The 72089-nt window shown below is 35.0% G+C and overlaps 1 protein-coding gene across 15 annotated transcripts; it reads left to right on the forward strand.

Moving 5' to 3' along the window:
- Positions 1 to 2409: 2409 nt before the first annotated feature.
- GPR174 (G protein-coupled receptor 174) lies at positions 2410 to 44763 on the forward strand. 15 transcript variants are annotated; one of them, XM_016125232.2, is made up of 6 exons: positions 2468 to 2835; positions 11633 to 11724; positions 13556 to 13684; positions 20947 to 21002; positions 21093 to 21135; positions 36787 to 42838. In XM_016125232.2, the coding sequence occupies exon 6, from the start codon at positions 37342 to 37344 to the stop codon at positions 38341 to 38343; it is 1002 nt and encodes a 333-aa protein (XP_015980718.2). In that variant the 5' UTR covers positions 2468 to 2835; positions 11633 to 11724; positions 13556 to 13684; positions 20947 to 21002; positions 21093 to 21135; positions 36787 to 37341; the 3' UTR covers positions 38344 to 42838. The 15 variants fall into 15 exon arrangements, 14 of the variants coding, with proteins under 14 accessions (XP_015980720.2, XP_015980727.2, XP_015980726.2 ...); XM_016125234.2 differs by lacking the exons at positions 13556 to 13684; positions 20947 to 21002 and having other exon boundaries at positions 2410 to 2522; positions 2732 to 2835; XM_016125241.2 differs by lacking the exon at positions 13556 to 13684 and having other exon boundaries at positions 2418 to 2522.
- Positions 44764 to 72089: the final 27326 nt, after the last annotated feature.

Here is a 72089-nt window from a genome sequence, read left to right on the forward strand (position 1 = left end):
ATAATGTCCACCTCTTTTATGTATAAAGACAAAGCCATAGAACTTACCTTTGAGTCTGTTTGATATTTGACTTTTCCTCTGTAACTAACAAGACTAAGTCTCACCACAGATGATAGAACTACAAATAAATCACCCATTTCATAAATGTCATGACACTTTGGCCAGTGAAAATGACTCTGGTGAAGATATCGTCTTAAAAGTCAAGAAACCTGGGTTTAGATCTTGGCTTTATCATTAATTCACTATGAGACATGAACACAGTTCTTTCTCTCTTACCTTCTTCATCTTTAAAATGAGAGCTTAGATTAAATCGTCATTCATATCCCCTTTAGCTCTGATATGCCATTAATATTTGGCCAATTTGGAGTGTAATTTAACAATGTTCTTATAGAGGCATTCTTTTGATTATAATAAGACTAAAGTTCCTTGACCTAAAGAGGAAAAATAAGTGCAGTCTAGCTCAGGAAATTTCACCACTGGGTGTTTTACTTCAAAATACATGAAGATTGGCTCCCATGAGTTTTTTTGAGGCAGCAGGCTGAAAACTCAAGAAGACTTATATACCTGCACCCAAAGCTAATTTGGTGGAAGGAGATAGGATGAAAGTTAAAATACTAAAAGGTGAGTTTATAACAAAGCAGCAAAATTTATGAGTTTTTAGAAATCAGAATAATATCTTTTTGTTCTTTACTTATTAAAATCCTGCTATTCTTTATAGGCCTAGCCCAAACTCTGCTTCTCCTGGAAGACTTGCCTGACTTCCATTCTGAAATTCCACTCCTCGTTCCAGCCCTCCATGATCCATAATTTCCTCTGTGAAATCTTAAAGCACTAGATAGGACACTCTTAGGCCTTCATTACATATATGTTGACTTATATTTGAGGTAATTGCATAATGTCTTATTTGCTTATCTAGATTCTAAAAACGCTGCTGGGTGGTGGCAACCTTTCCTTTATCATCAGCCCCCTCCCACTCTTTTTCCTGCTTCCTCTCCTTGCCAGCTGTATTTGATTCACTGGTATACTTTGAGCAGTTATTCAATAGATGTTTGCTGAATGGAGCTAAGGCTGTATGAAAGAACACTATAATAAACTCTAGGCACAACAAAAGCAAGTAAAACTTTTTTTTTAAGTAAACAATTACCCCCATATTGTGTCAGGCCCTGGAGTACAGAATAAAAAGTAAGCAGGGTCAACGAATTTTAGTTTAGTGTCAACATAACTGATGTAATGCAAATTTAGATTAATTTACTTTTTTCCCATTATATTTTTCCCACTTGCTCAGGACTATTCTTACCATAGTACAAAACAATAAAGACTGCTTTGGAGGTTCAGTTTTCTCATCCAGAAATTTCTTCAGTTTTCCTGCATATCCTGTTCCCACCATCTACTCCCATCTTTCCAATTCTAATAAACCCATTCATACCAAAGTTTTCAAGTGAATATATTTTTAGGATCATCAAGATTTAAAAATCAATTCAGGAGGAAGGGAATGCTTACCTTCAAATGACTGATGTTTCAGGTATTAGTGAAGGAAGTATTTTGAGGCAGAGGGCCTTACAGATACTCTCTATAATATACTACACAGGTTATGTCCTACACTGACATACTTTTTCATCCCATGGCTTATTTGAAAAATTATCTTGCTCTGATATAGTGATGCTATTCAAGTCTTGAGGATTGCCTTCAGCTGCCTTCTGTTCATCTTTTAGCGGTTCTGGTGGTGGTAGCAGTGGTTGAGTGTTAGGTGCCTAATATAGTGCGGCGCTGGGCTCTGGGGCTCTGAGGCTCAGTGGAACATCATATTCAAGAGGCTGTGGCTACAGATCTGGGCTACAGAAAATCAGCCTCCTTTCACCCAATCCTTCCTAACCACTGAGAGTGACTCTGAGGGGAAGGCAGAGTAGGTGGACCAGAAGTGATACGTGAGTTAAGTATCTCCAAATTCCTTTTATGGTTTTTTATATCCAAAAATACCCTAGAAGAGATCAATCCCACCTAGACTTCTTGTATTGGGAACTACCTGAGGGATATCCTTAGGTAGGGAGTGTCCACTTTGGTACCTAAACACAACTGAGGTGCTATGAGAAAGGATTACAGTGAAGATTTCAGTGGTCCACTAACTATACAAACTATGGAAGGGGCCAGAGGGCACCTAGCTTAAGCAAAGGGCTCCATAAATAAATAGGCTGTATATTACTACAAACTCAAAGCTGAGTGAAACCACAGGATTAGAAGACAATGCACTATAGCTCTATAAATAGAAATGAGAGTTTCTTTGCTAAGTGTGAAGGTTTGCAGACTCTATGGATAGCTCATAGCATAGGCGTGCACCCTGTATCATTAGGGGGAGAGAGAGAGAGAGAGAGAGAGAGAGAGAGAGAGAGAGAGAGAGAGAGAGAGAGAGAACGCGAGCGAGCTGCGCTGCTTTCTGGAAAACGGAAATGTTCAGTGTGCACAGAGTGCCTTGCATATTTTACTCTGACATCTCACTACCATGTTTTGAAAATGGTAGTGGTTAGGTAATACTGAGAATTTTGTCTTTTATTTTTCTTTTGTTTTCTTCACTTTTCTTTTGGCTTCCTTTTTGGTTTTCTTTTACTCGTTCCTTGCTCCCTCTTTCCCTCCCTTCTTTCATCCTTTCTTTCTTTTTTCCCCCTCTCTCCTTTCCTTTACTCTTTCTTTTCTTTTATTTCTGGTAGTAAAGAGGGATTGGATTGATTGTTCTCAGAACAGAGTGCTGGAATTGATGCACAGATCAGTAGTGTCCTTGTTGCAGTGGCTGTCACATGAATTTTTGGAGATCTCTGGAGAAAACAGAAAGAAACTGAAACGGTAGGCCCCGGTTTTTAAATGCATAATTAGCTCTTATCGGTGCCTTTTACCTTTAATATCTGTAATTGGCCTCATCAGACCAGGTTCTGGGTAACCTGTCAGATTTAAGGGTGACATGAATATAATGAACCTGGACCATCCTCCTATGTCATTTCCTTGGTATTTGCACAAACAGAAATAATTATATGGTTGGCTGCCTGAGGTTGGGGGCAGGCAGCTTTTAACTTGGAGAAATGTATGTTTAATATGGAGAGGTTTTTAATAATGTGTTTCACTCAATTGATATTTAATAAAATAGCCCTGTGAACAATTGTAATTTGACAAACTCTGTTAAGTAGAGTTATTTGCATGAATGTTTTTTATCTACCTTTTGCTATAACTCTTTAGAGACAATATTTTTATTTCCTGGATGATTAAAAGGGTTAAATTTATGTTATTTCAAAATGAACTATGATTTAAAAAAATAAGAGAGTTTTAATCTTTACCAACATTAATGCGTGTTCCTATCAACTTGTATAAGTTATATATTTTTACTGTAAAATTGAATTGTGATTAATGTTAGCTGTAGAGGTTCTTCTTTCAAAGAAAGCAATCCAGAAAAAACACATTTATGATAAGAGAGAAAAGAAATAAAAAATACAACAGGCACAATTGCTCTGTTTCTAATAGGTAAACTATATCTGTCAGAATAAATAATCTGTATCTTTAAAAAATCAACAATGGATAAAATAATTTTGGATTAAATTTACATTTTTAGATACTTTTACTTGGCTTATTTTAACAAAATATAAGTAAAATCGTTTCTGGTTTCCATGTTATTGCTCTTTTGTGCTCAAAGAGAAAATATTAAGAAAGTTTCCTTCTAACTTTAAATCAAATGATGAGACTATTAATGACATATAACTGCTAAGAGCTATATTTAAAGATTAAAAGAAAAGAAAGGAGAAAGTATGTATTTCTATGGTACAAACATGACCCAGAATTAAATCTCAAATGACTTTCCTACTCCTTTGTCTGCTGCCAACAGTGGTGTGCATGAACTTCATTTTATACTGCTCTAATCTCTCCAGGAGAAAAATAAAGTTATAATTTTATTCAAACTTATTGAATAAGTTATTCAATTATTCAATTATTATTTGTTAGAGAGATTTGGATAATTCATCAAGGAGTATTTCTTCCCTGCGGCTACTGTAAATCTCAAGTATGGTAGCAAAAACATCAATATTATAGATATAATTCAAGTTTTTCAGCCCAGGGAAAGATATCACCAGCCATACCAGAAAATATTTGGATTACATAAAAGCCATCCTCCACAAAGTTTGTGTCAGAGGAGAGATCTTTCTTAAATGTTCTTTGTGCTTGTGAACATATGCAATGCTCTACCTTGCTGTATGTTTGCAGTAATATTTCTGTGAGACAGGAACCACCTAGTTTATCTATTCACTTTGGGGTAGTGCAATATGGTCCTGAATATTGTAAATGTAAATAAACACAAAGTAGTACATTGACTCTTCCAAAAACCTCACTGAATTTCCACCTAGAGACTCTTAGGAATGAATGAACTCAATCATCCCCCTTTGCACTAGCTAAGAGAAGTGAAGAGGAGAAAGAAGAATGTCTTACTCTCACAGAGAATTTTGGTATCAATCAGATGCCCTGAACCAGAAAGGGAATTTAACACCTTCTGACACTTACCTATTTCTGGGAGGAAGGACCGCAGATAGTCCCGTTTTCCTTGCTTGTTAAAGTGACCTCCCCAAAGTCTTCCTTTTGTGCCATAGGCCTTGAGAGTCAGTCTCCAGAACCCTTGCCAGAGAATAAGAAATGATCAAAAACAGATTCAAATCATATCACTCACAGGAGCAATGATAAATATCTGAAATTCTTTTATACTTTGGAAAATGACATAGATTGACAGTTTGCATTTTACAGTTGGATAAACTGAGATTCACAGAGTTGAAGTGACTGAGTCAAGTACCCCTGTGAATCTTTGGCAGAGAAAAGGCCAGAACCTAGGTCTCTTGATGCCTTGCCCAGTGCTTTTTATTTTCTTCATTACCTAACAAGGCTTGAAGATTAAGAGACACATGCATTATTCATTGAGAAATATTAAAAGATGTCATTTTGAAATCACTCTAGAAACTCTCAATGCTAGAGGCACACTTATGGCTTCTCCCAAGGACATTGATAATGTAGAAAATCTTGATTTGGGGGCTTTATCACTGTTTTCTTTCAAGAATAGAAGAGAATTATTCCTACTGTGCCCACGGGAAAAAAATCCTCAAATACAAATCAATACACACTAAGCACTATAATACAACACTCACATAGACCTGGCTATGTATTGGATGCTTATGTGCTATTCTGAGTGCCAAGGCAACAGTTTGGCCAAGATATATGACAAGAGAGAATATTCAGGAAGTCTTGAGGTGTTAGAGATTCCAGACTTGAGAAGGCAGTCAAGATTACAGGATATCTGCCTGGCAAAAACAGGCATATCAGGCTTAGGATAAAGAGTGAGGAAGCTAAATATATAATAATTTGTGGTGTATGAATCCTTAAGAGGAAGCAGCACTTAGTGGCTTGACTATTACTAATGTTTATCATATGACAGGGTGATACCTGGGATTAGAAAATTAAAGTGGGTTTTCTTGGTATAGTCATTGGAAGGAAATTGGGAGTGGAGAGTGTGCCTCAACGACATCAATTTCATTCGCAGTAATGGCTGCATTAGGATGCAGGCAGAGTTCCTGAGAGATAAACAGAAATGCAGGATATTAACCAAAATCAAGTCTGTATAGACTCTGGAGATTGGGTATGGGCCAGAAACTTCACCACTCTACTTACCTACTGAGAAAACCAATATTTAAACCATTGGTCATAGTCAGTATGTGGGTCACATAGAAGCATGACTGTGCCAAAAGCATGAGCCAAGGCTGCCCATTCAGGCTCAGTTGTATCTTGGACAGAATAATTACTATCTCACTAGGTACTGGAAATATATACAAATGTCTGCCACCGAATCTAAAACCCCTTAACTCCTTCATTGCTTCTTGGCACTATATTTGTTTCTTCCAAAAGCTTTTGTTCCATCTCACACTATTTATGGCAGATAATGGCAAGGTTTTTTTCACATTCTCAGCAACAGAAGAAAGGCTTTAATATTGTTATAATTATAATCAGTTAGCTAAGATTTTTTTTCAGGTTTACTTGGCAGATCGGATTTGAATATTTCTCATAAGTCAATAACATGTTACCAGATATTTCTTGTAAGCTGATGACTTATTTTAAAGGATAAAATAATTTTTACGAGTTATTTATAAGGTAACAGCAATGATACTAATTTATTGTTTGGAGTTTTTGAACTTTTTAAGTGACACAAGCTGGCCTTTGAGTTTGTTCTTTAAAACTAAAAATGTGTTATCCTGTGTGGCTACTTTTGAAATGTCAAACCAAATGGTATGTCGAAAAATGAATGACATGTAGAGGACAGTGATCTATTATTTATCATATGTGTTTTTAAATTTTATTTTATTATTAATTTCAAGTATACAGTACATTGGTTAGACATGTTTTTAAGTCATTCTATTCTAAAACTGCAAAAGGAAATGTTTTCTTGGTTTTCGTGATTAATGTCACATCAATAGATATGATAAACCACCCTGATTAAAGAGGCAAATTAAATAATAAGAGTGGCTCTAAATTATAGAAACGATTTCTGTACTAAGTTAACTATAAAAAGCTGGAGAGCTCTTTCTTTCTGTTCTTCCCAGGAAATGGAAGTGGTTGAGACTAATGCACATTTGGCAATTTGGTATATAATGTGCATATTAAAGAATCAAGGATATGCATAAGACATACTTGTAAAGAATCTAAAGTAAAAGGCTGGTGTTATCTTTAAACACAATGATATGAAAGAGCTAGATAAGTTTTATAAAATAATTTTATCAGAATTGCTCTCAGATATAAAATTATGTTTATGCATGACTCTCGTGTTATTCTCTTGAAATATTTCTTTTGGCTTGAGTGGTAGGGACCTATATTTTCCAGATCATTACTAATTTTTGTACTAAAGATTTTATACATTTAATATTTTTAAAATATAGTTTTTGGCTTTTTCTCCCCACATTCTAATAATAATAATAATAATAATAATAATAATAGCATCTTCCTATCTTCTTGAGTCCATTTTTGATCAGGATTTGATTATTTTGTAGTTGTTTTAAAATATTTTTTAAAAATAATTTCCTTTTATTCTAACATCTTTTAATTACGAAAGTACTAGGCTCTTGTTTTCTAAGAATGTGAGAGTTTAAACTAGGTGGTACTGATTTTTAATACCTCATAAAACTAATTCGATATAATAAAGGAAAGTTTAGTTGTTTTAACTAGCATTAGTCTCTCTGAAGAAGAACCACTAACAACAGAAATATGTGGTTTTTCTCAAAAGCAGGCACAGTCAATATTGAAGCATCTGGTACAGTAATGCCTTTCCTTCTGAAAGTCTATGGCCTCCCGAAGCTTAACAGAACTAAAAAGAAAAAAACTGATTCTTGGTGAATTTTACATCAATATATATAATAAAACTACCCTGATGGTGAGCTACCCTGCTGAAGCAGAGTACGAATATGACAGACTATGAAGTGGCCAATCTATACAATCAATCCAGATTGATCAGGGAAATAAGATATGGGACCTGAATTACCCAAAGTGGGGAAACATCTATTGGATTTTGGGCTACTCAGCTTTGGTCTGGCCATTTGCTGAAAGGTTCTTGTGGTCACAGAAGATACAGTAAACTTCCCTCAATTTTGAACCATGAAATTTAATTAAGCAAAGCACTGTGAAGACATTTTGCAATCTGCAGAGAGAACAGTGTTGTTTCTCAGAATTCAGAGTATGACCTGGATCATATTTGACATAGAAGCACTTTTTAATAACCATCTTGTTTTTTAAGTTAAAGTTGTAAGAATTCGACATTGAAAAATGTCATCTGTGTATCTGTTCAAGTGTTTCCTAGGGGAAGAAATCACTCAGGAAATTTAAAACCACCTGACCTCTGGGAATCAGTAAATCCGAAAATCCCTGTGATATGATCCAATAGAGAAGAGATATTAAGGTTTATTATCCTGGGTTGTAAGTTATTCCCTTACTGGGGTTTGGGCCAAACATATATAACTGGAGTAGAAACCTAAGTTGAACCGATATCTAGAGAGTATGGGCATGACGGTTAATTATGCTGACTCCTTTCCAAGTGCTGTGGAATCTCTAATATGTGGGCTCCTTTGATACAGCAGATATAGATGCAGTCTTTTTCCCAGACTTTTCATTTTAGTGATACATTTGGGAAATTGTTGGAAAAATTTTGGATATATATGAAATGAAAATTAATGGTGAACCACCCTAATACACTCCCTTCCAAACACTGTATGATATTGATTTGGAAATTTTAAGTCTAATCCAATAATATTTTCATGCATTAACCTCCTTGTCATATTGGGCCAAAGAATATAAAGTACTTTGAAGAAGTGGTGATCAGTTCATTCTCTTTTTATCTGTAAATTTCAGCATTTTTATTAAAAATATGAAATTGATTTATTTTCATATTTAAAAATTTGTTCAAAATAAACTGAATTTTACTTATCCTTTTTGTGGGTATGGAACTGTTTTGTTTCAAAATTTTATTTTAGAAGGTAAATTAGTTTTGATTTGTTCAATCTCACTCCTAAGCATGCTGACATCATTTTCTTCATGGAGAATTATAAGCCTTGGCCTTGTTCTATTCTCACTGCTCTGGGAGGCCAGTCTGGTTTTTATAGCAAAGGGAAAATAATCAGAATTCTCCAGTGTGATTTAAGGGTTTAGAGGCATATTTAGTTGTTCCCAAATTTTCCTCAAAGCTCAAGCTGTGAACTTCAAACCAGAGCCAAATTCTTCACCATGAACTAGGGATCAAAATTGGGTTCAGAGCATCCCTGATCTGCTTATTTTCTCCTCCAATGAACTTATGTCCTATTCTAAACTGAGCATCGTCCTAGTAATGACTTCATAAAAACCGTTTAAGTATCTAAGCAACTACAGAGAGTTTAGGATTCACCAGGTATTTGAAGTGTGTCTAATACTGACTCTAACTTTGAGTTTTCTATCATTAAAAATAATGATTCTTATTTATTGAAAATTTATGGTATACTAAGCATTGGGCAAGATCTCTTATATTTTCACAATAAATCTATTATTTTCCTATTTTGTAGATGAGGAAACTAATGTTAAATTAATAACTTTCCCAAATTTGTTCAACTTTCTTGGTTAACTTTCAAACCAAATTCTATTTATTGCCAAAGCTATTTCCATCATGCTATGCTGTCTCTATATGATAAAACCATATCTCACTATTTTGTCTTCTATTTGAGAATCAAGAGAGTTCATAATCGAAGAAATAAAGATTCACCAATTTGAAAATAGGTTTTGTTATTATTAGATTTAGGCTAAGTGACAGGAAACAGGGAGGGAAGATAAAACACATAAAATGCAGAATAAAATGGATTAAAAAGGGATCATGGAAAGAATAGATGAAATAATTCAATTCTTTTTAGCCAATATTTATGATATATTTACTATTTTTCCAGTGTAGTATAAGCAATAACGGAAGTCATATAAGATATAGCCTTTGCTCTCATGGAGCTTATTTACTTGGGGAGGATAAAGTAGCACATATTAAATCTGATTATACAATAGAGATTTAGAAGAAGTTATGTGATTTCTCAACATTTTTTTTTGTTTGAAACAGAGGGACACCATCCCCATTCACACTAAGTTGATGTGCTGTAAAAAGGAATTCATATTAGAGCTTTTGCAAAAGATATGCTTTTTTATTCTCAATCTAATCTATGTTAAGATAAGATTAGAGCAAAAGTTCTTAATTCCAGATATAAGGCTATATCAGAGACTAGGACAGAATATGTGGTTTTAGGTGCAAGTCAAAATTAATGTAAAGAAAGGACTCAGAAAGAAAAGTGTACGTAAAGGCTCCCATATAGGTCTGGAGAAATAGATTGATTTATGTGCATAGTTGTCTATGGTCTCTTATTGCACTATATGTGGGCTATACAGCACCAGAATTGGACAGAAAATTATACAAAATTGATGCTGCACACCAATCATAAGAAGGGAAGGTGGAACTATATTTATAAATCCTAAGGAATATTTTGATAGAGACATGACAGAAACAAATCTGTACCAACTAAGAAAGTCTGCTTAAGACTTTGGATTGTGGACTGGACATGGCAACTGGACAGTTAAGGTTGTGCTGTGAGAACTCTTGGTCAGATTTTCAGTGATAAAGTACTAGAAAGGAAGCACACAGAATTTCTTAATATATTTTCCAAATTTTATCTAGAAATGGGCCTATTACCAGTTCAAACTTTTTACTAGACTTAGACTGTCAGAACCCAAAGAAATCTGGGGGATAACTTAGTCCAACTCCTTAATTTTGTGTATGAAAGACTGAGGTCTAGAGATAGAAGGTACTTTCCCAAGGTAACACTACTAATTAGTAATAAGGCCAAGAGTAGAAGCCTATGTCTCTAACCAGTGGTCTTTCTCCTACACCTTGCCTTATATCACCTTAAGTGGCTGGTCTTGGGAGTTGAAAATATTAGCAGCAAGTAAAACAGAATAGCTTTAGGGTATATGGTTGTGTTAGAAGAATTTAATAACATGACCCCAAAACCAAAACCCATTTTTGATATCTAGTCTGACTCTTGCCCATAAAATAGATGAAGTGCCTTAAAATGAAGATTGTTGTAAAGGATTAGCTTGAAGTATGTTTGTTTAGATGGAAGCTGTTATATTAATTGCTTACCTTCTATCTTACTTGCCCTCTCCTCCTCTTTGTAGAATTCCCTGCCAACACTTATTATACAATATGGCATTTCAAGTAATTCTACTAATCACACTGCCTAAGTCTGCCCCATTTAAGTTCCTTTATTTCCCTTATGCTGCTAAGAAAAATGCATCTCTCTTTGTATTTCATCCCACCTACTTCCTAAAGTGAAAACTAGCTAATCTGATTGATTACAGTTAATGGGTTAATGTAAAAATCCTCCTTGTATTTTTATTTTATTAGGAGATTCTTGGAGACAGAGTACCTTAAAGTATTATATTTGTAATGGAATATTTCAGGCAAGGTGGCAAGCCTGGGCAAGAGATCGTTGGGTAAAGTGGAGTAGAGAGGAAAGAGGGGTGGTTTTTGATGCTCCTAAACTACATAGGAAGCCATCTACAAGCATTCCAAGGATACCTGTTAAGCAGTTTTGTGTAGCAGATAATTTATCACTTAGCACTTGCTGTGCTGATATCCAGTGGCCAGCTGAGTCTCCCTCAATATGTATTCACTAACAAATGAAACAGTTATAGTCAACCAAACTCAGAAAAGATTATCAATTGAGAAAAAGTCAGCTTCTAACTCCCAACATTGTTATGAGTTTGACTAGAAGCTGTGGGATTTTTCTAAGATAGCTTATCATCATTGGGAGTGGCTTGTGAACCCTGCCCCTGACATTCCTAACTTCTCTCACCCATTCTAAATGCTGCCAAGTCAAAAAAAATGCCAAATGTTAAAAATTTTCCTACTCACTCCATTTTGATACCACAAAGGGCTAATTGTGTCTCCCTCTATACTCTCCGTTGGCCATGGTAATCCATTTTTGGGGGTCTCAGCTTCTACCTGTAGTTTCTCAGCCCTGTTAGCATCTTCTTCAAGCTGCACTTAGTCACTGTTCTTCTATGTTATTTTCAGGCATGAATAAATTAATCCAGCCAGATTCCCCGTGGCTTCTTGGGAGACCCTATTGCTCTGATTAAAGAATTTCACCAGCACTGGAGAAAACAGTAGGTACTCAGATATAGTCTTGACTTCTGTTTTAGCACCATCCCTTAAAGAGCACCCTTTCACTCTGTGAGCCCTAGGCAGGTACTAAGAACTTTCACTAGCAACTTCTTCCACATTGGCTTGTCCACTTGATAGATTACTAGGTAGATGATGGCCAAGTTCTCACACTCTATAAATGTAATTTTATAGAATGTAAAAGGCTGAGGTTTCTCAATATTTGGTAGAATGTGATATTCTTTTTAGTAGTGCCTTATGGTCATATTTGAGCCTGAGGCAAAGGAAAAAAGTTATATCGATCTTGTCATTACTTGTTTTTATATTATGGCCATCATGGATTTCCATTCATTTTAATTAAAAAATATTGCACTAAAAATATTATGTATTTTGATTATTGAGTTATTTGGCAACTCCTTAAGTTTTGTCACTCGCCTCACCTTAATCCTTTATTCCCATTTTGAAAGTAAGTCTATGTACAGATTATACAAATGATTTCAATGGTAAACTTTTAAAAGAACATATATGTAAATACATATATACATATATATGTGTGTGTATGTGTGTGCATATATATGTATATATGTATATATGTATATATGTATATATACATATATATATAGAGAGAGAGAGACAGAAAGAGACAGAGAGAGAAATGTTTGCATTAAGGAAGGGGATCCAGCTTAGAAGGAAGATTACAGTGGTCGTAGGTGAATCCCATGAATAGTAGGCAAGTGTTTGTTCACTGATTAGTGAGCTAAAAAGTCACTGAATCTCATGGACATGGACAATAGACTAGTGGTTACTAGAAGTTAGGGGGAGAAGGGGGAGGGGGGAGGTAGATTGGGTAAAGGGTCAAATATATATATATAGGGTCAAATAAATAAGTAAATATATGTATATATATACATATATATGTATGTGTGTGTATGTGTGTGTGTGTATATAAACTGTTAAATTCTACACCCAAAACTTAGTAGATTTTGTTAACTGATGTCAGCATAAAAAAATTTAGAAATAAATTATACATTAAAAAAGTTAATAAATACTCATTGGAAAAAATAAAGTAAAATAAAGTCAACGAGTCTTAGTTTAGATCTGAAAAATGCAGATTTCAAAGAGTAATTTTTTGTTATTTTTTTGGCTTTGTTGTATGGATGCCTATTCTTAGAAGAAGTGTATAATGGAGCACCAGCCTAGATAGCTAACCATTTTAAAGGACCATGTCTAATACTTAAGTTCAGGTTAAAAAAATCATGAGCAAAATGAATGCATAGGTCATTTAAAAATGTGGAAAATAGTCACATTCTATTACATCCCTAACCAGGAGGTCGGGGTTATAATAATTAATACAACTCCTTTCAGTGCCCATGTTCTCTGTATGTGAATGTGTGCATATTTAACTTAAGTATTTAGTAAAAGGGTTTATGTATATCCGGAAGCCAAATTAAAGTCACTTCATCCTTTCTTTCTAGTTATATTTTCTCATAAAAAGAAAAAGAGGATCTGTTCAAGACTAAAGTCTTTTTCCCTGATATAACCAGGGTGAGTATAGTTGGAAAGCTCAGTGAGACAAGGAGAAAAAAATCAGGCATCTGTTGAAGCATATAATGCTTGCAACACTCACAAATTAGTAATTAATAATAGGTAGAGTAGCTTATACAGCTAATGATATAACTCTATTATGAAAAATAATTATCTGTTGGTCCAAGCAGAATACCATGCCTTCTTTGGAGGTATTAACAAATGAAAGTGCTGACTGAGACTGAATCCCTGTTGTGACATGAAATTCAAGGTACCTGGAGGAAATTCAAATGCATTTGAATTTATTAATAGATATGAAAGTTCCTATTCAAGATGCCACCTCAGTATTGGTAGAGAGAAAGAAAAATACTGAAACACTACTGCTGGCAAACAAAAAGCAAAACAAAACAAATGACAACTATAAAACCCTTTTATTAATAGGTATGTAAAAATATCTATGCAATTTGTTTAAATTGTTTTCTTCTGAAGACATTAGCTGACATTCAGTCTTCGGTCATGACATTTATGTATGCATATAGTTATTTTACACTGTTATAAATACTAAGAATTTGTTAATGATATTTAATATATTTATATAGCACTTAGTATAAAAACTTAGAAATATTAACTCATTAAATACTCAGAGGTAGGTACTGTTAACATCTCATTGTTGATGAGACAATTAAGAGTTTTTTGATGATTGTTTCAGTTTCCATACTGCTGATTGGTCTATTTAGATTTTCCAGTTCTTCACAATTCAGTCTAGGAAGGTTATATATTTCTAAGAACTTGTTCATTTCTTCTAGTTTATTAAACTTAGTGTTATATAATTTTTCATAGTATTCTTGTATGATGCTTTGTATTTTTGTACTATCTGTCATAACTTCTCCTCTTTCATTCCTGATTTTGTTTGTGTCCTTTCTCTTTTTTTTTAGTGAGTCTAATCAGGGGGTTGTCAATTTTATTAGTCTTCTAAAGAACCAGCTCTTTGTTGCATTAATTTTTTTCTACTGTATTTATGTTCTCAATTTCATTCAATTCTGCTCTAATTTTAATTATTTCCTTTCTGTTGCTGTTTGTGCTTTTATTTGCTCCTCTTTAACTAGTTTCTTTTTGTCCAGCTTTATTGAAATATAATAGAAAATTGGTTGCTCATATTTACATTGTAAAATTCAATGAGTTTTTTCTTCAATTATAGTTGGCATACAACAACATATTAGTTTCAATTGTACAGCATAGTGATTAGAGATCTATATAACTCACAAAGTGATCACCTCCTCTTCCCCATTACATATTTATTACATTATTAACTATTTTATTTATTCTACACTTTATATCTCCCTCTCTGTTTTGTAACTATTCATTTGTACTTCTTAATCCCTTTGACTTTTTCACTGTCCCCCCAACCCCACTCCCATTTAGTACTCCTCAAAGTATTCTATGAGTTTATTTCTGCTTTTGTTGCTGTTGTTGATTTTGTTCTTTAAAATCCACATGTACATGAAATCATTCAATATTTGTCTTTCTCTATCCAACTCATTTTATTCAGCACAATATCTTCTAGGTCCATCAAGGCAATATCTTTTTCCATCCCCTTCCTTTTAGTCTGTGTGTGTCTTTTAATCTGAAGTGAGTCTCTTGTAGGCAGCATATGTAGTAGGGGGCTTGTATTCTTATCCATTTGGCCCCTCTATCTCTTGGTTAGAGCACTTAATTCTTTTCCTTTTGAGGTACTTGTTGATAGGAATGTATTTATTACCATTTTTATTCCTGTTTTTGATACATGTTTTTGATACATGATGGAGGATTTCCATCATTATTTCTTCAAATAGCTCTTCAACGTTTTGTTTTCCTTCAGGCATCCCTACAGCATGGATATTTTTACATTTAATTACATCTCATAGGCTCCTTAAATTATTATTATATTCTTGGCTTCTTTTATTCTTACCTTTCTGATCAAGTGTCCTTGGCTTCACCATCCTCTATATTGGTAGTTTGACCTTCTTCTTTATCCACACTGCTGATTCCCTCTAATACACTCTTCATCTCAGATAATGTGTAATTCATTTTTGACTGGTTCCCTTTTATGATTTCCATTTCTATTTTTATGTTTCTTAAAATTCTTTGTTAAAGTTCTCACTGAATTCATCTACATTTCCCATAAATTCATTGAACATCTTTATAACCAGTGTTTTGAACTCTGCGTCTGTTAGATTGCTTGACTCCATTACTCCTGGATCTCTGTTCTGTTCTCTCATGATTTCTGCTTCTTTGTCTTCCTATTTTGGCTGCCTTTCTATATCTTTTTCTATGTACTAAGCAAAATTCTTAAGTCTCCTGGCCTTATTAATGCAGCTTTGTGAAGTAGGTGTCCAGTGGCAAAGTCCTGAGAGGGGTTCAACTTCAGGCTAAGTTTAGCCCCAGCCTGTGTTCCTCTGGGGCCACCTGTTAAGATTCAACAAGCGATCCACAGATGCTGTGCTTATAGTTGCCTCAAGATGCCACATCAGAAACTGTGGTCAGCTGCCACCAGTGTGAGTCTTAGCGCCACTCAGCAAGTAGCACTGGACTTACAGAGGACACTCTTGGATGTGGCTTGGGTGGGGCAGAAAATTGGGGAAGGTAGAATTTCATGGAATGCTCCGGACAGAGTGACCTCTTTTATGTAGTTAATGATGCATCAGCTATGGAGACACTATGTTCGCACACTGGAAGGCGCAGAAGGCTCAACAGAGGAACAATGAATACTGCTGGCACTTCTACACTGGAGACAATCTCAGCTTCTGCCATTACTCTGACATCTCAGTGTCCCCCTTTAAGTCCTTGGTGTCCTCTGAGCAGCCGACTCAGTGCTGGTGCTCAGAGTGATCAGGTCTGTCACTGCAAAAGTCTGCTCATGGACTTGGCCCCTTTAAGAGGAGTTTGCAGCTGCAGTCTGCTGCTACTGTAGCCTTTGTCCCACTCAGCCACTTGGGGCAGGCAGTCTTGTATCTTCACTCCATCCTACCTCTTACCACTGCAGGTTGATTAATTATTTATCACCCTAGTTGTAGTGCTTCTGTTCATCTAGACCCCAGGTGACGTACCTTGCTGTTTGCTCTGTGTTTCTGTCACAACTTTGATTTGGTTGCAAGAGAGATGAACAAAGCCTCTATCAATATGCTATTTTTTCCTTGTTTTTCTAGTTTTTTAAAGATGTAATGTTAGGTTGTTTATTTGGACTCATCCTTTTTTCTTGAGATAGGCCTTTAATGATATGAACATTCTTCTTATTAATGCTTTTGTAGTGTCCCAAAGTTTTTTATATGTTGTACTTTCATTCTCATTTATTTCTATGTAACTCTTGATCTCTTTTATTTCTTCTTTAATCCAGTCATTCTTCAATTGCATGCTGTTTAATCATCACATATTCGTGGTTATTCCTGCTTTCATTTTATAGTTCATCTCCAGTTTCAAAGCATTGTGATCAGAGAATATGCTTGGTATGATTTCAGTCTTCTTAAATTTGGTGAGGCTAGTTTTGTGTCTCAACATATGGTCTATCCTTGATAATGTTCCATGTGCACTAGGGAAGAATGTATAATTTGTTGTTTTGGGATAAAAGGCTCTGTAAATGTCGATTATGTGCAAATGATCTAATGTGTAACTTAGGGATGTTATTTACTTATTGATTTTCTGTTTGGATGATCTATTCATCTCTGACAGTGGAGTATTTAAGTCCCCTGCTATGATTATGTTTTTGTCACTCTTTCCTTTTAGATCTGTAGATGCTTTATATGTTTTGGTGCTTCTTGATTGGGAGCAATAGATATTAACACGTTAGATATTCTTGATGTATGGTTCTCTTTATCATTATGAAATATTCATTATTGTCTCTTTTTATCTTTTTCTTTTATTTTGAAGTCTATTCCATCAGATATAAGCACAACTACACCTGCTTTTTTTCTGGATGCCATTTGCTTGGAGGATCATTTTCTACCCTTTCGCTTTGGTTCTATTTTTGTCTTTGCAGCTGAGATGTGTCTCTTGAAGGCAGCATATGGTTGTGTTTTGTTTTTTTTTAATCCAATTTGCTACTCTGTGCCTTTTTATTGGTGAGTTAAGTCCATCTACATTTAGGGTGATTATTGAACTATAAGGATTTTCTATAGCCATTTTATCTTTTTTTCCTGGTAGCTTGCTTTCTGCATTGTTTTGTTGTCCTTATGTTTCTGACTGTTATTTTAATTTGGTGGTGTTTCATTGACTTTCCTTTTGTTCTCTCATGTTTTATGCCATGTATCCCACTTCTGGATATATGGAGTGTGGTTAACATTAAGTTTATGTAAAGATAGTTATACATACAATTGTCCATTTTCTTCTGTGTGCACCTTATCTCCATTTGCCTTTGTGAATTTGGATATTTACTCCTGCCACTTTTCTGTTTTTTTTCATCTCAAGTTATCACTATATATGCTGAACATTCATTTCTGAGTTACAGTAAAAGTTTTCTTTTAAGAGTGTATTTTATCCTTTAACCATTATATAATATTTAAGCTTATAATACCCTGTATTTGATAAAGGTTTCACTTTCCTGCTTCTGTCTGTCTGCCTGCCCATTAGTCATCTCACTCATAGTTATGGATTTTTTTTTGTCCTTTTGTTTCAGGTAAAATGACCCCTTCAGTATTTCTTGTAATGCAGGTTTTGTGTTGGAGAATTCCCCCAGCGTTTGTATGTCTAGAAAGGTCTTTATTTCTTCTTCATATTTAAAGGAGAGCTTTTCTGGATATATTATTCTTGGATGGTATTTTTTTTGATAGTTCAAATATTTGTTTCCACTCCTTCATTGCTTGTAAGGTTTGCACTGAGAAGTCTGATGATAATCTAATGGGTTTTCCTTTATAAGTAACTGTCATCTTTTCCCTGGCTGCCTTGAGAAATTTTTCTTTGTCATTAATTTTTGACAACTTTAATGTAATGTGTCTTGGAGAAGGCCTTTTGAATTGAGATAATTAGGTGTTCTGTTTCCTCTTTGGATTCAAAGATCCAGCACTTTCCATAGACTTGGGAAATTCTTGTTGACTGTTTGAATATGTTCTCTGTTCCCTTCTCCCCCTCTTCTCATTCTGCTATACTCATTATTCCCATCTACAGGTGAGGCAATTGACATACAGAAATGTTTAAATAGCTTTTTCAAAGTTACACAACTAGTCAGTGGCAGAGCCTGAATTTGAATCTAGGAAGACTGGCTTCAGAGTTCATATTCTTGGAATTAGAAATTATATCTCATTATTGACAAAAAACTTGCATATAGTGTCATAATACTATATTAAAATGAAAGTGTGTGTATGTGTGTGTGTGTGCATGAGACATGGGTTACCAGGGCTATTTAAAACCCAAAAGTAAAATGACAAAACATTAGAGCTAAAATAGCCCTTAAAATATTTAGTTTAACCTACACGTTTCAAAGAAGAAGTAGGGGCCCAAGGATATTGACTTGCCAAAATTCACAGGACATTCAATGGAAGAGGTAGAACAAGAATTCAAGACTTCTCACTCTCAATTTAATATTTAAAAAATCAAAATTTATATTTTCAAGCAAATTTTACCTTCAAATGGTCACTTTCCAAAGATATATGCTTCCCCTAGTGATGCTGTGTTTTACCAAATGTTCTCATAACTTATTCTTTGACATTATCTTTCAGACTATTTTGAGCCAATCAAGAAAATTAAGTCTTAACACAGTCTCATGATACTTTATTATACCTTGCCTTTAACAAAAAAAAAATAGTACTTTAAACAAACTTGATCCTTAACTTCATTGTTCAGACTTGGTTCTAAATGGCTTTTGAGTATTTCCCAAAATTTGACCACCCTCAAAACACAAATATTTATCACCATTGTTATAGTTTAAAGTATATAATGCAAGCTCTGAGTGTATTTTTAAAGGAGAGTTCCAAAGTGACAACTTAAGGAAAATGAACTCATTTGGATATTATCTTTCTTACAAGTTTATTTTAAAAAAATATTAGAATCCATGTTCTAAAATTTCAAATCATTGGTGGAGTCCAGAAAGATAATATATGAGTGTGTTTCTTGGGTGACTTTTCCCAAATATAGAGGTTTCAAATAAGAATATCATTTTATTCTCTCAGGCAAAGGAGTGTTTTTGGTGATGAACACCTTGATATGGTATGTAGGAAATGTTGATGGCATGGTTGGAGATGTTATGACATTAATAAGGAAGTCAGATAGACAAACCTAGGGCTAAGGCAAAAACAAAGTAGATCAGAACTATGTTTTCAAGGAGGTCAGATGAAATTAATAGTAGTCTAAATAGAAGGCAGAGTAGAGAAGCAGAGTGAAGGAAGGGATTAAAGAAGACTTTACGGTTAAAACTCTGAGTTATTAGTGATAACAGTGATTATCTCGATATTGGGAAAAAAAACGGGGAAAGAGAAGGGGCTCAGTTTTAGATAAATTTATTCTTATGATTTCTAGCCATTTATCTTCACCTTCTAATCCTATTTATGAAGCCTTGTCTTAATGATTGATGAATGGATTTCTAGATATATAATAGATGATAGGTGACAGATAGATATATAGATAGATAATAGACAAGAAGCCAATCACAGAAAAAATTATGGAAGTGCATAACCAATTGATGGCCATATTAAAATAGAAAAACAGACTCTACATATTTGCAATTACTATGTCGCTTTCAATGGCTGAAAAAATAAATTGGCTCTCCAAACTGTCAAAGAGTTATTTCTCCAATCTCTTTGCACCTAACATATACTTAAATTGGTAAATATTGGGGGAGGGGGTTGTATCTGAATTCACATCATTTGCTATCTCTTAGAACTAAATGCCATTGCTCTAATAGTTGTTAAAATGTTACAAATAAAGTAGGAGGAAAATGAATTGAACTCAATCTAAATGAATCTTGAGAGGTGGTTAGTCATTTAGTTTTTATTCCAGTAAACTAAAGAGCCATCAAAAACCAACCAAATATTGAAGATCATGTCATTCTTTATCTAAATGTGGCACATATATATAATAGAATATTACTCAGTGATGAAAAAAAGAATGAAATTTGTCATTTGTGGCAACATGGATGGACCTAGAGGGTATTATACTAAGTAAAATAAGTCAGAAAGAGAAAAACAAATACCATATGATTTCATTTATATGTAGGATCTAAAAAAAAAAAAGAACAACAAAACAGAAACAAATTCATAGATCCAGAGAACAACTGATGCTCAGCAGATGGGAAAAGATCTTGGGGAATGGGTGAAAAGATGAAGTGATTAAGATGTGAAAATTGCCAGTTATAAAAATAGTAATGAAGATGTAGAGTACAGCATAGGGAATATGGTCAATAATATTGTAATAACTATGTATAGTGCCACATGAATACTAGACTTGTTGGGATGATCATTTCAAAGGTACATAAATGTCTAATCACTATATTGGACATCTGAAACTAATAACCAATATAATTTTGTATATCAACTATAATTGAGAAATAAATTTTAAAAAATAATAGTGCCATTCACTGGAAAAATATTTACTTATTGTCACCAATTTGGGTTTAGAAACACCTTTTTTCTTTAGCTTTTTACAAAATGCATTGAAGGAAAGGGGATTAGAAATAAATAAATAGCAAGCTTACGTTTAAATTATGTCTTAACTCACCATGAGCCAAATTAATTTCCTAGGCCTACAGGTGTCCAGAAGTTCAGCTTTACCCTCCAAGTAGATAATAAATAGAGAGGTAAGCAATTGACTTACATCAGAAATAAAAGTGAGCTAACCAACGGGTAAATTAATAAGACAAAACATATTATTTTTTTCACAACTGCAGATTTTGGTGACCAGTGCCTGCCCAACACACTTTCGGTTACTTGGTAAGTTCCCTGGCTATGGTGTGGGAGGGATTTGTCATTTCCTGCCATAAGAAGCCAGTAGGCTGTGAGAGAAAAAGTAAAAATAGCACCACATTATCACAAAGAGGTGTGCTGTACTCCATTTGGGTGTGTGCGTGTGTAGGGAGAAGATGATACTTTTCTTAACCTGACTTCCTTTTATTTGTACTTCTTTGATCATAATACAATGTCATTGCTTAAATACATATATTCTCAAGAGTTCAGACCTTAAAAAAAACAATGAGTGCGTTTTGAGTCTTCTATGCTTTAGATCATAGCTTTCAAATAAAGATGGTAAATTTGTATTTAGATGATTTTTTAAATGTTAAATGAACATTGAGCTTGTGGGAGTCATTGTTGCTGAGAAGGATGTTTTCTCTTTACTTGTTTCTAAAGATTTTTCAATTTTATTCCCAAACACTTAAGCGAATACACTGTGATTATTTTGGGGAAACCATGGAGGAAATATCAATTTGTTTAAAAGAATAGCATTCAGAACACTTATATTATTTATTAGAAGATTACTAAAAAGGAAGAGAAAATTTTCCTGTTGGGAAAAAAATGACAATTCTATAAAGAAAAAATTAGATGTAATTCTCAGTGAATGGAAAAAGGAAAATTCTTTAAGTGGCTTTTGTAATCTCCAAATGCTTTGTGGTGGCCAATATCAATGATTAAAACCATAGCTATTAATTATTAAATATATGTTTAGATTTTATAATCTGAAGAGCCTTTAAATGACATACTGCAAAAAAAAATACACAGAACTGAAAAACTGAAAAAAACAAGGTTCTGCAAATATGCAGGTACATTTGTATTACCCATTTAACAGTGATTTTCTGTCTGCAAATGGAAATTTATTTAGTACTGTCCTATTCTAAGTGTTGTGAGAGATACACAGATGATAAGGACAAAGTCTCTACTCTCAAAGAGCATACATACAATCTAGTGGATATATAGATGCCATCATACAGGATGAAATACATCAGGTTATAGTAGAGGTACAAGCAATATGTTATGGGAAGTCAAAGGAAAGAGGTAATTCCAATTCGAATGAATCAAGGAGGCCTTGGAGGAAGATATTAAATAGTTGGAATTCTCCTTTCTATCAAGAATTTTTCTATCAAAGTAAGAATATAGGAATGGGGGAATGGAACATAAAAACATTCAGGCTAAATTAAAAGACAGAGACATCAAGGTATATGATGCATTCAAGGACAGCCTGGCATCATGGAAGCCTAGAGAATTTGGAAGAATATAATAAGAGATGAGGCTAAAAAGAGAACATAATAACTAGAATGTCAGATTCTTAGGTCACAATTTGAACACTTGAAAAATTCTGCACAAGTATATAATGTGCTTCACGTTGTACCTGATAAAGACATCTGCAGAAATATGTTAATCTAAAATAACAAAGTTATGCTATTTAACAAATAAAAAGGAAGTAGGGGGATTACTCATATTCAAACATTATAAAAAGAGATAAAATATGAATTTTTTTTTCTGCGTGAAATACTGCTGGGTGTTATTTAAGCTGTGCTGGAAAGGTATAAAAAGTTTGCATTTGCTGGAGGAGAGTCCTTATTTGCTTGCCTATTTATTTTAACTAGAAGGTGCTACTCTGTCATTTGAGTCAACCCAAAATAGAAGCTCATAATATTTCTATAAGAACATCTGCAAAAGATTTGGAAAAAAGAGATTTCTAGGCTTCTTAGACTTTCCAACACATAATAAAGACTGCAAGAAAAGAATAAATGACATATATTTTACTTTTAAATCCAAGGAACAAAATCACATAATATTGTTTTTTTTAGTCCTTCTTCATTATATACCAATCTTGAATTGTATTACTATTCACTCCAGTGAAATAAGGAGTCATGAAAAATGAAATAAATATTTCAAATAATGACACTCACTGAAAAAATACTTTATTTTTCAAATAAAAACAAAAACTTATCAAAACATGATACAATGAGTACACATATGCAAAATTACAGTCTAATATTATCCATTACCAAGCTCCAGGGCCTGACATGATCCCAGGCTTGACTTGAGATTGGGTTTGTGATTCTTTAGGACACTTCAGCCCTCCCCTAGAGAAAAGTAAAACTTCTGGGTCTTTGTGAATCTAGTACCTAAAAGATTGGTGTGGGAAGAGAAAAAGTTGTATGACTCAATTTTCACCACTCTTTTCAATCAATATATTTGATACCATCTCAGACAAATGTTACAACAGTTCTGATGAGAACCTACAATATAATTTGATGTTTGATGTTTTATATCTGGGACATCCTTATTCCATACATGAGCTAGAGAGATTTTCAAGTGAATGTGCCATTACCTGAGTTCTTGGATCCTAGTTACAGTAGATTTGGCACCAGAGTCTTTGACATTAGTCCAGGACTCTCCCCATTTCATTTTTGTTATTCTCATTTTTGAGGCAGCAACAGGCACCTACCCCTCTAACACTTTACAGTTTTAACTCTTTTCTCAAATGTGATGGCTTACAAAGAAAGGAAAGTCTGGGAAAGAAATGTATTAAAATGATGTTTCACTCTCTCTGCTTACACCTAAGCCAGGGGGCCATACAACTGTCATAGAGTTTTTATCACTGGTGGAAGATTAGCCAAGGAATCTAGTTACCTTTTTTTATGGCACTTCAGTGTCAGTAACCAGAAAAAAAAATGCCTTATAAGAGCCAAGAGTTTCCATAAGACTCAGTTTGCTTCTACTAATCAAGATTATGCTGTTGGAATGAGAAGTATAGGATTACAATAATAGTTCCTGGCATGGACCAGTGACTCAAGGACATGGGAGGCTTATTTTTTAAAGTTAGGGACAAAGTAAATTCTTTTTAAGTTTAGCTTAAATTATAGGATTCACTTTTCAAGCATAGAAAACATGATATAATATTGAGAAATAATCGACAAGAATCTTGTTTAGTTGGAGTACTAGAGAAGACAGGCTGCAAAGAACCAGAATATAAGACAAGCCCAGCAAAGACAAAATTGCCATTAGAGGAGGCTTATATTCATTTACCTGGAATAGCAGAGTTCAGTGGCTTGCTGAAAGCCTGATCTGAGGACAGGATCTATTATATCATTTAAAATCCAAAAATGAGATTCCCATATTTTAGATTAGTTGCCTTGCTCTTAGAACATCAAATGTTCTATGGGCATTTTGAGAGTAATTACTGAGGGTTCCATGGGTACTTTTTGGGGTAATTACTAAGGGCTAAACTGTTCCTTTTTTGTCACTTACATTTTAGTATTTAAAATATTAAAATTTAAATGATTTTCAATCAGGATTATTTATGCAGTTTTCGAAGGTCCTGGTATCTGCTGAGAGGTTTCTATATTAACTTTTTATCTTTAAAACAAAATTCTATAGATTATAGAGAATATAGTGTGAAGAAAATGGCCCCAAAATATAAGTAAAACACAAGTAACAATGTGTGTGTGTATGTGTGTGGGGGATTACTATTAAGCACCAAGACTGGAAAAAGCTGATACACTAACTGAGCTGAAAGGCAAAGTATGCAAAAGCTCTGGGATCTATTCCACGTGATCCAGAAATTCTGAGTTTTGGGGAGTACTAACATTACCCAGGAAAAGATGCCAGGTTTAAGTTTCTGGACTCTACTTTTAAGATGGGAGTCTGACATTCTAAGCCTAAACTCTCTTTATAGAGCAAAAAGAATATGCTTAAGAAAAAGGAGTTTGGTCTCCGGCCAATAAGTGGGAAGGGATTTTTCCTTTCTTTTTTCTTAAAGAGATTTTCGACAACCCTTGAAATCACACCACATTAGGTAACTATGTATACCTTAAAACAAGGCCAACTGGGGTGAGGTCCTAGAGAATGGTTGAATTTTTCAACCCAGTCTTGCTATTTTTACCAGACTCCATAATGTTGGTTTATGCTTCCATTTTTTTAGCCTATTAACTTTATTAGGCAATAGATAGGGCGTACTCTCAAAGGAAAAAGTGCAAAAAAAGACTGCAAAATAGTGAAAAGGGCCAGAAGGATCTGATTGTCTTGAACCTTATTTTATTTTATATGAGCTTATAACTTAAAGGCTTATAACTTTTCTTTAAAAATGAACAAACAAATAACATTTTTTCCCCAAATACTCATTTCTGAAATGCAAGGTGAACTCTCAGAAAAGCTGAGGAAAATCCGCATAGCCATGTCAGCACTGAGAACAGGAATTACTACATGCAGTTTTCCCACTGTCACATAACTTGTGACCTTCTCATCACTTTTACGAAGTGAAAATATTTGAAATTTAACATGTAAAATGGAACTTTATAAAGTGATGACCTGTGTTTTAAATAGAAAGTTAAGATACACATATCCAGAGTGGTAAAAACAGCAGACACTAAATAGCTAGATATTTGGCTACATGCAATTCTAACTATGTACTCAGTATTTTATAATACCTATCAGATGTGATTTGCTGAGTGACATCAGAAGTACGGCAGCATGAGGTGCCCCCTTGAATACTCCTTTTGAAATTAAAACAAACCAAACAACTATAATCTAAACAGAAAACTCCTAGCCTAACACATAAACATATTTGAGAGACCTGCACATCGGAGCATCTGAAGGTGGGTGAAGTGGGTAAGCAAGAGAAGAGGAAAGGAAGAAGGGCAGAGACTGGTACTGCAGACATGCCCGGGATCTCCCTGCAGGACTAAGGGAGAGGGGAGGAATCAGGTTGAGGCATAAATGTTCTGTAGCCCCGACCAAACATCCCTTCTTGAGAGATCAGCATATACTATAATGGTGGAACCTAGTAGTAAGGGCAGAGACCAGGGAAGAGAGAATACAGAGGTGTGACAGCTGTGTTCTAGCAATCACAATTGCCTGACAGAAAGCTGAGTCACAGAGCCTGGTCACATCTGAAATCTTCCAGAGCTCACCTCTCTGAACTCTTCCAAAGCTAGCAGTGGGCCCCAGGGGAAACTTCAACTGTGAGTGTCAGGATACACAGAAGGAAGTCTACAACCCCAGGAACTGAGAAGATTCATATTTCAGCTTGTTACAGTAACAGGGGTGGAGATACAGAAGCCAGACAGCTGAAGCCTGGCCTGGCAGTCAGCGTTGCAAAAAGTAAAACAGCCACAAACATACAGCAACCTCTTTCAACCTACCCAACCCCACCCATCCAGGCTGATCTGAGTGGAAACACTGGGGAACCTCAGACAGCACAACACTGCATCTGGCTACTTGGGCAGTAGTGGGACTTCACAGATTCTTCAGAGGCTTGGAACCTCATCACCAATCACATTTTCTTACAGGAGCAAAGCTCTGGGACAAAGGCCACCATGTCACAGAAAAGACACACATCTCCCCAGGGAATAAAGGGGTTTTTTTTGTTGGTTTTTTTTTTGGCCACACGGTAGAGATCTGAGAAGCCAAGGCAGTGCCCAAGGCTTGGGTGCCACCTACTGGAAAACAAAACGAAACAAAAACCCTCTTCTTATCAACCTGCTAAAGAAATATCACTCTTAGCAATAACTTTTTTTCTTTTTTTAAAAGCAGAGTACATTCCCATAAATGCCTAGGCAGAGAAATAATTCATCGAATACCATGAACAGTCAAGGTGACAAGGAAGCTCAGAAAGAAAATGAAAAATCTCCGGAAAAGAACTCAAAGATATAGAAATATGGAATTAAAATGACAGAGAAGTCAAGATTGCAGTTCTGAAAAAATTCAATGAGATGCGAGAAAACTCAGGCCATTTAATGAACTCAGAAACAAAACCAATGAACAACAGGAATACTTTACCAAGGAGATTGAAGCTTTAAAAAAAAACAAAGAGAAATTCTGAAGCTAAAGAACTTAATAAAAGAGATAAAGAATGAAATAGTGAGCTCAGGAAATAGAATTGACTGGGTGGAGAAAAGAATTAGTAATATCAAAGACAGAATTCTGGAAATGACATAGATGGAGTAGAGAAACCTGAGAGTAACAAAATTAAAAGAAACTCTATAAGAACTATCTGATACCATCAGAGAGAGCAATATAAAAATAATGGGTATACGAGAAGGAGAAGAGAGGGAGAAGAAAGCAGAGAGCCTATTCAAATAGTCAATGAGAACTTCCCAAATCTATAAAAAGAGCTGGATCCTCAAATCTAAGAAGCAAACAGAACACCTAATTATCTCAATCCAAAAAAGTCTTCTCCAAGACACATTATGTGAAAACTATCAAAAATTAATGACAAAGAAAGAATTCCCAAGGCAGACAGGGAAAAAAAAAGATAGTAACTTACAAAAGAAAACCAATTAAATCATCACTGGATTTTTTAGCAGAAACTCTAAAAGCTAGGAGGGAGTAGAATCAAATATTTCCACTATTGAAGAGAAAAATTACCAGCCAAGAATAATACATCCAGCAAAGCAAAGTTTATATATATATATATAATGACCTTCCCAGATATACAGAAGCTGAGGACATTTTACACCACAAAGCCTGTATTACAGGAAATACTGAAAGGGGTATTTAACCTGTAACAAAAGGACAAAAATATTTTTTTTAAAAACTATAAGTAAAATTACTAATAGACAGAAACAAGAAATTGCACCCCTTATACAGAATAGGGTATTATACACTTAAATATTACATAATGGCAGTTAAAGGAGGTAAAAACATTTTAAAAAGAGAAGACAATAGCTACTGCAACTCAGAAATAAACTCACAGAATAAATAGGAATAATTTATAACAATAAAAAATAGAAAAGAGAAGAGAGTAAAGGTCTGAATTTACAAAGAAGAATGGAGATAAAATGCACACAGAAGAAAAAGAACTACTGTATATACTAAACTTTATTTTACATAAAGATAACCACACAACAAAAAAACTAAAAAAACATATAATACAAGAAAAAAAGAGGGAACAAAGGAAAAAATCATAGAGTAACACCAAACTGAAATAAAAGACAGAAACACAAGGGCAAAGAAACAATGGAGACACTAAGCAACTGAAAACAAAAGATATAGTGGCTATAGGAAAACCTCATATATCAATAATTACCCTAAATGCAAATGGACTAAACTCCTCAATAAAAAGGCAGAGTAGCAGATTAGACCAAATTACAAAACTTAACCATATGTTGTCTTCAAGAGACATATCTCAGCTGCAAGGACAAAAACAGACTCAAAGTGAAAGGGTGGAAAATGATACTCCATGCAAATGGCATCCAGAAAAAAGTGGAGATAGCCATACTCATATCTGAAGAAATAGAGTTCAAGATAGAAAAGGTAACACAGACAAAGAAGGCCATTTCATAATGATAAAGGGGACAAAACATCAAGAAAACAATTATCGATATATATATTCTCAATCAGGGAACACCAAACTATATAAAACAACTACTAACAAAACTAAATGGAGAAACTAACAGAAACACAATTATAGTAGGGGACCTAAATAACCCACTGACAGCTATGGATAGACCATCCAAACAGAAAATCAATACGGAAATAACATTTTTAAATGACACATTAGACCAACTGGACATAATCAAAATTTACATAGCCTTTTTTCCCCAAAACAACAAATTATATATTCTTCCCTAGAGCACATGGAACATTCTCAAGCATAAGCCATATGTTGGGACACAAAACTAGCTTCACCAAATTTAAGAAGGTTAAAATCATACAAATTATATTCTCCAACCATAATGCTTTGAAAGTGGGAAGAACCACAATACATGGAGATTAAATAACATACTACTAAAGAATGACTAGGACAAACAAGAAATAAAAGGAGAGATCAAGATATACATAGAAACAAATGAGAATGAAAAAAATGACATATCAAAATTTATTGAAATATAACAGACAATTAGTTGCTTGTATTTATTGTACAATTCAATGAGTTTTTTTCCATTATAGTTGGCATACAATAACATACCAGCATAGTGACCAGAGATCCATATAACTCAAAGTGAACACCCCACTAAATCTACTACTCCTCTTCCACCTTATATATTTATTACATTATTAACCATCTTCCCTATGCTACACTCTACATCTCCATGTTTATTCTGAAACCATTCTTTTATACCTCTTAATCCTTTTGCTTTTTTTTTGCCATCCCCCAAATCCCCTCCCATGTAGTAGCACTTAAAATATTCCCTGTAAGTTTATTTCTGCTTTTGTTGCTGTTGATTTTATTCTTTAGTTTCCACATGTACATGAAATCATTCAATATTTGTCTTTCTCTTTCCAACCCATTTCATTCAGCACAATACCCTCTAGGTCCATCAAGGCAATATCTTTTTCCATCCCCTTCCTTTTAGTCTCTGTGTGTCTTTTAATCTGAAGTGAGTCTCTTGTAGGCAGCATATGTAGAAGGGGGCTTGTATTCTTATCCATTTGATCACTCTGTATCTTGGTTGTGGCACTTAATTCTTTTCCATTTGAGGTACTTGTTGATAGGAATGCAGTTATTACCATTCTTATTCCTGTTTTGATACATTTTTTCTTCTTAAAGGAGTTCCTACAACATTTCCTATAATACTGTCTTGGTGTTGATAAATTCCTTTAGCTCATTTTTGTCTGGGAAGCCCTTTGTCTTCCTTTCCACTCTAAATGATAGCTTTGCTGGAGAAAATATCTTTGGTTGTAGATCCTGGGTTTTCATCACGTTGAGTATTTTGTGCCAAGCCCTTCTTCCTACATAGTTTCTTTTGGGAAATCAGCTGCCAGTCTTATGGGTGAATCTTTGTAGGTAACTAACTGCTTTTCTCTTACTATTTTAAGATTCTTTGTATTTAACATTTGGCATTTTAATTATGATATGTCTTGGTGTGGGCCTCTTGTGGTTCCTCTTTCTTAGGACTCTCTTAGCTTCCTGTGGTTTTATGCCTATTTTTTTCACCAGGTTAGGGAGGATTTCCATCATTATTTAATTATTTCTTCAAATAGCTCTTCAACATTTTGTTTTCCTTCAGGTATCCCTATGACATGAATATTTTTACATTTAATTACATCTCATAGGCTCCTTAAATTATTATTATATTCTCAGCTTCTTGTATTCTTACCTTTCTGATCACGTGTCCTTGGCTTCCTCATTCTCTATATTGGTGGTTTGACCTTCTTTATCCACACTGCTGATTCCCTCTAATACACTCTTCATCTCAGATAATGTGTACTTCATTTTTGACTGGTTCCCTTTTATTATTTCCATTTTTATGTTTTTTAAAATTCTTTGTTAAAGTTCTCACTGAATTCATCTACATTTCCCATAAATTCATCGAACATCTTTATAACCAGTGTTTTTGAACTCTGCATCTGTTAGATTGCTTAACTCCATTATATCTGGACCTCTGTTCTGTTCTCACATATGATTTTTCTTTCTCTGTCTTCCATTTTGGCTGTCTTCTGTATCTGTTTCTATGTACTAAGCAAAGCTCCTAAGTCTCCCAGTCTTATTAGTGCAGCTTTGTGAAGTAGGTGTCCAGTGGCAAAGTCCTGAGAGGGGTTCAACTTCAGGCCAAGTTTAGCCCCAGCCTGTGCCCCTCTGAGGCCACCTGTTAAGATTCAGCAAACAATCCACAGATGCTGTGCTTATAGTTGCCTCAAGATGCCATATCAGAAACTGCGGTCAGCTGCCACCTGCGTAAGTCTAGGTGCTGCTCAGTAAGGGGCACCTGCCTCGCTGAGGATGCATTTAAATGTGGCTTGGGTGGGGCCATGAGTTGGAGGAGGTGGAGTTTCAGGGAATCCTCTGGGAGGAGTGACTGCTGTTATCCAGTATGATAACATCTTAGTTGTGGCAGCTCTGATTCTGCATACTGGGTGGCGGGTGGGTTCAACAGAGTAACAATGGATACTGCAAGCACTTCTGTATAGAGTGAGTCTTGCCTCTGGCCCTCACTCCAACAACTCAGTGTCCCCCTGTAAGTCCCTGGTGCCCCTTGCACGCCAGGCGCTGATGCTCTGAGCAAGTAGGTTTGTCACTGCAAAAGTCTGCTTGCTCATGTCCATGGTCCCTTTCAGAGGCTTCTGCAGCTAATGACTTCTGCTATATGGCCTCTGTCTCACTCAGCCTCTGGGGAATGGACAGCCTCACATCCTTGCCCTGTCCTACCTCCTCCTGTTACAGGGTGATTTCTTAATTTTCTCCCTAGTTGTAGGGGTTGTTCATCTAGATCCAAGGCAATTTTTCTTGCTGTTTGCTCCTTGTTTATGTCACAACTTTAACTTGCTCACAAGAAGGATTAACAGAGCCTCTATCATCTAAACCATTTTTTTCGCTCCCACAACATATCAAAATTTGTGAGACATAGTAAAATCATTAATAAAAGGAAAGTTGATATCATTACAGGCTCGTATCAAGAAACAAACAAAGAAAAATCTCAAATATAAAAGCTGATTACATCTTAAAGAACTAGAAAAAGGAAAACGAATGAAGCCCTGAGTCAGAAGATGAAAGGACATAATAGAAATTAGAGTAGAATTAAATAAAATAGAGAAAAAAAGACAATGGAAAAATTAGTGCAACAAATAGCTGGTTCTTTGAAAAGATGAATAAAATTTACAAAACTCTGGTCATGCTCATTAAGGAAAATAGAGAAAAGACACAAGTAAACAAAATTAGAAATAAAAGTTATGACAGATACCACCGAAATACAAAGGATTATACAAGAATATTATGAAAAATTATATGCCACCAAATTCAGTAACCTAGAAAAAATGAGCATGTTCTTAGAAATACACAATTTCCCAGACTGAATCATGAAAGTTTGGAACATCTAAATAGACCAATCAACAGTAAGACAATAACCATCAAAAACCTCCCCAAAATTAAAAGTCCAAGACCAGATGGCTTCACTAGTGAATTCCACCAGTCAAAGATGATTTAGTAGCTGTCCTTCTCAAACTTCCAAAAAGTTGAAGAAGAGGCAATACTTCCTAACTCATTGAATGAAGCAAACATTACCCTGACACCAAAATCTGGTAAAAATAACACACACACACACACACACACACACACACACACACACACTATGAACCAATATCTCTGATGAATACAGATGGAAAACTCCTAAACCAAATCTTAGCAAATTAAATGTAATAATACACTTAAAATACATATACATCATGATCAAGTGGGGTTTACTCCAGAGGTGCAAGGATGGTTTAACATATGCAGCTCGATTAATGTGATACACCACATAAACAAAATAAAAGATAAAATCATAGGATCATATCAATAGATGCAGCAAAAGCATTTGACAAGATACAGTATCCATTTATGATTAAAACAATATAATACACATAGAAGGAAAGTACCTCAAAATAATGAAGGCCACATATAACAAAACCTCAGCAAATATTATACTTAATGGTGAAAAACTAAAAACCTTCCTGCTAGATCAGTAACAAGACAATATTGTCCACTACAACCACTCTTATTCAATATAGTGTTGGAAGTCCTAGCTAGAGCAATCAGTGAAGAGAAAGAAATAAAACACATCCAGATTGGGAATGTAGAAATCACATTCTCACTTTTTGCAGATGACATGATTCTCTATGTAGAAACCCCTAAAGACTCCACCCCAAAACTGTTAGAAACAATAAATACAGTATAGTTTTAGGATATAATATCAACATATAAAAATCCATAGCATTTCTATACACTAACAATAAAAATAGCAGAACAGGAAGTGAAAAAACAATTCCTTTTGCAATTGCATCAAATAAATACCTAGGAATAAACTTAATGAAGCATGTGAAGGACCTATATACTACAAACTATAAGATTTTTATTAAAAGAAATTAAAGGAGACACAAAGAAATGGAAAGATATTCTGTGTTCATGGATTGGAAGAATCAACATAGTTTAATGGCCATATTACCCAAAGCAATATACAGTTTTAGTGCAATCCGCATCAAAATCCCAATGGCTAAAAAAAAAAGAAGAACAAAAATTATCAAATTTGTATGGAATTCCAAAAATCATTGAATAGCCAAAGCAATCCTCATGAAAAAGAACAAGACCACAGGTATCACTCTGCCTCAGAGGTCCACAACTTCCAGGCTGCATACCAGTATTAGTCTGTTGCCTGTTAAGAATACAGCCATATAACAGGAGGTGAGCAAAGCTTCATCTGTATTTGTAGCCACTCCCTAGTGCTACTATCACCACCTCAGCTCCACCTCAGATCATCAGACATTAGATTCTCATAGGAGCACTGGTCCCTGGTGCCAAAAAGGTTGGAGACCACTGCTCTAGGGTATATAGAGATATATAAAACCCAGTCCCTGACTTCAAGGATTTTCTGGCTTAGTTGTTGGGTGGAGTGGGCAGAGAAGCAGAGGCCATAAATAAGACACAGATACAAATTACCTTCAAAAAGGAGAGAAAGTTAGGTGCTTTAAGAAAGGTATATAAGGGGACCTTAAAAAGGGAGGCTAACATGATGATGTTGAATAAACCGCAAAAGTTCTATGAAGAACAAGAACCTGAAAAAGGCCTTTACAAATAGGCAGAATTGATATTCCAGGCTGAGGCAACAGAATGAGAAAATGCTATTTGTGAGGAAAACAAACAAACAAACAAAAAGCCCCCCAAAACAAGAAAGTCTACTTGAACACTAAGGAGGTTAGTTTGGCTTGAGTGCTGGGCATGTTAGGGGAGTAGTAAGAGACAAAGCTCTTGGTGGGCAGCAGGTGGGCAGATGACACTGTATTTAAGAAGGCCACTCACTGACTGTCAGTCTATGTACTTTGTGATTTGTTGTGCAATATGGAGTAATTAATGCTTTTTTTAAGAGTTCACTAGGAAAAAAAATATATCTGAGAGCATTATGTAAAATGAAGTAGAGAAAGATAAGGAATAGGGAGATAAATTAAGTAATAAGGGCCTGAACTAGAGTAGAAACAATAAAAAATAATTTTAAAGAGATAGTTATGAGAAATAATGCAGCTGCAGAAAATAGTGATAATAATAGCTAGAATAACTAATGTTTATTGAGCACTTATTATATACCAGATACTATAGTAAATGGATTATATACAGCAGTTCGATTAATTCTCACACTGACCCTATAGGTTAAATATTATGATTATTCTCATTTTACCGATGAAAAATTAATGATCAGAGAGTTTTAGTGATATACTCAAGATCACACAGCTACTAATTAAAAGAGCAAGAAATTAAACCTATGTCATTTTGACACCTAAACATACATTATTTCTCTTGTAGTATGCTGTCAACTCCATAGAAACTTGTTTGGAAGTGGAGAATAAGTAAAAAAAATGAATATCTCCAAGACTTTGAGACAACCTGGGAAAATGTGGTTAACTTAATAATGATAAGGAGGTCTATACCAGAATCTGGTTTGAAGTTTTGAGAGATGAATTTTTTGAGACAAGTTGATTTTTATAGTCAAATAATTTTTATATACTGAAATTATTTTATTCACCAAATACTGAGCACCTACTTTTTCTTTTAACAGTCCTTGATTCTGGCATACAGCTAGCAAACAAAACACACAAGAATCCCTGCTCTCATGAACTCTATATTCTACTAGAAAAATTATATTTTTATATATACACACACACACACATTATATACACAAATAAATAAGTAAAAAACAGCGTAGAGTATGTTAGTTATGATTGATAATAAATAAAATAAATACTAAAGGGAGATGGGGAGTGTCGGAGGACAGCTGCAGTTTTAAATAGGAAGATCAGGGAAAGCCTCAAGAAAATGTGACAATGGATATAGATCTGAAGGAGATGATGGAGTAAAACAGGTAAATAATTTGGCTAAATCATTTTAAGTACAGGAAACTGCCAATTCAAAGGCTTTGAGGCAGAAGTGTGCCTGATACTTTCACCTAACAGCAAGAATGACAAAGTGGCTAAAGCAGAGTGAAAGGGGGTGAGACTTAGGACATGAGGTCAGAGGAGTAACTGGGGGCCAGATCATGTAGGATGATATAGGTCATTGTATGGACTTTTTTTCCCCTCTGAATGAGATAAAACATCATTAGGAGATTTTTATCAAAGAGATGACATAATTTGACAAGATACATCATATTTTAAATAAATGTAAAAGATGACTTCACTTAAATACTTATAGTGAATTTAAGGTGATAAAACATCCAAGAGAACAGGTTTTATATATAGTTGGAAAAAGAGCTACAGTTCAGATGAGATATAGATTTAAGAGTCACTTGCCATGATAGGAGAGATGAATGAATGTTCAGTAAAGATTGACTGGATGTATATTTGTAAACTTCTAACGTGTAATCAGTGACATAAGTAGGTAATGATTTTTATATAAATAGTTAAAAGGAAGTTCAGAACTCAGGGCTTTTGACTTTTTGATCTGCCAACTAATTTCTCCTTGTGACCTAATCAAAATCACCACTTGTGAAAATATTTCAAAGATGTATTTCAGTTTAGGTGCTGAATAACCTCTAATTTTAACCTCACTTTTAATATTTTTTTTTTACAGTTGTGCTTCCCTGTATTTTATAACACCATTTCTCTACTAATCTGAGAAATCTCAACTATTTAACTTCTTCGATCTGAATGCATAATCCATATCATTCATCTGGCCTTTTAATTAAAATGAGCCCCATATTTTTTAATAAAAAAGTACTATTTTACTTACCATGCAACTGAGTCAAAATAATGGCAATAACAATTGCTTCAAGGGCTGAATCAGGCACACTTTAAACCACATGATTTAATAATCCACATGGATTTAATAATCCAAGACAGGAGGTTTCCTAATTCCTATTTAATTTTTGTTCTTCCCACATATATTTAAAGTCAGTTAAGTCCTCCTAGCTTTCTGCAGCCTCGCGGCAACTATCCAGGTCCCAAAATTAAACTTTGTTTAACTCAGAACAAAGGTTATGTATGGACCCAGCTGAATCAACTTTCAGGGAATTTTGATTCTCTGTACTGGTGTTATGGTCTGTTGTCTTGTATAATTGAGAAGTGACTAAATGATCCATGTAAATAGAAGTATTTAAAGAGTCTGGTTGCCCATTTCTCAGGCATCTGAGAAAGATTTGGAACAAATCAATGGCCCCTAAATGTCCTTAATGGCTCAAGGAAAAATGTTGGGTTGGCTATATCTGAATTATATGATATGATTAAAAAAAAAACAAAAACAAAACAAGCTTTGGGCCCAATGACTGAATCAGAATCTCTGGAGGAGACACCAAGAAAACTATGGAAAGCTTCCTTTTTTTAAAACTTCACAAATGAGTCTTATAATCAGTGAGATTTATGAAGCAATTATGTAAATCAGGGTCTCTCTAATGTTATGGTGCATAGGAATCACCTGTGGTTATTATCAAACTGCAGATCCTGATGTGGGGCAGGAGAATCTTCTGTATTTCTAACAGCCTCTCAAGTAATGTTGGTTCAGGATCACATTTTGAATAACAAGGTACTAGATTACCTCTCAGACTCCTAGCTATACTTCCCTGTGATTCTAAAGTACCTCATAGAAAGTGGATTATTACTCTCACTCACATCAGAACTTTCCATTCAAACGAATAGATTTTTTTACACATAGTCTTTTTCTTTTTTCTTTTTCTTTTTTTTTTGCAAAAAGTGATAGACAATAATTTTTTTCTTCACTTGCAGCTTTGTCTTTGTTTCTCACTTTTTAGCTTTCAACACGTAACTGAAAAAGTCCCAGAAAAGCTGATCTATCCACATTGATCATCTCTGAAGAGTTGCAGACGCACTGAGTCCTAAAGCAAAACTTTCTTCTATGTGAGCCAAAAATAAAGAAAAGAAAAAAAACAGCTTGCCAAACACCTGTAAAGTGACGGCTATCATCATATGGGAATTGGAAGAATTGCTATATGACACATTCATGATCCAAATAGGAGAGGATCAACTGTCTTGATGTCCCATAAGGCCTTATAAAAGTGTCAAAAAGAGGGGGAAATTATAACGGCTTTTCATCTGTGCTTGCACACTAGACTTGCATTTAATTATTGTAGACAAATTCAAAGCAAACACAGATAGTTCTTTGAAAATCATATGTAGAGGCTCAGATCAATGCAGTAAAAAAGTTATTTTACACTGTCTCTCCAACCCATGGATAATCTGTCTCTGAAAAAGAGCAGGAGTTGATTGTAAATTTAGATTTTGAACCACCATTTAGCAAAGATAGTTTCTCTAGAAAGAAACATGCCTGCTAATGACACATGTGCTGGGCCAGATGGAGACAACACAGATTTTCGATATTTTATCTATGCAGTGACATACACTGTCATTCTTGTGCCAGGTCTCATAGGGAACATATTAGCCTTGTGGGTGTTTTATGGCTATATGAAAGAAACCAAGCGGGCTGTAATTTTCATGATAAACTTAGCCATTGCTGACTTACTACAAGTTCTCTCTCTACCACTGCGGATCTTTTACTACTTGAATCATGACTGGCCTTTTGGGACTGGCCTCTGCATGTTCTGTTTTTACCTGAAGTATGTCAACATGTATGCAAGCATCTATTTTTTGGTCTGCATCAGTGTGCGACGATTTTGGTTTCTCATGTACCCCTTTCGCTTTCATGACTGCAAACAGAAATATGATCTATACATCAGCATTGCTGGCTGGCTGATCATCTGCCTTGCCTGTCTGCTCTTTCCTCTCCTCAGAACCAGTGATGACACTCCAGGCAACAAAACCAAATGCTTTGTGGATCTTCCTATGAGGAATGTCAATCTGCCCCAGTCTATTGCCATGATGACCATTGGCGAGTTGATTGGGTTTGTCACTCCTCTTCTGATTGTTCTATATTGTACCTGGAAGGCTGTTTTATCACTGCAAGATAAATATTCTGTGGCCCAAGACCTTGGAGAGAAAAAGAAAGCCTTGAAGATGATTCTCACCTGTGCAGGAGTATTCCTAATTTGCTTTGCACCTTATCACTTCAGTTTTCCTTTAGATTTCCTGGTCAAGTCTGACAAAATTAAAAGCTGCCTAGCCAGAAGGGTGATTCTGATATTTCATTCTATTGCTCTGTGTCTTGCTAGTCTCAATTCCTGCCTTGACCCAGTCATATACTACTTCACCACTAATGAGTTCAGAAGACGGCTTTCAAGACAAGATTTGCATGATAGCATCCAACTTCATGTGAAATCCTTTGTGAGCAACCATATTACTTCTGCCCTGACAGCTGAATTGTGCTAAATTAAAAAAATAAAAACTGAGTGTGGCCTGAGATGCAAATATATCAGAACACATTTGCAGTACCACAAGCTACTGGGAAGTAATCACAGAAAGCGCTCACAGCTTTTAAGTTATGCTTTATCTTACCTATATTAGGAATTCACATCTTCATAACATAATCTATTTAGAAAATCATACTTTATCATCATTGATGTTGACATATCCATGTAGTAATTTGTTATCAAGTCTTTAAGACTTGGACTATAATATTTCAGACATCTTATACATGTATTCTCTCAGCTAGAGTCAGCAGTTTTACCTGTGAACCTAAGACATAAAGAGACGTTTAGCTTAGGGAGTCATCGTAAGCACTTCATTTTGTTACAATGGACACAGAGTATTTAGAGGCAATGCAGTTCTATATTTATACTGGTAATCACAATTTATATTCCAATATCATATGTTTGTTTTGTTTAAAGTAGGATGGACAATATGTTATTCTGCGAGAATAAAGTGTTTATAAACATGGGATCATTTTTATTGCCCATGTGTGATTACACTCTAGGGTTTGAAGACTGGAATAGCTATTTCCCTCATTTCAGTGTCATTATGAAACATCATCTGTTACACCTATTCATAGAGCAAAAATATGAACTTAGGCCTTCAGTCTGTAAAAGTGAGAATGAGAATCAGATTGACATATAGTAACTTTCTATGACTGTATAAATTGCCATATTGAATCTACCTAAGGCAGATAGCTTGTCAAAGTCCATACAATGTGGCCCAAATTGCCTCTATTGGTCCAGGAGATACCACATAGGTAAAAATTACAGTTATGTTTCTCTTAAACTATTTCCAAAGAACACATTTGGAGATATATGGACCTGTCTAGTAGAGGGAATTTCCACAATGCTTCCAGAGTGACTTCGAGAGGTACTCTGACAGGTTATTGCATTTTTGAGTCTATGGAAGAAGTAATACATTAATTAATCACCAAGCTCAGGCCAAAACAAAAGATAAAGTAGTGTTGGATACACCTCTTAAAAGACTCACCACATTGTAGTTCTTACTTTAAGTGGCAACTGTAAAGCTACATTCACAAGCCAGAGTAGGGTTTGGAGGTAGCCCAGCATATGGATCCTAGTCTTCAGTAATTTGTCTGGCCCACCTTTGCCCCATTTATACTATTCTGAGGTCTGCACAGCTTACCTTCCAACAGCTGGAGAAGATAATTCTTTCACCTTTAAAAAAAAAGAGTAAAAGATTAATTTTGGCAGCTCTGGACACCCCTTACAATGCCTTGCCTGCAACTTGTTTGTTACTAGTATTTAGAAAACAGACCCTAAACATGAATAGTAATTACATCTGAGGCCTTACACATTACAATATTTTGAAGCATGTTTTAGCAAATGCTCTAACTTAAAAAATGCTCCACTCAAAATGTGTGTGCTATTTAAGGAAGACTCATGCTGCTTCTCATCTGGAAAGAATGTGGAAATCAACCAAGAATTTTATTATATTTAGAAGAACAGAGTTGTTTTAGGCACACAGTTATGATACTAATATGTTTTGGGAAAAACTGGTGAAATCAAAATGAATTCTAATATATAAGATTAATGGAAAAATGTCTAATGTTTTCTATGGACAAGTGTTGATTTTGCTAGCATTTTGTTATTAAAATAATGTCCTATTAGAAAACCCACTGTGCTGCTAGCAATAGTGTATCTATTTACCTCCTAATTATTAATTATAATGTACATATTTTGATGTATTAAATAAGTTAAATTGTTTTTTTAAAAGGCTAACTGTAACTATGTCTGATCTATTTGCTTTAAAGTAATTTGTGTTTGAAAATAATTTAGTGTTGTAATGGGATCACAAGTTATTTTGTGGGTACTTGTAATGGAAGAGCCTTGTCTATACTTTATGTGTTTATTATTTTCTACATACGTATGAATTATACTTCTTAGGGTCCTTTTGGGAGACCAGTGACTTAATTTTATTAACATATTAATTTTACTTTAAATGTATCTTTTTCAAAGGGGAGGAAAAATATGTCCAGGAAGTCACTGAACTTTTGAGAGAAATGGTTGGTTGAAGTTAGAACCCTCTTATTAGTCAGAATAGAAGCCCTTGCAGAACCTTTACATCATTTGAGAAGAGGTCAAGTATCCAGTATTCTTATGTTGCTTAGCTAGGACCACCTCTCCTCCCCAGGCCTATTTTTTTTTGATTTGTGTTCAGTGCTGTGGTCGACTTTATCGACCCCTCTTCCCAATCAGTATGTTTTGTCCTCCACCCTATTTCTTTGTTCTTCTAGTCAGTAATCTGATCAACTTATTCACACTATGGTGCTAATGACTAATGTTAGCTTAATATTAACTTGCCCAGGGATATCTGAATTCTAGGATTTAGGGATAAACCTTAACTCAAAATGTTGATCCATTATTTTTAATGGAGGGCTTAAAGACACTGAAGCAAACTGGAGGAGAAAGTTTGAAGAAAGTGGGATTTACAGAAGTTTTTCAGATTACACATAGTAAGTGATCACCGAGGTTGCCTACCATTATGGGGATGCAAAATTCTAAGACATATATCCACAAGCAAGGCTCAGATCTCTGAGATTTCAGATCTCTTTTCAGATGGATTTCTCAGATCTCTACTTGTTTTCTTTATATTTTTTCCCCCTTCTAACTCTGGACCTGATTTTCAGGGAAAAATCTAAACTAGGAGAAAATACTGCCTCCTCTCTGAGCTTCTCCTTTCCTTGAAGAATCTTTTCTCCAAATCTCCCATTTATTATTTTAATAAAATCAGGGTGCAAAAAGTAAACACCTTTAACTACAGTAAAGTTCAATTCAGGATAAATAACCTCACATTTTCCATATAAACTTATGTGAGTTCTGATTCCAAAATATATATGTAATTATTCCAACAAGAGAGATTTTTAATATGGAATAATTTCAATATTATGATTTTTGTTATTGCTTTTATTATTATATTCAAATGTTGTATGTGGTTTTATTTTTATCCAGTTAAGTAACTAATTATATTAATCTGTAATTTCATGAAAAGGAGTCATCTGTCATAGGAACAACATATCAAACTACCTTGGTCTGAACGGGTGTGTAAGTGGAACTCTTGTGCAACTTCATTTTTATTTAATATTTTTATTACCAAGACACTTTAAAAATGTTGCACTTGGAATATTTACATCCATACTTTATAATATACATTTTAATAATAAAGTTAGTCTCTGTAATTACATAGCACGTTTCTGCCTCTTGAAGTCAATGTATATTTAGCCTCTTTTTAAGCAAACTGATATACTTGAAGATCTTTGTCTTTGTTGTCAAACATAGATAAAAGTCCCATGAGGTGCACGTTATTCTAAAATGGAAAGATGATCCACTTTTCCCATCTTACTACACCTCATATATCTACTCCTCCCATAGATATTATTTTTTTGCTATCCATACCCTACTAAGATTATTCCTCATTATCACTTGTTGACCAAGTTTATTTGAATGACTTAAAGCCCTGTATTTGCTAGAGTACAGTAAGTGGGTAGAAAAATAAATGAGGGGGTAGAAAAGGAAATGAGGTGACAGAAAATGTTCTCTTTTTAGTCTTAAATGATGTTAAGAACTGACAATCTGATTTTTCTTGTGGATTAGCAGGGGAAAAACTCCATCTTCTACTGACTCTATTGCTATACCCAAAACAGACTTACTTAAAGAAACAAACAAACAACAGAAATGACAAAAGTGAAGTCAGGACAATTTTCTCTGGCCCTCCTCTCATCCTAGTTATTATTTTTTGTACCTTAGCATCTTCCTCTTCATCTAAGCTATATCTAGTGTTTTTAGGAGATACAGTAACCTTCTGTAACAACCATGTTGTTAAGAATTACATATTTTGACTGTTGCAGAAAGATTTTCTTAGGATGTGGTAAAGCCTTTCCTAAGGAGAAATTTCTGATGTCTCAGTAGACCTGAAGAAAACAATGGAATATAAATACAGGATCTATTACATGCTTCATATGTCATCAAATCATATATATGCCTCCTCTGTGCCTTCCTGAAGCTAGCCAGAAGTAACTTCACTGTCTTAACTACAATATTTTTGGAATGGAGGAGTGAGTGACAAACTCTCAGATTAATATGGCTATTTTAACTCACTTATTCCTCAGTTATTAAAGAATATGTTATATGTTTTGGGGGGCAGTGCATTGTAACTTTCTTGAACTTCACAGACCATTTTTTCAGCAGAATTTCCCTAGTCTTAACCATTTATTTGATTTTGCCAAGATATATTTCCTCTACTCTTTGTTGACTAAGTTCTCTTTTTCTAACTTCTTATATACATCTGCTGGTTCATCTATAGGCACAGACTTTATTTAAGGCCTTACATTTGCCTTCTTGAATTTCTTCAAAGAATAACAGAGCAATGGTTTCTTGGAGGAGGGAGGTGTCTGTCACTAGGACTATCTCCCTGATCCCAGTGTCTCCTTTTTTTGCAGGAGCTTCAGAAGCAGAGCTGAGAGGCAGAGACCTAGGATCTTTGCTCTTCACATTTGATTCTGGCCCATAATGGAGAGAATTTTTCATCCTTTCTAACAATGTTGAATATTCACAACTTGTACAAAGATTGGTATACTTCATACCTTTGAAATGTTAATCTAATAAGAAGAAAAAATAAACAAATCAACTGAAAACAATAATGGTCCAAGTATTGGGCTCAGAGAATGGAAGCATGAAGTAATTTGGTCTTACGATAAACTCCCCATAACATGCCTGATAAAGTAAAATATATAATACTAGGTTAAAAATGGTGTGAATTGCCCTAGGTCATTAAATATATTTAACTTTTTTGCTCAGATTCATATTTGTATATATTACTATTGAAAAGTTCAAATATATTAAAAATAACAACTAGTAAGTAATACGACGAACCCCTATGCACTTATTATTTAGCTTCAACGAACACCAACAAATGGCCAATATTCTTTCCTCTGTGACTGCACCCACTCGCTTTACCCTAGATTATATTAAGGTACACTGAACATATTACATAATTCCATCTTTAAATATTTTAATAAATAACAGTACCATTTAAATGAACTATTCAATATGTGATCAAAAGGGGATAAGGAATAGGAACTGATTTTACATGTTTTATTTTAGTAATGACCTCAAACTCTAAATTCCAACAGGTATAAATTATAACAAAACTACATAACAACAAGTATGTGAAGTCGCTAGAGGTCTGGCTGAATGGAAGCCCTACGACTAAGTCACTTCAAATAACAGGTCACCTCAAAATGGTAGGAGGGATGGAGACACAAAATAGCCTGGCACCACAACCACATGTGGCCACTGAATATCGGGAGGAATATCTTGGCTGCAGAGCCCCCTCCCCCACCTGAGGAGTGAGGGGTCCTGGCCTCACACTGGGCTCCCCATCTCAAGGTTCTAGCACTGGGAAGAGAAACCCCAACAACCTCTGGATTTGAAAACCAGAGGAAGTTATGGCTGAGTGAGACAAAGAGCTGTGGGAAGCAGAGCCCTTCCTCTTAAAGAGCCCATGCTGGCTTTATTCCCTGATGGACCAGCTTGCTCTGATCTCCAGTGTTGGGGAAGCTGTTTGAGGGGTACCAGGAACATACGAGGAAGTGCTGAGCTGTTGGGCTTCAGAGCAAGGGCTGGAGGGGTGGCTAGCACCCAGAAAGAGATGCAGATAGAAGCCATTGTTCCTTTATTGAGAATGTCCCACTTCCAACCTTCAGATGCAGGCACCATTAATCTGGATAATGTAGGTTACTCTGCCCAAGGGATTCTCTGAGACCCAGATTCTCCCAAATTGTGGGCGCACCTAAGCCATTTCCAGTGATTTAATCCATACAAATGGTCTGTTTTGGCTCCTACTACAAACTTTCATAAAATCTCTCAAAGGCTCACAAAAGCCAAAGAAGTGGAACCTGGTATTGGCATGCCCTGTAACTCTTACTGAGCAGCCTTAAACTTGCACCAGCGGCAGCCAGCCTCCATTTCTGACTTGACATCACAAGTCCTTTATAAGCCAGCACAGATGACAGCCATAGGTAGATTACTTGGTGACTTTTGCCAGGTGGCCCTAGAGGTGCACAGGCTATGGCTGAACTTGGCCTACAGCTGGGCGCCTCTCAGGTCTGTGCCAAGGTGCCCCATAGGACATCTACCACATAAAGCCACTCTTACTAAGACCAGGAGACTTAGGAGCCCTACCTAATACATAGAAGCAGACACAGGGAGGCAGCCAAAATGGGGAGACCAAGAAACATGTTCTACATGAAGCAACAGGAGAAAGCTCAAGAAAAATAATTAACCAAAACAGAGACAAGCAATCTACCAGATGCAGAGTTCAAGACACTGGTTACAAGGATGCTCAAGGAACTTAGAGTAAGAGTAGATAAACTCAATGAGAATTTTAACAAAGAGATAAAAAAAACCATAAAAATAGAGATAGAAAACATAATAGGGAGCCATTCAGAAATGAAGAATACACCATTTGAGATGAAGAGTGCATTAGAGGGAATCAAGAGAGTGGATGAAGTGGAGGATTGAATCAGTGACATAGAGGATGAGGTATCAGAGGACACCTAATCAGAACATCAACAAAAAAAAAGAATCCAAAAAAATGAAGATAGTTTAAGAAGCCTCTGAGACAACGTCAAACATATGGACATTCACATTATAGAGGTACCAGAAGGAGAAGAAAGAGAGCATGGGATTGAAAACCTATTTAGAAAAATGATAATGGAAAACTTCCTTAACTTGGTGAGGGAAATTGACATACAACCCCAGGAAGTTCAGAGTCCCAAACAAGTGAATCCAAAGAGGCCTGCACCAAGACATCATAATTAAAATGCCAAAGGTTAAAGTCAAAGAGAAAAGCTTAACAGAAGCAAGAGTAAAGCAATTAGTTATATACAGAGGAACACCCATAAGACCATCAGTCAATTTCTCATCAGGAACTTTATTGGTCAGAAGGGCTTGGTACAAAATATTCGAAGTGATGAAAACCCAAGACTTACAACCAAGATTACTTTACCAAGCAATGTTATTTAGAATTGAAGGGCAGATAAAGAGTTTCCCAGACAAGAAAAAGCTAAAGGAGTTCATTACCATCAAGCCAGTAGTACAGGAAATGTTAGAAAGACTACTTTAGGAAGAAGAAAGCAATATGTATCAAAAGTCTAAATAAAGAATGATAATAACTACATATTTATCAATGAGTACTTCAAATGAAAGATAATTAAGAGCTCCGATAAAAAGACAGGGTGGCTGAATGGATAAGAAAACAAGACACTTACATATACTGCCTACAAGAGACAATTCAGATTAAAAGGCACACGCGGACTAAAAGTAAGTGGATGGAAAAAGACGTTTCATGATGGACCTAGAGGGTATTGCGCTGAGTGGAGTAAGTCAGATAGAGGAAGCAAATGCCATATGATTGCATGTATATGTGGAATCTAAAGAACAAAACAATCAAACAGAAATAAACTCATAGATACAGAGAACATTTTGAGGATTACCAAATGGAAGGGGGTTGGGGGGTTAATGAAAAAGGGGGAAGGGACTAAGAAGTACAAATTTCTAGTTACAAAATAGTCATGGAGATAGAAGGTATAGCATAAGGAGTATAGCCTATAATATTGTAATAACTATGTGCAGTGTCAGAGGGGTGATCACTTTGTGAGTTATATAAATGTCTAATCACTATGTTGTATACCTGAAACTAATATACTTTTGTATGCCAACTATAAATAAAATAAAGTATTTAAAAAATTATTTTAATCAGTCTAAACAAGTTCCAACTCAGATAAAAACATCTATTAACCTGACTATTCTTAAATGAGCCTCCCTTCTACTGCAGAAGTGTGGAGACTAATCTTGAATTTAGTTCAGGGATTCCTTGGTCCAAATTTATTATGGCTCCTATGGAAAGGAGTCCAGTACATTACGCTCAATTAAGGATAAAAAATACCACTGTCTACATTTTACTCAAATTATTCACTAAATGATACTTCTAGAGCAGTATTAGAATGCATCTGTGTAAATGTACACTTTGAAATTTTTCTGAGAGCTGTTATAGTTATGAGAACTCTGAATACTGTTCTTGATGGACAACTCATATTTATTTTTCCTTTGAATCTGTCCTGATGAGCTGTATTAGTTACCCTATGGGTTCAACTATGGTTAATACCACTGTGGCTTAAATTAAGTAGAAATGTTGTATTCTTTCATGTACAAGTCTTAGTCAGTTGGTGGATTTTTTTTTTGCAAAGTTTTTGAATTTCCAGGCTCTTATCTTGTAACTCCAACATTTCTTGGGTGCTTTCTTAATCTTAATGTTGCATGGTTTCTTATCACGCCCACATTATAGCTGGTAGGACTGGGGAAATGGGGAAGAGGAGACATGACTTTTCCTTTTAAAGAGATGACTGGAAACTTTAAAATTGTTGCTGGCTGCAAACTACTGCCTAAAACTTAGCTACATGGCCCTGCCAAACTGCAAGGAAGAAAGAAAATGTAGTCATTATTCCAGGTTGATATATGCTGAGCTCAAATTATTTTATTATGAAAAACATGGTAAACCAGTATGGGAAAAAATGTGTGTTTGCTATCATCCCATGGATATCAGAGGTACTAATGTTACCATTTTGCCCTAAGCCCACATAAACTGTAAATCCCAGTAGTCTCTTGTATGCTCATCCATTTTATAAAACCGTCATCTTCCTCTAATGGAGCAGTAACTTCTCTTAGCACTTTGTGGTTATCTAAATCATCTAATGACACCTATACCTATAGTAAACGGAGCAGCAGCCTCTAGAAAAAAAGTTATGATTGTGGTCCCCTTGGAGCATGTGGACAAGGCTTAACATCTGCAACATGGGGGATCAAACAGGAGAACACGGGGAGTAATCGGATTGTGTTGGTCTGTGTCCCATCTATACTTCCTTTACCTTGTTCTCAGAGAGGAAGCAACGCTTCCCTTTTCTAACCTTCTATAAGTGAGTCAACTCAGGTGAAGAGCATAGACTTGTCCTCGGGCTTGATTCTTCCAAGGAATTTTTTCAAAAAATGCTTTGTAGTATCTCTTCTCTATGCCTAGGATGTTCTTCCAACAACTATCTTGTTTCTTCAGTTAAATTCCTTCAGTTCTCCCACCTAAATACTAACCACGCCTGACCCTGATTAGCTTCCGAGATCAGATGAGATTGGGTACATTCAGGGTAGCATGGCTGCAGGCAAATTTCTTCAGTTCTCAGTGTTGACCACCCTAGTTAAATATCTCCCTACCCCTCTAGATATGTTTGTTTCTAATAAGTTACCTTGACTTTTTTCCTTATGACTTATTATAATTTGTGTTTTATTTATTTCTTTATTGTTTTTGTGTTTGCAATTCTTACCTCACTTCCTGTGAAATAGTAGACATGCAAACATATGTTGAGAGAGTGACATCAGCGACATGACAACCTAAGATGTTCCTCCTTTTTATTTCACATTTTAATCAACAAAGTAGACATCCACACAACAAGAGTGTCTTTGTGGAAGTTTCTGAACTTTTTACCTTGTTTCAAATGACCCAAGGAGAACCTTTCACACCAGTTCAGACAGCAGGAAATAGACAAACTTTCAGATGAGTTGCAGAACAAGCAGAGCCAGCAGGACTACCTGGATCCATTTTGTTGCTATCAAGCAGGAATTGGGTGATTGTAGAATTAGGCAGACATACACCCATAAGAAAGAACTTGCAGAAGTCTAGCCTCCTAAAGGTAAAATCCAACACAATACTGGTGGTTAAAAGAAAAAAAAAAGAAAAAAATATGAGTGGAGCTGGTAAAAAAAAAAAAAAACTTTCTTGGTGCTTCCCCACCCACAAGAAAGTACTGCCTGAGGCTGACTTATGTAGCAGAGGCCAGTTATCCCATAGGTAAAGAAGAGGGTGGTGGGAAAGGGCCTGTTGCCTCAGCTGAATAGGTTCTTGCTGAAGAAACTAATTTTTCTCCATCAGCATTCTGAGTACTAACGCAGGAGCTCTGCGAATGGGGGGAGGAAGCATATTAATAAAAAGGAAGATTAGAATTTCAAACATCATTGAGGGGACTGTGCTAGCAGAAAGTCTACCCATGTGCCCCTGGAAATGACAACCTTGAGGATTTCCCTACTGGGTCCATAAGCACACCAAATACACTGAGTGCTAAACTCAAATCTTCCAAGATTCTGCTGCCAGCTCCTTGTATTTGTTCCCAAGTGCATCAGGGAAATCATGCTCTGGTACACAAAGAACATGATCAAAAAATAGGCAACCGTTGAGGGTAAGGGGGTAAACACAACCTTGAGGTATAGCGCCACCTTCTGGAACACAAAAGAGGTTTCTAAAAGCCAGCCTGGTGAATTGTATGAACCAAAGACATAAAAGTTCAGTTAAGGAGATATCTGCTACTGCAAATATGAAAACAGAAACACATGCCTATAAACATTTTTTTAAATGAAGAAAATATAGCATCACAAAGACAAAATGATAACTCTCCAGTAATCAAACTCAAGGGCACAGAATATTGCAATCTAAATATATTGCAATCTAAATAATAAAGAATTCAAAATAGCTGTTGTAAAGAAATTTAATGAGCTACAAAAAACTCAGAAAGAATTCAATTAAATCAGGAATAAAATTAATTAGCAGAAGGAAGTCTTTACCAAAAAGATTGAAATTATAAAAAAAGAACCAAACAGAAATTCTGGAGCTAAAGAATTCAATGAATGATGTGGAAAATGCAAGAGAGTCTCTGTGGTAGGGCAAACTAGATGAAAGAAACAAGTGACCTGGTCGATAGGAATATAAAAATAATACAGTTAGAAGAAGAGAGGAAACTAAGATTTAAAAAGTGTAAAGAATGTCTACAAAAACTATGGGCCAAACCTCAGAGAAAACTTGGACATACAAGAACATAAAGCTTAAATAACATCCTATAATCCCAATGCAAATAGACATTCTATAAGACATATTATAATGAAACTGTCAAAAGTCAATGATAAAGAAAGAATCATAAAGGCATCCAGGGAAAAAAGACAATAACCTACGAAGGAAAGCTCATTAGGGTATCAGCAGATTTCTGAGCAGAAATTCTACAGACCAGGAGAAAGTGGAATGACATATTCAAAGTGTTGAAAGAAAAACTACCAGCCAAGAAAACTTTATCTGGTATTAGTACCTTTTAGGTATGAAGGAGAAATGAAGGTTTTCCTAGATAAATAAGCACTGAGGGAGTTCACCACCATTAAACCTGCCTTGTAAAAAAATGTTGAAAGTTCTTCAAACTGAAATAAAAGGACGCTAATCAGTAACATGAAAACATATGAAAGTACATGACATACTGGTGATGGTGAAAAACAGATAGTCGGACTTAGAAAACTAACTATATTAGGAAAGTGCATTAACCACTCAACTACAGTATAAACATTAAAGAAAAAGAGTACCAAAGATAAATATAGTTACAATAAATTATTTACAATTACATGACATAAAAAGAAGTAAATCGTGATATAAAAAATATTAAAAAGATGAGTAGAAGGGCGGATCCTTTATAGATCCTTTATAGGTATCCAACGATAAGTTGCTATAAGCCTAAAAAGAACTGTTTCTCTGTAAGATATTTTATGTGATTCACAAGGTAACCACAAAGGAGAAACCTAGAATAGATCTTAAAAAGACAAAGAAAGGGAAAACAAAATACTACAGTAGAAATAAGCCAATTAATGATTATAAGTAGAGACAATGGAAAAGGTAACAATGGAAATACAAAGCAACCAGAAAGTAATTAATAAGATGGCATTAGTAAATTCTTACATCTTGATAATTACTCTAAATAGGAATGCATTGGACTCATCATTCAAAAGAAACACAGTAGCTGGATGTATAACAAAAAACAAGACTCAACTATATGCTGTCTAAAAGAGGCCCATTTTAGGTTTATGGACGCATAAACTCAAAGTGAAAGGATGAAAAAAGTTATAACATGAAAGTGGAAATCAAAATAAAATGGGAGTAGCTTATATTTACATCAGACATGATAGACGTTAAGCCAAAAATGGTAACAAGAAACAAAAAAGGCCATTATATAATGATAAAGGGATCAATACAGCGAGAAGATAAAATATTCATAAATATATACATACCAAACATTGGAACACCTAAATATATTAAGCAAATACTAACAGATCTGAAAAGAGAAATAGAGCACAAATACAATAACATTAACAATGTCTCACTTTCAACAACAAATAAATCATTCAGACATAAAATAAACAAGAAAAAATGTACTTAAACTGTACATTAGACCAATAGACCTAACTGGTGTCTATGGAACATTTTATCCAGCAACAGCAGAATACACATTTTTCTCAAATGTGTGAAGAATATTCTACAGGACAAAAGCAAGTCTTAGCAAATATAAATCATACTAAGTATCAACTTTTTACCACATGATATGAAACAAGAAATCAACAATGTGAGCAAAGAAAAATCTACAAATGTGTGGAAACTAAAAAACACTCCTGAACAACCAATGGGTCAAAGAAGAATTCAGAATGGAAATTAAAGAATATCTAGAAACAAATGGAAATAGAAATACAACTTAGTAAAACCTGCGGGACGCTGTAAAAGCAGTTCTAAGGGGGAAGTTTATAGTGGTAAATGCTTATATTAAGAAAGGAAAATAATTGCAAATAAACAACCTAACTTTACACCTCAAAAAAAAAAAACTTAGAAAAAGAGCAAATTAAGCCCGAAGTTAGGAGAAAAATAGAGATAATAAAAATCAAAATGGAAATACATAAAATAAGGGTCAAGAAAAAATTTACTAAAAGCTAGAGCTGTTTTTTTTTTCATTCAAAAGATAAATAAAATTGGCAAATCTTTAGTGAGACTAAGTAAAAAGAGCGAAATAAGTCAGATAGAAAAAAGTTAAGAATAATATGATTTCATTCATATGTGGTATATAAAACTGAAAACAACAAATGAACAAGACAAATAAACAGACAAAGACAATAATTTAATGGTTACCAGAGGGACAGAGGGAAGGGAAGAGGTAGATAAGGGTAAATGGGGCTCAAATATATGGTGATGAAAGGAGATTTGACTTAGGGTGGTGAACATACAACATAATATACAAATGACATATTATGGAATTTAAATTGGAAACCTACATAATTTTATTAACTAATGTCACCTCAATAACTTTAATAAAATTTAAAAAGAAAGAAGACTCAGATAAATGAAATTAGAAATAAAATAGAATAATAACAGACACTACAGAAATATATAGGATTATAAGAGACTACCATGAACAATTATATATACCAAAATATTAGACAATGTAGAAAAAATGGATAATTTTCTGGAATTACGCAACCTTCCAAGACTGAACCTGGAATAAATAGCAAGTATGAACAGATGAATACTGAATTAAGAAATTGAATCAGGAATCAAAAACCTCCTAGAAACATGGAGGAGTAAGAGACATCCCCAGATCTCTCTACTTGAAACAATAAGATGAACAAGATGAACATCTAAAACAACAAAAACAACTCAAACTGCACATGAGCACATCTGAGTGTGGAAATTGCACATAAGAACTACCAGAGGGATTAAAAAAAACAACTAGATAAGCAAAATGGGTTCTTTTGCAAGAAGACTGAAACCCCAAAAAAGAACCAAATAGAAACTTTGGCGATAAAGAACACACTGAAAAAGTGGAGAAATGAAATAGCAAGCTTAGGAAATTGAGTTAGCCAAATAAAGGAAAGGATCAGTGATATCGAAGACAGAAATCTAGAAATAAATCAGAAGGAAGAAAAGGGAAACCAAAGAATGAAAAAGAATGAAAGAGAAATTGAAGAACTAGTTGGTACCATCAAGAGAGAAAAGATAAGAATAATGGGCGTTCTCAAAGTGGAGGAAAAGGAGCAAGAATTAGAAAGTATTTCCAGACAAATAGTTGATGAGAATTTCCCAAATCTAAGGAATAAGCTGAACCTTGGAATTCAAGAGTTCAAGAGAACATTCAATTATGTCATCCCAAAAAGGCCTCTGCCAAGACACATTGTATTAAAATTATCAAAAACAAACAAACAAACAAACAAAAACAATGACAAAGAAAGAATTCTAAAGGCAGCCAGGGAAAAGATGGTAACATATAAAGGAAAACCCATTAGATTATCATCAGACTTCTCAGCAAAAAACTTTCAAGCCAGAAAAAAGTGGAATCAAATATTCAAATTAGTAAATGAAAGGAACTACCAGCTAAAAATAATATATCCAGCTAAGCTCTCCTTTAGCTATGAAGTAGAAATAAAGTCATTTCCAGTCATACAAAAATTAAGAGATTCTCCACTATGAGGCCTGTATTACAGGAAATATTGAAAGGGGTCAGCTCACCTAAAATGAAATGACAAAAAAAAACAAAACAAAACGTAATTAGGAGTAAGGTGACTAGCAGGCTGATAAAAGCAGAGGAGTGCAACACTTACTAAGAACAGGGCATTAAAAGAATAAAAAATAAGAGGAGATTTACTATAGCAAGACAGTAATGAACGTCCAACATACATAGAGAAAAATTGAGACAACAAGGACAGAAAAGGGGAGGATTCAAAGATCTACATTCACAAAGGGGAATTGAGATCAGGCATGAGCAGAGGAAAATGGATGACTGTATGTGTGTGTGTGTGTGTGTGTGTGTGTGTGTGTGTGTGTGTGTGTGTGTGTGTAAATAAAACTATACATATTTGTAATGGTAAACACATGCCAAAGATTCAGAACTAAAGTATATAACATAAAAAAGGAGGACCAGAGGGAAAACACACAAAGCCAACCAAAATAAAGAAAACAGAAATACAAGGACAAGGGAGCAATGGAAACAACGAGCTACCAGAAAGCAAAAGATAAAAGGCTATAAGACCTTACATTTCAATAATCACCTAAAATGTAAATGGACGGAATTCACCAATAAGAAGGCACGGAGGTGCAGAATGGATCAAAAAACAAAACCCAACCATATGCTGCCTATGAGAGACACATCTCAGCTCCAAAGACAAATATAGATTTAAAGTGAAAGAGTGGAAAATGATATTTCAAGCAAATTGCATTCGGAGAAAAGTGAGAGTAGTGGTGCTAATACTGGACAAAATAGATTTGAAAATAAAAAATATCTAGAAAGATTCTGAGGGATACTTCATAATCATTAAGGGAATCATGCACCCAGAAAACATAACACATTAATATCTATGTTCCCAATCAAGGAGCACAGAAATATATAAAGTAATTACTAACAGGATTAAAGGGAGAAACAACCAAAACACTATAATAGTAGGGGACCTAAATACTCCACTGTCAGATATGGACAAATCATTCAAACAGAAATTCAATAAGGAAATAACATCCTAAAATGATACATTAGACCAACTGTGTATAATTGAAATTTACAGAGCATTTCATCCCAAAACAGCTATTTATACATTCTTCTATTTGCACGTGAAACATTCTCAAGGATTGACCACATACTGGGACATGGAGATAGCCTCAACAAATATAAGAGGGTTGACATCATACCAAACATATTCTCTGATCATAATGCTTTAAAACTAGAGATCAACTGTAAAAAGAAAGCAGGAAGAACCACAAATACATGGAGATTAAACAACATACTACTGAAGAATAACTGGTGCAGAGAATAAATAAAGAGATCAAGAGATACATAGAAATGAATGATAATGATAGTACAACATATCAAAACTTTTGAGACACGGCAAAAGTGGTCATAAGATGAAAGTTCACATCATTATAGGACTACTTCCAAAAAAAATAATGAGCCCAAATAAACAACCTAACACTTCATCTTAAGAAACTAGAAAAGGAAGAACGAATGAAGCCTAAAATCAGCAGAAGGAAATAAATAATAAAAATTAGAGCAGAAATAAATAAAATTGAAATAAAAAATAGAAAAAAAATAAATGCGACAAAGATCTGATTCTTTGAGAAGGTTAATAAAATTGGCAAACCCCTGGCTACACTCACTAAATAAACAAAAAAAAACAAACAAATAAATAAGAGAGAGAGAACACAAATAAACAAAATCAGGGATGAAAAAGGGGAAATTATGACAGACATAGCAGAATACAAAGGATCATACAAGAATACTATGAAAAAGTATATAGCCCTATATTTAATAACCTAGAAGAAATGGACCAGTACTTAGAAAAATATAATTTTCCTACACTGAATCAAGAAGAACTGAAAAATCTAAATAGACTGATTAGCAGTATGGAAATTAAAAATCACCAAAAACCTACCAAAAAGTCAAAGTCCAGGACCAGATGGCTTTAACAGTGAGTTCTACCAAACATTCAAAGAAGATTTAGTACCTACTCTCCTCAAACTACTCCAAAATATAGAAAAGGAGGCAATATTTTCAAACACATTTTATGAGGCTTCTATTATCCTGGAACCAAAACCTGGTAAAGATAACACACAAAAAAGAAAACTACAGACTAGTATCTCTCATGAACACAGATGCAAAGATCCTAAATAAGATACTAGTGAACCAAATACAGCAACATATTAAAAAGATTATACGCCATGATCGAGTGGGCTTCATCTCAGGGGCACAGGGATGGTTCAACATATGCAGATCAATTAATGTGATACACCACTTAAATAATTAAAATATAACAATCATATGATCTTATCAACAGATGCAGAAAAAGCCTTTGACAAATACAGCACCCATTTATGATCAAAACACTTAACAAATTCAGTATAGAAGGAAAGTACCTTAACATGATAAAGGTCATATATGACAAATCCTTGACTAACATTATACTTAATGGTGAAAAACTAAAAAACTTTTCCCTAACATTGAGAACAAGACAAAGCTGTCCACTATTATTCAATATAATATTGGAGGTCCTAGTGAGTGTCATCAGGCAAGAGAAATGTATAAAAGCCATCCAAATAGGAAACAAAGAAGTCAAACTATCACTCTTTGTGGATGACATGATTCTCTATATAGAAAACCATAAAGAATCCACAAGAACACTACTAGAAACAATAAGCAAATATGGTAAAGTCTCTGGATACAAAATTATTGTTCAAAAATCCATGGTGTTCCTGTACTCTAACAATGAAGTGTTAGAAATAGAATTGGAAAAATAATTCCTTTTTTCAACTGCAACAAAAAGAATAAAATATCTAGGAATAAATCTAATGAAACATGTGAAGGACCTATAGAATAAAAACTATAAGACTCTATTTAAAAATATAGAAGATACAAAGAAAAGGAAAGGTACTCCGTGTTCTTGGATTAGAAGAATCAACATAAAATGATCTTAATATCTACAGCATTATACAGATTTAATGAAATCCTCATCAAAATTCCATTGAGATTTTTTACATAATATAACAAAACATAATTAGATTTGCATGGAAGCACAAAAGACCCAGAATTGCCAAAGACATCCTGAGAAAAAAGAACGAGGCTGGAAGCATCACTCTGCCTGATTTCAAATTATACTACGAAGCAACAATAATCAAAATGGCATGATATTGACAGCAAAACAGACATACGGATCAGTGGAACAGAATCGAGAATCCAGATGTAAGCCCACCCATACTGATATGGACAAATAATTTTCAACAAAAAAAGCCAAAAGCATACAGTGGAGAAAGGAAAGCCTTTTCAATAAATGGTGCTGAGAAAACCAGATAGCCGCCTGCAAAAGAATAAAATTAGACTGTTGTCTATCACCACATACTGTAATGAACTCTAAATGCATTAAGAACCTGAATGTAATACCTGAAACAATAAAATGCATAGAAGAAAACATTGGAATTAAACTCAAGAACCTTGGACTTAAAGAGGCAAAGCTCTGGATCAAAATATTAGTCTTTCAAATTAGGGTGATAACTGAATTTTGTATACTTCAAAAATTTAAAAATATCTTAGTGAAAATGTGCCCTTTGTCTTGAATTTAAGGTGCATTCCAAATCTGTTTAAGCATAGTTTACTTAAAGCTCCTACCTGATCCAAAATGTGTTCTAGAGAATGAGGCAAGGAAAGATATCATGATTGTACCTACCACTATTAAAGACCCAAAAAAGGGAGAAAGGAAATCTTCAAAGATATTGCCCAGGAACAAAATTCACCAGTTCTCTGTCAATCTGTTGAGCCTGGTAATTGTTCCCAAAGGACCTTGCCAGAGGCATCTAAAAAACACAGTAAAAAAAAAATAAAGTCAATGCTAGACTTAAGGTAGGGATTAAGAAACATTTTAATTCTTTACCAGCCCTAATTCCAACTTGAATTGGTATAAAATACTCCACAGTTTTTGCCTTATTCTCACCTACCATAAATAATGTTGTGTTGAGGTCTAGGGCCTAAAACTACTTCTGCCACTGCCCAGTCAATGTCAGAGTTGAATAAGACAATCATTTGCTAATAAATTATTTAAACTGAGATAGTTTACTTAAAATTAGAAGCTTGTATGTAATAGCTTTGGTTTTTACTCAGCAATGTAATGAAATAGTTCAAATCTAAAGAGAGGTTTGGAGAAACAAATGCAGTCAGAATAAAATGAAACGGAGTGGTGTGTGTGTGTGTGTGTGTGTGTGTGTGTGTCTGCACACGTGTGTGTGCACACACACGCAGCTTAGGTTCATCGCAACCTGTGTCATTGATTGTATTTTAGACCTCTTAGTTGCAGGGACCTCTGGGAATGAATAAGCAGATTATTCTAAAATGACTGCCATAAGTATGAAGAGGTAGGGGAAGAAATATGTGTTTGAGAGGCTAGAGGAGATTTAAGAATTATTAGAATCACTGTAAAAACATAAGTATTTAGAAAAGGCATTCCTAATAATATACCTAACATAAATCAATTGCAAACTATTTTTTTTCTTGTTCTGGCTATGAAAATATAACAAAGCAATAGAATTGATATTTAAGGTGACCTACAATGTGCCGTATTTTCATCATTAGCTAGTATAGAAAAGTTGTGAAAATTCACATGTCTTAATACTCACAGTAATTAAAGTTAAATATTTAATGAATGTCATGTAACATTCTTTGTGTTAGGTGCTAAGGATGTGAAAAAATATGACATGGCTGGTGCTATCTTCACTTCTTTACCTCTCATTAATTTCTCAGCCCATCTTAATCTGGTTTCTTCTGTCACTATAATATTTTATTATTCATCCATCCAATAACAAATTTTTTGAATACCATCCAGTGCCAAGTACTAAGAGTTTACTTTCTAACTAACACATGATTGATCAAAATTAACTATATTTAGAGATACAAATATATGTTTAATTTTTAAGGTAAAATACATTTTAATTCTAAAGTCACTGTTGTTTTAATTCATTTCTAGTCATAATAATCAATTTTTAAACTTTAGATACCATTAAAAGAAATGAGACTGCTTTTGTCTGTTTATTAAAGAGAGGCATGGGTTTTAAATAAGCTTAAGAAAGGTGTCATTAAAGTGGATTATTGAGTCTCTGTTTCTAATCTGGAAATTTCCTTAGGAGTAAAATCTCATTCTATCCATTCTTCTAGGCATGTGTCTAAAGAAAATGGAGATTTGTAGTAGTTTACGTGGATCACTGTAGCAAGAAACAGGCTTATCTGAAAAAAAATTAGGTCGAGGCTTTTTTTAAGCATCTTTTTCAAAGGAAAGCAAACTAAAATTTAGGAAAGCCTTTAAACTGTCACATACACTTCAATTATCTTTGGTATAATATTTTTATCTTGGAACAAATAAATTAACTTTTCTGAATTGCTATTATCATAATCGACAGTTTTATTCTTTATCCTTACAAAACCTAACTCTCTGTCTTTGGGGCCTCAGTTTCTTTATGTGTAAACTCAGGTCATTGGACTATGATTTCCATGGACCCTTCCAGTCTTAAAAGTTTTGTGGGTTTTTTAAATTATCTGTATCGCCTATATAATTAGAAATGGTCCTGGATATATCTATGCCTCACTGGTTGAAGAAACCATAAAATTACTCTAGACTGTAAATCAGTGCAAAATTAGGCAGTGCAGGCAAGGCTCACAAGACAGGTATTTCAGAGTATAGTATTTTATGTAATGATTAGTACCTTATGATGGAATGTGTAACCACCTCTAACAGTTTAAAAGAAATACAAGGAGCTACTATGTTGGCTTTTCATTTTCTTGTCAACTGAGGGTTCTTGAATCCCTAGAACACATTCAAATAAACTTGAATAAGTTGTCACAGCAAGGGTGCCCCAGACTTGGATTTCACAGCCCAGAAAATACTCCATATACAAAAAAAATAAGAGAAACTGACATACGGTTGTATTTTGCCAAGTACATTAAAGCGAATCTACTATTATTATTTTTTTACATTTTTTCTTTTATTATCATTTAAAACTTATATAATGTACAAAAATATCCTATATTACATGTGTTATTTATAAATTTTACTTGCATAAGGAACATTTATGAATATACTTCTCAATTTAAGAACTAGAATAAAAACTGTCAGTTCTTATTTTCTTTGCTCTACCATTTCCATCTCCCTGTCACCTATATCACTCTGTGCCACAAAGGCAATCACTATTCTTCAATTTATATTTTTCATTACATCGCTTTGTAAAATATAATTTTATCATAAATGTGTATGTCTAAATATATTGATTAGCTTATTATTGAACCATGTAAAAATGTATCATACTCTATGTAATGCATTGGTACATGTTTTTTTGCCAAACATTATGTTTTCAAGTTATACTTCTTGTAGGTTGTTGTGATTCATACATTTTCATTGTTGTATTAATATGCCACAATTTTATTTATCTGTTTGCAATGTTTCTGCTTTTATGTCATTAAGAACTTCACTCTTACACACATTTTTAACAAAGTAATCTGATTTTTTAAAGTTTTTGTTAAAATGTAGCATATATATATATATTAGTTTCAAGTGTACAACTATAATAAAACTTCAGAAAAATATATTTACAATTTTAAAAATATTTTTATTAAAATATAACTATCACAATATAATATTAGCTTCAGGTGTAAATCATAGTTATTCACACACTTATATACCTAAAGAAGTGATCACTGTAGTATGTTGAGCAATCATTTGATACCATATCATGGTATTACCACATTACTGACTATATTCCCTATGTTGTATATCACATCTCCATGACTTATTTGTTTTATACCTGAAAATTTGAATCTCTTATTCCTCTTCACCTTCCCCCTCCTTTTTTTTGATTTTTCAATTACAGTTGACATTCAATATTATTTTATATTAGTTTTGGGTATACAGCATAGTGGTTAGACATTTACATAACTTATGAAGTAATACCCCTGACTAGTCTAGTACTCACCCAGTACCATAACTAATATACATAGTTATTACCATATTATTGATTATATTCCCTGTGTTTTACTTTACATCCCCATGAGCATTTATACTTCCTAATCCCTTTACCTTTTTCATCCCTCCCATCTGGCAGCCATCAGCTGTTTTTCATTATATACCCAGAAGTAGAATTGCTGAATCATAGGGTAATTCTGCTTTTAACTTTTTTTTTTTTGAGGAACCACAATTGGTTATAGTCCTGTGGGACCTGCAAGAATAAGACCAGCTGGCCACTAGAGTTAGACAATGTAGAAGTGTCCATTGGTAATAGCTGCAAAAATCAGGGTATCAGAGAAGGTTATAAATGCCTTTCTGTGAGATAACGGTGACTTGAAGTCAAGTTGAGGGAGGGTAGAAAGATTATATCCTTGGGCCTATCTTCCTTGAGAATCTCTTTAGCTACTATAAAGTGTGCCAAAGCAGAAGTCTACTTCTCAAAACAAAGGTCCATACAAGCAAATAGGCCACTTTCTCAAAGAGAATGGAGGTGTTTTAGTTTGTTATCTGTACAGTGCCCTGGGAGTGGTAGGCTGCCAAGAACTATCTTCCCAGTTGTTATAATTCCATAGGACCCAGAAATGTAAAGCCCCCTGGCCTCTAGAGCCAGGTGATCAAGGGCCATCCCCTGAGTGGCAGCCACAAAAAATGGGTCACCAGATGTAAACACCAGGGCACTAGATATGTATAGAAGCTCCACTCTGGAGATACTGGTGCTCCGGAGTGTGGCATAGGAAGAGTACAAAATAGTACCTAGTGGCTGCAGCAAAGTAGAAGGGAATTGCAAAAATTGTACCTGCCAAAAAAAATTAAAAAGAAAAGAAAAAGAGAAGGAAAAAGAAGAAAAAGAGGGAAAAAAGAAAATAAAAATTTAAAAAGTATAAAGAAAAAAATGGTACCTTCTGGCTTTAACAAGGCAGAAGGAGACTAGAAAGATGGTGCCCACCAGGCTTCATCCTAGGAGAATATCCCAGGAGTCCTCTTCCCCTCAGATCAATACTTTAAAATTAGCAAATGAGTCTCTTTCACATAAAGTCTAGGCAGAGCTGCTTCTGTGCTGGGCCCTGGGGCAGATAAGTCTGCACATAGGCCCTTTAAGAGACAATCTTCAATTTACCACAGCCCTGTGAGTCTCCTGAGTGTGACTCACTGGTCTTCAAAGCTAGATTTTTTTGTGGGGGGCATGTCTCTGAGGTGCTGGTCTTAAAAGTTGGGGTGCCTGAAGCAGTGAACAAATCCTTCAGTCCTCAGAAAGCTCTGGGTTTTGATTTCCCTCATAATGGTAGTTTGCCCTGCTGGGTGTGGAATTATGGTGACATTGTATCACAGCCTTTTCTATTTTTTCAGTGTGATTTCTCCTTATTTGCCTGATGTGAAGGGATCACTATACCAGTTTTATGTTTTTTTTCTAGAGGAAATTATTCCATATGTAACTGTAGATTCATTATGTCCATGGGAGGCAGTGAGTTCAAGATCTTTCTACATCACCATCTTAAACTGAAACCTCAAGATATTTTTTTAATTTCAGGTTTAATTTCTTTTTTGACCCATTGGTTGTTTAAGACTATGTTATCTAATTTTCATTTTTTGAATTTTCTAGTTGTGCTTTAGCTATATTTAAATTAATTTCATTGTAATCGTAAAAGATAATCTTATATGATATTAATCATTTAAAATTTATGAAGACTTGTTTTGTGTTTTAACACATGGTCTATCCTAGAGAATGTTTCCTATACCTTAGAAATATGTATGTTCTGTGGTTGTTCAGTGGACTCTTCTGTATGTCTGTTTAATTGGCTTATAGTGTTAAGGTCTTCTGCTTCCTTATTTATCTTCTATATGGTTATTATAGTACTCAAGTATGTAGTTATTATTGTAAAGGTGACTATTTCTCTCTTTGATCATGTCAATGGTTACTTTACACATTATGGAGTTCTAATGCTTGTTTTATGCATGTTTATAATTGATATATCTTTTTTTACTAATATTTTTTCTTTTTCAATTATAGTTGGCACACAATATAACATTAGTTTAAGGTTTATGACAAAGTGCTTAGACATTTATATAATTTATGAAGTGATCACCTCAATATTTCTAGTAACCATCTAACTAAACATAGTTATTACAATATTATTGACTATATTTCTTATGCTATACTTTACATCCCCATGACTAATTTGTAACTATCAATTTGTATTTCTTAATTCATTCTCTTTTTTCACCCTCCCACCCCCTTCCTATCTGGCTACCTCAAAATGTGCATCTATAAGTTTATGTTTTGTTTATTTTGTTCCTTAGATTCCACATGTAAGTAAAATCATATGGTATTTATCTTTCTAGTTCTGACTTATTCCACTCAGCACATTATCCTTTAAGACCATTTATTTGTATTGTTCCAGATGGCAGATTTTCCCTTTCCTTTCCTTTCCTTCCGGGAAGTGGAAGGGGAAGGGAATGGAAGGGCAGGGAAGGGAAGGGAAGGGACAGGGAAGGGAAGGAGGGAAGGGAAGGGAAGGGAAGGGACAGGGAAGGGAAGGGAAGGGGAAGGGAGGAAGGGGAAGGGAAGGGAGGAGGAAGGGAAGGGAAGGGAAGTGGAAGGAAGGGAAGGGCAGTGGAAGTGAAGGTTAGGAGGTCATTTGCAGGTAATGGAGGGAGCCCTTGAGCTCTCTCTCGCGATTTCTTATTTTTTTTTGTCTTTCTTCTTTCTGTCTTTCTGGTCTTGTTTCTTTCTTTCTTCTTTTTTCTTTCTTTCTTTCTTTCTTTCTTTCTTTCTTTCTTTCTTTCTTTCTCTTTCTCTTTTTCTTTTTCCTTCTTTCTCTTTTTCTTCCTTTCCTTTCCTTTCCTTCCTTCATTTTTATGGCTGAGTAATATTCCATTGTTTATGCATATGACCTCATCCATTGATAGAAACCCAGGTTACCTTCACATTCTGGCTAATGTAAATAATGCTGCAATGAACAACATATGGATGCACATATCCCTTCAAAGTAGTATTTTGTGTTTCTTCACATAAACACTCAGAAGTGGGATTACTGAGTCTCTTTTCATCTCTTGTTATAGCCTTTGTTTTAAAGTCTGTGTTTCCTGATATAAGTATTTCTACCTCAGCTTTCTTGTTTGTTTCCACTTTTATGAAATATATTTTTCCATACATTTGCCTTTAGTCTGTGTGTCTTTCAATCTGAATTAAATCTCTTGTAAGCAGCATATGTAAGGGTATTATTTTCTTATCCCTATCTTTTGATTAGAGCATTTAATTCTTTTTCATTTGAAGAAGTCTTGATATGTAGTTATTGCCATTTTATTATTCATATTTTGAATACATATTTTTTTTTCTTTTTCATAAAAAAAGTACCTTCAACATTTTCTCTAATACTGGCTTGGTGGTAATGAACTCCTTTATCCTTTCCTTGTTTGGGAAGCTGTCATTTGATTCTAAATGATATCTTTTCTGGGTAATCTTCATTGTAGATCCTTGCTTTTCATCACTTTGAATACTTTGTGCCAATTCCTTTGACCTGCAAATTTTATGTTGAAAAAACAGCTTGACAGTGTTATGAGAGCTTTTCTCTAATTGCTTTTCTCTTGCTGCTTTTAAGATTCTCTTTTTGACATGAACCTTTAGCATTTTAATGATGATGTGTCTTGGTGTGGGCCTTTTTGGGTTCATCTTTTTTGGGACTCTCATATTTTCCTGGGGTTTTATGTTTATTTCCTTCACCATGGTGGGAAATGTTTCAGTCATTATTTCTTCAAATAGGTTTTCAATTCCTTGCTTTCTCTCTTCTCCTTTTGGTACCACTGTGGTGCAAATATTGGTACACTTGTTGTACCAATACCTCTTTCCTAGAGGCCCCTTAAATTCTCACTTCTTATTTATTGTTCCTGTTCTGATTGGTTGTTTTCTGCTACATCATCTTCTTAATTGCTAATTCAATTCTCCACTTCATCTAATCTGTTGATTCTCCTTAATGTATTCTTCATTTCAGTTACTGTATTTTTCATTCTGGTTCTTTTTTATGTTTTCTCTTTGTTAAAGTATTCACTGAATTCATCTACTCTTCTAAGTTCATTAAACATCTTTATAACCAGTGTTTTGAACCCTGCATCTGGTAGATTGCTTGTCTCCATTTTGTTTAGTTCTACTTTCAGAGCTTTGTTCTTTTTTTTTGCATTTGAATCTTGTTTGTCTCATTTTGGCTGCTTCCCTGTGTTTCTTTCTATGTATTAGGTAAGGCTGCTAAATCTACCAGTCTTGGTAAAGTGACCTTATGTAGTAGGTGTCCTGTGGGGCCCAGTGGGACAGTCTTACATAGGCACCTGAGCCAGGCGCACAAGGTGTGTCCCTTATACGGGTTGTGTGTGTCCTCTTGTTGTTGTTGAGCCTTGTCTGCTGTTTGCATGTCAGTGGGAGGGACTGATCCTTGGGCTGATTGGTTTGGGGCTTGGCTGGTAAGAGGCTAATCCTAAAGAATAAGATTTGTTTTAGAAGGGCTCTGGTGCCTGTCCAGTCTGACTTTCAAGTAAGCCCTTCTTAGTTGCAGCTCTTGGTGGTTCTTCAGCACTGGTTCTGGTTGAAGCAGATCGCTGAGCATGCTGGCACTTCCAGGGCCACCTGGAAAAAATATCGAGCAATCTGCAGATGACTGCCACCTTTACTGGGCTAAAAGGTACCTCAAGACATCAAGCCAGGAAGAAAGGCCAGCTGCCACTAGTGCCAGTCTTGGGGTTGCTCAGCAAGAGGTACAGGGCATGCCAAGACCAAAGGCTGCTTCTTTAGGTTTTGTGAGCCTTTGAGAGATTTTAGGAAAGTCCACAGCATGAGCCAAGACAGGCTATTTATATGGACAAAAAACACTGGAGGCAGCTTGGTAGGTCTGCAATTTGTTAGTGGTGGGGTCTCAGGGCAGGTTGGTATGGTCACTACTTGTTTCCATATGTCACAAAAGTGAGGGCTCAATAAAGGACAATAGATACTGCCAGTACTTATGTTTGGGTGAAAGCTGTGTCCCGGCCCTTGCCCAAAGCCAGGAAGTTCAGTACATTCCCATAAATCCCTGATGCTCCTCAAGCAGTTGCTCCTGTGCTGGGGCTCAGAATGAGTGAATCCATCAACAAGTCCACACACAGACCCTTTAGGAGGAACATTTGTGACTCCTGCAGCCCTCTGTCTCATTCGGCCACAATCTCTGCTGATTTTCACAGCCAATGGTGGGGGGACTTCCTTTCTGGCACTGAAACCTGGGGCTGCAGAGCTCAGTGTGGAGCCAGGACTCCTCATTCTTCTGTATGGACCTCTGCATCTAAGATAATCATCCCATTTCTCAATCCCCAGATGCATTTGTGGGATCATCCCTCTTCTCATCTCTGCCCTTCCTACCAGTCTTGAGGAGGCCTCTTAATGTATGTCCTCAGTTGTAAGACTTCTGTTCAGCCAGACCTCGGACAACTTTCAATGATAGTTGTCCTGCAGTTTCATTGCAATTTTGATGTGGTCATGAGAGGTGAGCACAGCATCTACCTTCTATGCCATCTTGACCGGAAATCTATAATTAACATATCTTAGTGAATTGACACTTTTGTCATCATATAGTCTTTGTCTCATAAGTTTTTCACTTAAAGTCTATTTTGACCGATATTATTATAGTCATGCCAATCATCTTTTGATTATTCTTTGGATGGAATAACATTTTCCATCTCATCACCATTAATTTATGTATCGCATTAGACCTAAATTGAGAAAACAAATATTTGGATCATTTTTATGATCATTTTTATTTTTTTCCATTTAGTCAATCCATACCTTTTGATTGGAGAATTCGATCCATATATATTTAATTACTCATAGGGAAGGACTTACGTTTGCCATTTTGTTCTCTACATTTTAGTATAACTTATAGATTTGTACCTCATTTACTACATCACCTCCTTCTTTGTATTTAGTTGATTTTGATGCAGTAACACATTTTAAAAATCTTTTAAAATTTCCTTTTGTGTACATTTTATAGATTTTTAGGGTTATGATGGGAATTACATATATCATCTTAATTATGTAACAATTCATTTTTATTGACATCAATTTAACTTAAATCGATGTTAAAAATGTAAAGGCTTGAAAACATTTGCATGATTGAACTTGCTCTCTTGTGACTTTTTCTTTATCATGAGGAAAACATTCTCTAATTAACCTGGTCTTCTGATCCAAGATAGATGAGAAAAACCTCCTCTGATAATGATTCACAAACTTGCAATGAGACACAAAGCCACACAACTGCTATCAGCCGAGATAAGCTGAACCTGAGCTAACATGCAGATAAGTAAACCATAAAAATTCATTGTTATTTTAAGCCACTGCATTTTTGGTGGCTTACGACACAGGAAGAGCTAACTAAAAAGAGCCGAAATAATATATGCATACTGATTTCACTCTCCCTTCTCCCTCTGATCTGCTGGTTCTCCCCACTGGCTAAACCCAATAGAAAGCCGAGGGTAAGGATGAATGTCAACGTATCCCATATAGGTAGGTCTGCTGGGGAAAACTTCAGGGGGGAATAAAGATAGAAATTGGATTTTGAGGAGCAAATTGAAGATGTACAACACATGTTAAGGTAGCCGTGAGTAGTTCTGCATGACTTGAGTTTCAGTTGCAGAGAGGACAGTAGATGAGGACAAGTTGGTCATCTGGAGCCAGACTGTGAAAGCCTTTATGGTATGTTAAAGGCTTTACCCTTCAAGTGATACCCGTCACCACTAAAAGTCTGTAAACCCACAGAGACTTTAAAGATGATACAGAGAATTGAATCATTTTGATGGAAACAAAGAAATTAGGTATATTACTTTCTTTGGCCAGGCTAATCCAGATGACTCTCTGAAAGGCCCCTGGCATCTTGAGCTTTAGATTTAATTTTTTAATTCCCTCTTTTGTATCCCAGGTTCTCTGTATGAATTTCCTTAGTATAGGAAAAACATGCACTTCTTCACTTTTACCCTTGGCTACTCCATAGGTAAAAGGTGTCAGACCTTCTGATTACTCCTACAAACTCCATTTTGTGTTGCTTTTTATAATGTTTGCTCATAATAAAATGACAAAAGAAACCAACCCTCCCGCATTTCAGTCATTTTTACCATTTTCTTTTTGAAGAGTTCCTTTTTTATAACACTCGTATTCTGACAGTCCTGTAGTGGCCAGAGGAGAAGGACTTCTCTCCTATGAAATTCATAGTTTCTAAAACATGTACAGGAGATTCCAAGACAGTCAGATAAAACATGTTCCTTGGAGCTCTTTCAGCCAGTTATGAAATGAAGAAGTATGAAAGTATCATGGTGAAAAGAAAGCAGAAAAAGGAAATGAGGACCCAATCCAATGTGCACACAAGATCCCAGCTCTTTCCCTTGTTTTTAATAAATGTTCCCCCTTCATATGCTCCCAGAGCACTCAGAGGCTTCATATGTACTATTCTGACACACTACAGGTCTGTCCTACAGCACATTCTACAGTTTTCTCTCATATCCACTCCTGATAAAAATCATCCATTTTAGGTTTATCTTCCTCAGGGTTCTTGTTTTTCCTAGAGGAATAGTAGCAGCTAATGGGTTAATCAGATAAATATATCTACTCAATGCATATGGACCACATAACAATGCCCTGAAATTATTTTTTATCTAAAGAAAGCCTCTAATGTCAGATATGTGTGGTGGGCTAATAAAGAATTATTGTTGAGTAGATAAACTGTTCAAGTGGCAAGGTCAAATAACAGTAGGTGTCTATAGAATCTCTTTTAAGAAAGATGGATATATTAGCACTGAAGCAGTTATTTATCCCCATATTAACTGGCTAATGTTGGTTGGCAGTGGTGGGGTGGGAAGGTTTTACTCCATAAAATCAGGGACCCAACCTGATGAAGTCTTTGCCATCATATAGTTGCACTATCTGGAACATGTCACTTCAAGGCTATAGAGAGAGAGAGCAGAATGGAGTAAGTACACTGATTCTTAGCTGATTCAGCCCAGAAGTAAAAGATATCAACTGTAGCCAGAGTCAGTTGTCCAGAATTACACTCACAGCCAACCTAATAACAAGGGAGGTTGAGAAATGTAAGACAATATATTGAATATTTAGTGAACACTAATATCTCTGTCATCGTCGGTCTAGTTAACTATAGGCCTTTTGTTTTGCTGAATAGTATTTGCAAGTTTGGAATTAGACATGAATTATTGGATATGGTAGAGGAGAGGTTAAGAGGTGTTGACAGTTGTCTTCCTTACTCTTCCCCCATGCAGAGCTCAATATCACCATTAAATACATTGAAACACAGAGAGTGTAGTTTTGCAAGGCTGACATATTAATCTTGGCTAGTCACCTACATATTTTGTCATAGACTTGGTCATCTCTGTCAGTAAGAAAGCACACAGTCTTTTTTCCTAGAAGTAGAGTTTAAGGTATCTTAGAGCATAAGTCCCTAAATCCCAGGCTGTAGACCAGTACCAGTCCATGGCCTGTTAGGAACATGGCTGCAGGACAGGAGGTGAGCTATGGGCTGGTGAGCAAAGCTTCACCCATATTTGCTGCCGCTCCCCAGCACTAGCATCGCTGCCTCAGCTTCACCTCAGATCATCATGCATTAGATTCTCATATAAGTACTGGTCCCTGGTGCCAAAAAGTTTGAGGACTGATGTCTTAGAGGAATGAGTTCTGAGCATGACCTTTAAATCAGGGATCTTCAAAGTGGGAATATGTATACCCAATAAGAATGGTCCTTTTGGGTATGGGAATAAAATATTAGAATTTTTATATGTATTTATTTTTATCCAAAATAATAAAATAAGCTTTACTTATATTTAATGTAAGAATTAGCACTGTTATATGTGCTATACATAAATACAATCCAACAAAGTTACATGTACAAATGTTTTTACCAGAAAAATGATCAAAAATTTTCGAAGACTTCTGATTTGATCTAACCTTTTGGAAAATCACTTCCTAAAGTGTCTTCTTCACTATACTACTGCTCCTCTCCCCTTTATTAAAGTGCTCCGAAGATCCGAAGAGGCACCTGTAGCAAGGGAATTTTGCAAAAGTGATCAGGCAAGAAGTATTACTTTCAGGTGTCAGTCTAGGACATTGATATTTGTTAGTATACTTCAACTTGAAAAAATAGTTTTTCTACAAATTTTGGCCCTACATCTTTTTTATCCCATTGTATTTTCTAAATGCACTAGGGAAATGTGGATAGCTGAATTAGAACAACCCCTAGGACTCATCTCTCCACCTTTGCCACATTCCACAGAGAATGACTCGTACTTTATACTCTCTTATCTCTGGTCTGGAAGTTTTACAAATACAGGAAACCAAAGAATTTCAGAGTTGTGAAATTAACATTGTGACATTAAAAATTAACTAGTTCTACCCAACATGCCTTAAATAAGGAAACCTGAGGTCTAGGAGAGAAAATAATATTTGTAACAAAATTATTTTTGGTATAATTGATCATATTCTTGTTTAAAATCTTTCCCTAAACTTTAAAGTGATCACCTCATAAACATTTGGTCAATAAATGTTTATTCAATGCATACTTACCCTCAGCCTCACACTACTCCCAATACTGAGGTTACAGGAGTGAACAAGAAACTCCAAAACCTTGTCTCTGTGGAGTTTACATTATGAAATTTTTAATAGAAAGAATAGCAAGAAGATTTTTCTTTTTGCTTTTTCTTTTATTTTGTTTTGTTGGGTAACAAAACACCAACCAGCATTATCTAAGCCATTTCTGAATGGTCTAGTTCTATCTTTATATTTACATTGGAAATCGTAAATTCACTTTTCTGTTTTTTTACAGTATAAAAGTTCCACTATATTTTATCAAAATAGAAATGCTTCAAGTATCCCATCTCATGATTACAAAAATCTTGCAGCTAATGGGCCACCAGAGCAAAGTAGGGCAAACAAATACTTAACCAGAAATATCCCTCCACTAACCATCCATACATGTTTGAACAGATAATTTTAGGAGTTCAGCATTTTATTGGAAAACAGATATAAATTAGTAGGACCAATGATTCTATCACATTACAAACATATCCCTGTGTTCCTTTAGGCAGCACCTTCTAAAATTCTTTTTGTAGATTGCTAAATACTTCACAATAGGAAAAACTAAAAACTAAATTATTTATTGCCATGTCTGAGTATATATGAATCAGAATTCAACCAAGAAAATTTGAAATTATAGTAATATATAGAATATTTAAGTATACTTTATTTTGTTTTACTAGACAGAAAGCTAAAATAAAATTTTTTTGGTTCAGTACAAATCACTGACAACTCTACCTCCAAATACCTCATTTGCTAATGCCAGAAATGTACTTTAGGAAGTATTTCATTGAATTTTCTCTTATCTTTGCCCAGATGCTTCTTTGTAAATTTTCGTCACCTGGAGGAGAAACATATTTTCTCAACCCATCAGAGTAACTGAGTATACAAGGCCACTTTTTCCTATGATGGAAAGGGCATAGAGGGCTTTTTGTAGGTGAGCTTTGACCTCAAACCTGAATTATTTCAGACTTTCCCACAAGCTGAAGAACGCTCAGCATGCAATGGCTATAAAGTTGTCCTTCTCTAGTGTCCATTTACCTCCCTCACCCAAAAGTATTTATTGTCTGTCATATTCTTGGTAAACTGTGTCATCTCAAATGTATTCTGCTGTTTTTTATGCTTTCAGAACCAATTGCTCCACAAGCATTTGAGCCAGAGAAAAATGCATACCCTGTATATTTTCACCTTGGGCTCAAGGTCACATGTCAGAGCACTGAGATGTCCTCTGAGCTGTGTTATATTGACATCTGGAAATGGAAGCAGAGGCATAAAAGCTAGAATTCCAGCGGTCTCAGATAACACAGGTAGTTAAGTTTTATTTTAAACCCAGCACAAGTACAACACCTGTAATGTTTAGCTTCAATCCATCCAAAGTGAATTTTGAGTCTGAAAATTAAATACTGGAAACAGTGGTAGTTTTCTGTTTTAGAGACATCAGGATCACCTAGGGTTAAAAAAGGAGGGGGACTTTGTTATTGTCTCACTAGGTGTTCTTACAAAAGCCATTTCCCCTCTCTGGGCTTCAGTGCTGCCATATGTAATATGAGGAGGAAAGACTAAATGATCTTGGGGCCCCTGCAACTTTGACAGTCTCTGGTGCTATATGGATTCACCAAATCTAAACTGTGACTTAGTCATTCTATTTATCTTAGCATATTATTCTGAAATAGTTAGCCCTTCCTCAGAATTTTGTCATAGCTTCCGACCTGATAGAATCTATTTTAAACTTTTTAATGCACATCAAAGTTCCCTTTCAATATTTTTGTTTACATTTTGCTAAGCTGTGCTACTTACCCCTCCTTATTAATAAAATATCTCTGAATTTTTCTACCTCTGCTCCTATCATTTCCTTTAACCTGGATTACTATCTCGATCCTCTATAATTTGCTAAATACCCTAATGAGTATGACGTCAGAGGGAATAGCAGAGTAAGCACTTCTGAAAATTCTCTCCCATAAAAGCAATGATAACAGTGGCAAACATTGTGAAAATTATCTTTCCAAAACTTTGGAAATTAACAAAAGACTTGCAAGATTCCAAGTTTTAATTTATTTAAGAAAAGTAGGTGAATCAGTATAGTGAGATTTGTGGCTCTTTGTCTATCACCACCTACTCACCTCCATGGTAGTCATGAAAAGCAACAGCCTACAATCATGATGAAAACCCATAGCCAGACTGCCAACAGTGGATGTTCTTGCAACTTTACTGAAGTTGTTGATTAGAAGGAACCTACCTCAACACAATGAAAGCAATTTATGAAAAGCCCAAAGCTAACATCATGCTCAATGGTGAAAATGTCAGTTTTCCCACTAATATCCGGACCAAGGCAAAAATGCACAGCCTTGACAACTCTATTTAACATGATTTAGGAAATTCTGTCCATAGAAATTAGTAAAAAATAAAAGAAATTAAAGGTATCCAAATTGGAAAGTAAAATTATTTCTGTTTGAAGATGACATGATGGTATAGTAGAAAATCCTAAAAAGAAACTTTACCAAAAAACTGTTAGAACTAATCAATAAATTTAGTAAAGTTGCAAGATACAAAATCTACATATGAAACTCAGTTATATTTTAATACACCAACAATTATCCATCCAAAAAAGAAATTAAGAAAACAATCCCATTAACAATAGCATCAAAAAATAATGTTAAAGATAAGCTTAACCTAGGAGGTAA

Source organism: Rousettus aegyptiacus, unplaced genomic scaffold (assembly GCF_014176215.1).
Source record: "Rousettus aegyptiacus isolate mRouAeg1 unplaced genomic scaffold, mRouAeg1.p scaffold_m13_p_9, whole genome shotgun sequence".
Taxonomy (NCBI): domain Eukaryota; kingdom Metazoa; phylum Chordata; class Mammalia; order Chiroptera; family Pteropodidae; genus Rousettus; species Rousettus aegyptiacus.

Excerpts from the sequence above, each read along its gene's own strand:
- GPR174 (XM_016125234.2), top strand. The coding sequence starts at position 37,342 with ATGCCTGCTAATGACACATGTGCTGGGCCAGATGGAGACAACACAGAT.